We start from the raw sequence: 72,089 nt of genomic DNA on the forward strand, positions 1-72,089 counted from the left end.
TCTAGATACACACCCGGACTATGCACGCAAATTGAGGATAGATAAAAGGAGGTTTTCAAGGCCGCAGAACAAGAAATCGGATTATAAAACAAAAAATGACCTTTTGGATCATCACATTCTCCACCTGTAAAACAACCGTTCGTCCTCGAACGAACATAGAAAAATACCTAAGTCGGTTAAAAGATAGGGATATCGGCCCCGCATATCGGACTCGGACTCCCAGGTAGATGCCTCAATAGGCTGACCTCTCAACTGCACACGAATCAAAGGATAACTATTCAATCTCAACTAACGAACTTGCCGGTCTAGAATAGTTACATGCTCCTTCTCGTAGGTCAAATCCTTGTCCAACTAGACAGTGCTGAAATCTAACATGTGAGATGGATCACCTTGATACTTCCGAAGCATGGACACATCAAACACTAGATGCACGGCTGATAAACCTGGCGGCAATGCAAGTCTATAAGCCACATCTCCCACTCGATCAAGGATCTCAAAAGGCCCGATGAATCTAGGGCTTAGCTTGCCCTTCTTCCCAAATCTCATCACGCCCTTCATGGGCGACACCTGAAGCAACACCCGCTCTCTGACCATGAACGCCACATCACGAACCTTACGGTCGCCATAACTCTTTTTCTTGTTGTGAGCTGTACGAAGTCTATCCTAAATGATCTTAATCTTATCCAAGGCATCCTATACTAAATCTGTACCCAGAAACCGAGCCTTCCCCAGCTCAAACCACCCAGCGGCGATCGACACCGTCTACCATATAATTCCTTATAGGGAGCCATCTGGATGTTCGACTGATAACTGTTGTTGTAGGCAAACTCCGCTAATGGAAAGAACTGATCCCAAGAACCTCCAAAGTTAATAACACAAGCGCGGAGCATATCTTCCAATATTTTAATAGTACGCTTGGACTGTCCGTCCGTCTGGGGATGAAATGATATGCTTAACTCGACCTGCGTACCCAACTGTACTGCCCTCCAGAAATACGAGGTAAGCTACGTACCACAGTCAAAAATGAGAGACACGGGCATACCATGAAGATGAACGATCTCCCAGATATAGATCTCAGCTAACCGCTCTGAAGAATAGAAAACTACCACAAGAATGAAATGCGCTGACATAGTCAACCTATCCATAATAACCCATACTACATCGAACTTCCTCTGAGTCTGTGGGAGTCCAACAACAAAATCCATAGTGATACGCTCCCACTTCTACTTAGGAATCTCAATCTTCTGAAGTGAACCACCAGGTCACTAATGCTCGTACTTTACCTACTGACAATTCAAACACTTGAGCTACATATGCAACAATATCCTTCTTCATCCTCCTCCACCAGTAATGCTACCGCAAGTCCTGATACATCTTGGCGGGGCCTGGATGAATAGAATACCGGGAACTATGGGCCTCCTCTAGAATCAACTCATAAAGCGCATCCACATTAGGCACACAAACACAACCCTGCACCCTCAAAACTACATCATCTCCAACTGTAACCTGCTTGGCATCTCCGTGCCGCATTGTGTCCCTAAGGACAAGCAAATGAGGGTCATCATACTGTCGATCTCTAATACTCTCAAATAATGAAGACCGAGAGACTGTACAAGCTAGAACACGGTTGGGCTCAAAAACATCCAACCTCACGAACTGATTGGCCAAAGCCTGAACATCCAAAGAAAGCGGTCTCTCACTGAATGGAATAAAGAAAAGGCTACCCATACTAGTCGACTTCCTATTCAAAACATCGGCCACCACATTGGCCTTCCCATGATGATACAAGATGGTGATATCATAGTCTTTCAATAGCTCCAACCACTTTCTCTACCTCAAATTGAGCTCCTTCTACTTGAAGAAATACTGCAAACTCTTATGATCCGTGAACACTTCACACGACACGCCATATAGATAATGCCTCCAAATCTTCAACATGTGAATAATAGCTGCTAGCTCCAAATCATGAACTGGATAATTCTTCTCGTGAATCTTTAATTGTCGTGAAGCATATGCAATCACCTTTCCATTCTGCTTCAACACCGCACCAAGTCCAATACGAGATGTGTTACAATATACTGTATATAGCCCAAAACCTGTAGGCAATACCAACACTAGTGTCGTAATTAAAGCTGTCTTGAGCTTCTGAAAGCTCGCCTCACACTCGTCCGACCACCTGAACGGGGCACCCTTCTGGGTCAATCTGGTCATCGGGGCTACTATAGATGAAAACCCTCCACAAACCGATGGTAATAACCCGCCAAAACCAAGAAACTCCGGATCTCTATAGTTGATATGGGTCTAGGCCAGTCCTTGACTACCTCAATCTTCTTAGGATCCACCGGAATACCCTCTGCTGATACAACGTGACCCAAGAATGCAACTGAACTTAACCAAAATTAACACTTCAGAAACTTAGCATATAACTAGCTAACTCTCAGAGTCTGAAGAATGACACGAAGATGCTGCACATGCTCCCCTCTGCTATGAAAGTAAATCAAGATATCATCAATGAAAACAATCACAAAGGAATCCAGATAGGGCTTGAACACCCGATTCATCAAATCCATAAATGTTGTTGGGGCATTTGTCAACCAAAATGACATCACTAAGAGCTCACAATGCTTGTACCGAGTCCGAAAAGCTATCTTATGGACTTCGGATGCTCTAATCCTCAACTGACGGTAGCTAGATCTCAAATCAATCTTCAAAAACACTTTGGCACCCTGAAGCTAATCAAATAAATCATCAATCCTTGGCAATAAATACTTGTTCTTGATAGTGACTTTGTTCAACTACCGATAATATATGCAAATCCTCATTGATCCATCCTTCTTCTTAACAAACAAGAACTGACTTGCCCCAAGGCAAGACACTAGGCAATAAAGTCATTATCAAGCAAGCCTTGCAACTGCTCCTTCAATTCCTTCAACTCTGGCGGGGCCATGCAGTATGGCAGGATAGAAATGGGCTGAGTGCCCAGAGCCAAAACAATGCAAAAGTCAATATCCCTATCGGGTGGCATCCCCGGCAGGTTTGCAGGAAACACCTCTGGAAACTCCCGAACAACTGGCACAAAATCCATAGAAGGAACCTCAGCACTAGAATCACGAACATAAGCCAAATAAGCCAAAATCCCCTTCTCGACCATATGCAAAGCCTTCATATACGAGATAACCCTGCTGGTAGAATGACCAGGAGTCCCCCTCCACTCCAATCGAGGCAACCCCAGCAAAGCTAAGGTCATGGTCTTGGCGTGACAATCGAATATAGCATGATAAGGTGACAACCAATACATCCCCAAAATGACATCGAAATCAACCATATTGAGAAGTAGGAGATCTATACCAATCTCAAGACCCTTAATAACAACCGCACACGAGCGATAGACACGATCTACAATAATAGAATCCCCCACCGGCATGGACACATATACGGGAGCACTCAAAGAATCACGAGGCACAACTAATATGAAGCAAATAAGAAGACACATAGGAGTATGTAGACCCTAGATCAAATAGAACAGAAGCATCTCTACTACAAACCAAACAGTACCTGTGATAACTGCATCGGAGGACTCAACCTTAGGCTTGGCTAGGAAAGCATAACATCGTGGTTGGGCCCTACCACCCTGAACTATATCTCTGGGACGACCTCCTGTTGGTTGGCCTCCACCTCTAGCGGTCTGGCCTCCACCTCTAACGGTTTGACCTCTACCTCTAGCGGCCTAACCCCTACCTCTGGCTCCCTAACCCCTACCTCTGGATGGCTGGGCAAGCGGTGCCTGAATCATGGCACAAGAACTCTGTTGCTGTGACTGAGCATCCACTAATCTCGGACAGGTCCTCCGGACATGCCCATACTCACCACACTCAAAACATACATCTGAATAGTGCGGCTGAGGAAACTGAGATTGACCCTGATGGGTCGGCTGACCGCAATAATAACTATGAAGAGGAGGTGGTCTGATAGGAGCTGGCGGTGCACCATAAGCTGGCTGCCCTGAAGGAGGTACATAAGAACCACGGCCCCCTGAAGCTCCCAAGGATGTTTGAAGTGCTGAATGAAACGGCCTGGGCTGATAGCCTCTACCAAAAGCCTCGACCTCTCGATGAGGTCCTACTAAATCCACCAGAGTGACGAGGCCTCTTGTCAGACCCCTGACCACTCCCTTAAGCTAAAACCATCTCAACTCGCCTGGCCACATTGGCTACATCCTGGAAAGAAATCTCACTCCCTGTCTCCTTAGCCATCTCCAATCTGATAGGCTAAGCAAGTCCATCAATAAACCTCCTCACTCTCTCTCTATCTATCGATGGGAAGCATAAGAAGAGCATGGCGGGCCAAATCAATAAATATGGTCTCGTACTAAGTGACGGTCATAAAACCCTACTGAAGGCGCTCAAACTGCCTCCGATAGTCATCCCTCTGAGTGATAGGAAGATACTTCTCCAAGAATAACTACGAGAACTGGTCCCAAGTGAGAGTTGGTGACCCAGCTATTCTGTCCAAACAATAATCTCTCCACCATTGCTTGGCAGAACCTGACAGACGAAAAGCAACAAAGTTGACCCTATTCGTCTCCACTATCCCCATGTTCCGTAGAGCCTCATGGCAACTGTCCAAATAGTCATGGGGATCCTTTGAAGATGTACCGCTATAGGTAGTAGTGAAAAGCTTGGTGAACTTGTCCAACCTCCATAAAGCCTCCGAAGACATAGCTGATCCATCACTGGTCTGCGTTACAATACCCCGTGGAACTCCCCAACTGGCTGAGCTGCTGGAGTTTGAAATTGGAGAACCATCTGCTCCAAAGTGTGAGTAGCGGGAGTCTGTGTTCCTCCCCTAGCCGGAGAGACGGTTGGTGCTACAGGAAGTATACCTACCTGGGTAACACTCTCCATAAGGCCCACTAGACAGACCAAAGCATCCTGAAGTACCGGAGTAGCTATGAACCCCTCCGGAACATAAGCTAGGCCCGCTGGAACAGTCAAGGCAGGAACTTCATCATCAAACTCTACCTGAGGCTCCACTGCCGGTGCTGCTGCTCGAGCTTTGGGATGTGCCCTACCTCTGCCTCGACCTCTAGCACAGCCTCGGCCTAGACATCTGCCCCTTGTAGGAGCTGCCACTAGTGGCTCGGGCTGCTGATCAGCTGATAAAGCGGTATGTGTTCTCGCCATCTGCGAAAGAACAGAGTAGAGAGTTTAATTAGCATTGAGAGATCAAACCACACGACAAAGATGAATAGAAGGGAAATTATTCCTAACTATGTAGCCTCTGGGGGATAAGCACAGACATCTCCGTACCGATCCCTCAGACTCTACCAAGTTTGTCCGTGAATTGTGAGACCTAGGCAACCTAGGACTCTGATACTAACTTGTCATGACCTGAATTTCCCACTGTTAGGACCGTGATGGCGTCTAACATTGCACTCGCTAGGCAAGCCAACATTACAGAATTTTTACACCTTTTTTCCTTTGTTTATTTATAATTAAGGTCTAATAAACTAAATCAGCGGAAATAAAAGCGAAAGTGCATGATTTCACTAATTACTCTTATACTATTAACTAAAACAGAAGAAAATACCACCCAGAAACTGGTGTCACAACTCACAAATAATCTACGAATACTACAAGTAATAGTCTAAAAGAAAATACATCTGTCTCTGAGAAAGTAAAACAGAAATGAAGTAAAGATAGGAGGGGACGCCAGGGCCTGCGGACGCCTGCAGGACTACCTTGGGTCTCCTGAATGCAGTAACAACAACCAACCTCTCAATCAACCACTAGCTTCGAAATCTGCAGAGGAAGTGCAGAGTGCAGTATCAGTACAACCGATACCATATACTGGTAAGTGCCGAGCCTAACTTCGATGAGGTAGTGACAAGGCTACAACGGGGCATAACAACATATATAACCTACAACAATTGATACTAAAATAGAAAGGAAATACATAATGAAATATAACAGTAACTTGCAAATGGAACCCAGTCTTCTACCAATACTTAGCTATAACAAATCCTTAAGGAAGTTTCAATACTACAATAATGAGACATAAATGAATACACAAACAACAATTGATGCAGCGCGCATCCTGATCCCACCATGTAGTCAATAACGGTATAAATATTCACCCTTATTACTCCTTTATGCGGCGTGCAACCCGATCCCACCAGTCCACCCTTATTACTCCTCAATATATCACCCTTATTCCTCCTGTTGCGGCATGCAACTCGATCCCACCTTTCCACCCTTATTACTCCTTGTTGTGGTGTGCAACCCGATCCCACCAGACAATCACATTCACCCTTATTCTTCCTGTTGTGGCGTGCAACCCAATACCAATATATATATCAGCACCAATCCCAAAAATAAAGACAAGTATTTTACAAGTTAACTCAAATCCTCCACAACACTTATACCCCAATCCAACACAATGGAATATCACTATAATTATGAAACTTCATCAGTTGAAACTACACAGCAAATCCGACCAAAGTGTACCATGAAATACCAATAAACCAATATAAACCAACAGTGTGGAACAATGGAACAATTAACAATACCATTGGGGAGCAATATTTAACAACAAGCAATTAGACATGGAAGCATCAATAAGCAAATAGTAAGTAAGTTAGGAGACCAATATATAGGGAAATGATGCATAAGTGCTCGTCACCACACATATATGCCACACACATGGTTTTCACATAGCAAGAAAGTCGGGAATCCCTAATCCCTCAAGTCAAGGTTAGACCAAACACTTACCTCAAGCCAACGGGTATTTCAAAGCCCAATCGTCTCTTTACCTCTCGATTCTACCACCAATTCACTCATATCTAGTCATAATTAACTTAATAACATCAATAAATGCTAACGAAATCAATTCTAATGCATAATTATAGGTTTTCTAATATTTTTTCCAAAAAGTCAAAATCCGACCCCGGGCCTGCTTGGTCCAAACTCGAAATTCAGATCAAAACCTGATTACCCATTCACCCGCGATCCAGATATACAATTGGTTTTGGAATTCGGCCTCAATTTGAGGTCTAAATCCCCAAATTTTGAAATTCCTAAGTTCTACCCAAAAACACCCAATTCCACCATGAAAAACCCTAGATTTTGTGATAAAATCTTGTAAGAAGATGAAATAGATTAAAAGAAATAAGTTAGGAATCATTTACCTACGATTTGAAGAAGAAGTGGTCTTTGGAAAATCGCCTCTTGAAGTTTAGGGTTTAAAAATTTGAGAAATGAATCAAAAAATCCCGTCCAAAACTCGTTTTGAACAGTTGCAGGTATTGCATTTTCGAATACAGGTTCGCAATTGCGAACTCACAAATGCGGACATTACTTCGCAAATACGAAGCTTGGCCTGGCTTGCTGGCATCGCAAATGCGAACAAATGTTCGCAAATGCGGCCCATGTTCCAGTCGCAATTGCGACGATGAGCTTCGCATTTGCGAAGGTCCCCTTCCCAGCCTTCTGATCGCAAATGCGAAATACCTTCGCGAGCAAGCCAGAGCAAACCTGCAACATACCAGAAAATTTCCTTAAGTCCAAAATTATTCCGTAGCCTATCCAAAACTCACCCGAGCCCTCGGGGCTCCAACCCAAACATTCACACGGGTGTTAGAACATCATACAAACTTGCTCATGCGATCAAATCGCCAAAATAACACTTAGAACTATGAATTCAACACCAAAACACATGAAATTTTCAAGATAGTTTCAAACTTCCTATTTTCTCAACCAAAGGTCTGAATCACATCAAATCACTTCCATTTTTCACCAAATTTTACAGATAAGGCTTAAATATCATAACGGACCTGCATCGGGCTCCAGAACCAAAATACGGGCCCGATACTAGCAAGATCGAATCTTTTGAATTATTACATTTTCAGTTCTATCAATTTCTTCAAAAATTTATTTCTCGGGCTAGGGACCTCGGAATTCGATTCTGGGCATACGCTCAGGTCCCATATTTTACTACAGACCCTTCGGGACCGTCAGAACATGGGTCTAGATCTATTTATCCAAAACGTTGACCGAAGTCAACATAAATTATCTTTTTAAGCCAAAAAATCATCATTTCTTAAATTTTTCACATAAGGACTTTTCAGATACACGTCCGGACTGCACATGTAAATCGAGGAGGGATAAAAGGAGGTTTTTAAGGCTTCAGAATATGAAATCAAATTCTAAAACAAAAGATGACCTTTTGGGTCATTACTAGAGTATTCTTGGGATATTTTTCACATAGTAAAGCTTATAAGATTTATAAAAAAAAGAAACATGTGTGTAGAAGAAAGTGTACATGAAACTAACATTCTTTATAAGAGGTAGGAACAAGATGATGAAGAAATTGGGCTAGTAAGAAACTCAAGTGAAACCACAGTCCAACCTGAAGCTACACCACAAGAAGGAACAGGTTTGACTTGTTAGAATTAACTTGAAGCAATCGCAACAGCCTGTGGCTAGTTGCTACAAGGGTTAGAGGTAATCCTTAGGTTTACAAGAGGTTTGTAAATATTGTTGTTTTGGCTCAGAGTTCTCGTGAAGTTTTGGAAAAAAATCCTACTGGAAAGTAGGTCGGGATTTTTTTCACCTGTTGAGTTGGGTGTTTTTCAAGTAAAAATACTTGTGTTCTTCACTCGCTGCATTATTTATTCTGTAACAGTAGATTAAGGAACGCATAGAAGAACCATGTCCTTTTATAATCAGTGCACACGAAAAATTGGACACCACACAAATCATCCCCCCTCCCGTTGTGTGGTATTGAAGTATAAAATATCAATTGAATTATTAGATCGAAATAATCATAATTCACGTGAAAGCTAGTAAAGCATATCTTCAATGACGATAAATTGGACAACATAAAGAAATATCAAAAGAGACAAAAGAAATTAACGTGGTTCGGTCTATTGACCTACGTCTACAAATATAAATAAACAATCTGCTATATTAAAGAGAGTACAAAATATCGAAAAATCAAACAACCTTACAAAGTTCGCTCTTGAAGGGGTTAAAGAGGTTCACACAAATGACAAGATAACACTTGTCTCAAACCCCTTAACGACTACTAAGTGAGACATAAGTATCCTCAATTATATAAGTCTAAAATATTTTCCACTAAGAAAATAATAGTCAAATATGAAAATTTTATTATTTCCTTTTAAGAAAAAGAAAAATCAATTATGATAAGCATCCTGCAAAAAAAATTCATATATGATAAGAAATTTAAGGTAAACACCTAATATTGAATAGAAATTTTTTAACTACAATTGGGTAATTTGATTGGTAATTGGAATGGAATATGAAGAAGAAAACACAAAAGAGTAGGACGACGTACTTTTCAACAACAATAACAACAACAACGACCCAGTATAATCTCACAGGTGGGATCTGGGGAGGGTAATATGTACGCAGACCTTACCCCTACCCCGAGGGGCAGAGAGGTTGTTTCCAGGAGACCCTCGGCTCAAGAAAATAACAAGAGACGATATATTAGTACGATCAATTGACTCATAATAAAATAACATAAACTACAAAATAACAGAAATATAAGAAATGTAGGAAATATAAAAATACTAAAAGATGAAAGGTGGAAGGTATAATAACATCCAGCCGATAAAGCTCTGCATCAGTAGCTGACCAGTAGCTTTCTAAGACTAACTCCTAACTGGCTAGTCTCACTCTAGTGCGCTGCAGAAATATTCACAACTTCCCCTAACCTACAACCTTAATGCTCGACCTCCACAATTTCTTATCAAGGGCCATGTCCTCAGTAATCCTAAGTCGCACCATGTCCTACCTAATCACCTCTCCCCAATATTTCTTAGGTCTCCTTCTACCTCTCCTTGTGCCCACCACAGCCAGTCGTTCACACCTCCTCACAGGTGCATCAGTGCTCCTCCTCTGAATGTGCCCGAACCATCTGAGTCTTGCTTCCCGCATCTTGTCCTCCATGGGGGTCATGCCCACCTTCTCTTGAATATCTTCATTCCTAATCTTATCCATCCTTGTATGCCCGCATATCCACCTGAACATCCTCATCTCTGCTACTTTCATCTTCCGGATGTGTGAGTTCTTAACCGGCCACACTCGATCTGATACAACATGACAGGCCTAACCACTACTTTATAAAACCTATCTCTTAGTAACAGTGGCACTAAGAGGTACTTTTCATGGATATATTTTACTTTAAGTAGAATAGGACCATCGATAGGTCCCATTTTAAGTAGGCTGAAACATTTTATATTTTCAAAAGTTTTCTGAAAAAAATTACTATGAGAAAAATCTTGTTTCTAATAATTTTTGAAGCGGTTGGTTCAGATTGCAATCAACATGTTTTCTAATTCGTTATGTGATCTAATCCATCGAGTACACGGTACAGCTCCTCTTTGAACTGCATTTTCTCCATCACAATAATTGTGAAGTGACATCTAAACTAGTTATTGTTGGACAGTTTATTTGCAAAAAATGTATATATTGCCAAAATCACCTAACATATCGGATCGAGTTATAATTATTCATGTTTACTTCTGCGGTAATATAATGAGATAGTTGAGCCTTATTGTTATTTGGCACACACCTTCTGTAGAGGATAAATTCTGGAATCGATCAGGGAAAGGAGCACCATGCCAGCAGCACAATAAATAAAATTGAAATAATTGAAATGAAGAACCCTAAAGATAAGGGGGGGGGGGGGAATTGAAGTAAATAAGAGCATATAATTTTACAAAATAATCCGTATCCACGATTGCACCAAGTATTCTTCAAATATAAAAGTACAATGTTTTGTTCAGGGAAGCTATAATGAAAAAAAAAATGGTGGGATTAAACTCAAAGAACAAAGAGGTTAAGAAAATAGTTTAAGTCATGAGTTTCAGATATGACATGTCAACCTTTTTTTTGATGGGCGGATCTATATATAAAATTTGGGTGCTCAATCCCCCATTAACCTCAACTTAGAATAGGTATAGTTCTCAGAGGCGGATGTAGTGTAATGACTACGAGTTCAATTGAACCCATAACTTTCGACGCGAAGTAAAAATTTGAATGTAAAAATTACAAAAATAATAGATATGAACCCATAACTTTAAAAATATAATGGGTTCAATGTTAAAAACATTAAAATTGAACCCATAAAATTTAAATCCTGGATCCATCTCTGATAGGTCTATAAAAAATTCATTAAAACTGATATAAAAGATCAGAAAGTACCCGGAAAGAAAAACACTATTGGTGCTTTAGTTAAGGTAGAATGATGGAGAGTTTGGTTTTGTTAGTGGGCGAGAGTTCGAAACTCAATCCTAGCAAAAGTCCTTTTTTATAACCAGCTGGTAAACTATTCTTTTTTTCTTATATTCAAGCAACTTTCTTTCTTCTTCTTTTTTCTTAAAAGAAAAATGTTTCCCTCAATTAGGTAATTTTTTTTTTTAATTCTTTCAAGTACTCTTTCTTAACCCAATACTACTTTTTTATATATTTTTTCGCTGACATTTGTTTTTGTTTTTTTTTCTATAGCAAAGCAAAAGAATAAAGGGTATAGTGAAAATCGAAACGGAGTGAGGAGAGAAGAAGACAGCTGCGGATTACCAAAGAAGAGTAGAAAGGATAAGGAGCTGCGGAGAGCGGAAACATCGCTAAGTTGTCTCGGCTGATCTATAGCTCACGGTTACGAGCCGTAAAATTAGTAATACTTATATAATATATTAGGGTAAATTGTCCGTATTACAATCTTAAAGCGTAATTCTTCTTCAAATCCTATGTAAACGCAAAATAATTTGTATACCGCACTTTTTTTTAGAAAGGATAAGGACCTCACCTCATAAAACAAGTATACAAACACGTATACTGCTGGGAAAACAAGAAAGCAAAAAAATTGTTTCTTTTAGCCAACCTGTTTGTTTTGGCGCTATTTATACATATCTCTATGTTGCCACTTTTCCCCATAAACCACCATTCTACAGCACCGTTTTCATAATCTTTTGCTTCACAAATATCCTCTTCTTTTTTCCTTTCCTTTCTAGCTTAGCTCTTTCCAACTTTCTTAAAGAAAACTAAAAACCTCTGCCATGGCAATCATCAAAATTCTCCACACTTTATTTGGGATTTTTGGTAGGAGTTTTCATTTCCATTCACTTCTGGTCTTTCCTTTTAAATTTCGCTTTACTTTTCTTGGATTTTGACTGTGGTTCATGACGTAATTAATTGCTTATTTTTCTTGTACTTGTTTCTTGGAACAGGCAATGTTACTGGTTTGTTTCTCTTTTTGGCCCCCATGTAAGCAGCCTTCTTGAAATTTTTCTTGTCATTTTTTCTTCTTATCATTTTACTTTTTAGGTAACATTTTATTAATTTTTAAATGAAAACGTTACCTCAAAAACGTAGTCGAAATGCATTCAAGTTGTGAAAAATTATTTTACTTAACTCTCTTTTTCTTTTCTTGATGGTGAAGGATTACATTTAAGAGGGTCATTATGAATAAATCAACAGAACAATTTTCAGGCATTCCATATGTAATGACTCTGCTCAACTGCTTACTCTCTACTTGGTAATTTTCTTGAATTAAGCTATCTCAATTATGTGTTTATTTTGTTCATTTTTTTCTTTTTGGGAATTTACTTACTTTTGACCTTGTAGGCTTTACTTCCTAGTTGAAACAAACTTCCCCTGTTGAATAGTCAAAAGCAGAGTTCTAGAAGAGGTGTGGGTATTAAATTTGTAAATTAGGATAGCCTTCATTTTGTCAATGGCTAAGGTTTAATGTAAAATATCATTAGTGAATTTCTTTCATATTCTTTAGAAAAGACTTAATTAATGCAAAACTCTTTTTTTTTTAAAAGGAAAAAAAATATGGATCCAGGATTTCAAGAGGATGGGTGCACTATTGTGAAGAGGTAGATCCGGTATTTACATTTGACGGGTTTAGCTTTAGTCTCTTACCTTGAACCCACTACACTTTTGAAATTATAGGTTCAAAATTATATTCTTTTTGAAATTACTAATTTTCACATGTATATTTATACTCCGTGTCGAAAACAAGACCATCCGAAGTGGTATTTGAACTGTCAATTTTAGTTGTAATTATTGCACTATAAAAGTCCTTGAGCATGGGTGCATACACATATATGTTATTATACGTGGTTTAGAGAGAGGAGCATGTGTTCACGTGAACCCATAGCCTATGACCTAGATATGCCACTGTGTTTCACCTAAAGTGTCAAAGTATATATTTATCCTAGAAATCAGCTTGTTATTGTCCTTGAGATTTTATGAAGTAACATTTTAGTCATTGTGTGGGTTTTACTCTCTAAATTTTGTATCCACAAAAGAGAAAATTGATTAACACCAATACGGAGCTCTGAAATTTCTGATAATTGTGGACAATATTGGATTGTGGATATTCTCCTTTACAACATTGTTAATTCAAATATTTTGAGGATTATGATAAAACAGGTATGGTCTGCCATTTGTGTCACCAAACAACATACTGGTATCAATAATCAATGGCACAGGTGCAGGACTTGAGGCATTCTATGTGTTAACATTCCTCATATTTGCACCCAAGAGGGAGAAGGCAAAAATCTCTGGAATTCTATTTGTTGTCCTTTCTATATTCTCAACTGTGGCTTTGGTCTCCATGTTAGCTCTCCATGCCAATAAAAGGAAGATCTTTTGTGGTTTTGCTGCTGCAATTTTCTCTATCATTATGTATGGTTCTCCCTTGTCAATTATGGTATGTAATTTTTATCTTACTCCTCAACATATAGTGTGTCACTAAATAAATACAAACGCGTAAGTCTAAGAAATTATCATATAAATAGAAAACCGTAAAGAATGTGGTGGGAATCTTAACGAGAGAATTTATGTTCGAACCTTGAATATGGTAAATCGGTACTTATCTTGAATGCAGGGTAAGGCTACACATGATAAATCACTATGGTCCGACCCTTTTCCGGACCCTTGTATGATAGAATTAATTAGTACTTATCTTTGAATGCAGGATAAGGCTACGTATGATAGACCCTTCTGGTCCGGCCCTTTCTCGGACTCCTATACGATAGAATTAATTAGTATACTTATCTTGAATAGGTTTGCTTTTTAATTGAATAGACTAGTCATGTTGTCCTAATTAATCATTCGAAACTACTTTCATGGGAGTGCTTATCTTTTTTGGTTGGTTAAATAACTTGTCATGGAGTTTGTTCTAATTGATTTTTATCCTATTTTGGCAGAGGCTAGTGATAAAGACTAAAAGCGTGGAGTACATGCCATTCTTCTTGTCTCTCTTTGTTTTTCTCTGTGGTACATCATGGTTCGTCTATGGATTGCTTGGGAAAGACCCTTTCATTGCTGTAAGTATTATATAAGTAGTCTAATTAAAAACCTCTTCTATCATTTAATTGGCTCCATTTCCAATTATTAAGTTTAAATTATTTGATTTGTCGTAAACATTGCGATAAATTGTTTAGGTACCAAACGGGGTAGGAGGTTTGCTAGGAACAGCACAGCTGATATTGTATGCCATCTACAGAGACAACAAAGGAAAAGGCAAGAAAGGTGAGGAAGATAAAACTTCAGAAATGGAATTAGGGAAGCCCCAAGAGAATAAGGATCAACTACCTAACACCCTAAATGGAGATGCAAAAGCATGATATTTGGGATTAATTCAATCAAAAAACAAAATATAATTAATTCCAAACTTTATGATGCTCATTTTAATTTTTCCTAATTGGAAGGAGTAATCCTCAGCGAATCAAGTGTACTTGTAGTAACTTTAGCCATAACTAGCTACTATTTCCCTTATTGTCGTCAAAGTTATATAAGAGTATTATCAACTACTATATTTCTTTTGTACTTTAGATTTATGTAAAAAAATTCAAGTACAGTAAAATACAACCATCACAGTACTAGTAAAGTTGAAACGCAAACATCATTAAATAAAGTGGGAATAATAAGCTTGTGGATTTTAATTATGTGGTTCCCGCAAAATAGTTGAGTAGTTAAGATGCCACATTTGTATCACAATTATTTAAGCTTGAAGGGAATAGCCTTCTAATTTTTTTTATTTTTTTTTGGTTCTTTCCACTTTAAGTCTTTAACTATGTAAAAGAAAAATGATGATTTTGTATTTTTGAAGAAAACGAAAACTTTAATGATCATAAGTTGTTAGGAGTAACTTTAATGATCAGAAATTGTAACACTATTTGCACTCGAGTAATATATTCTATCCACAACGTTATGGAAAAGTTTGAAAACGGCGGTCTTTTCAAATGGAAACTTTTAAATTTTAAAAATACAAAATGACGAGAGAAAAAAAATTACAACTGCCTTCTAGTTGCAGACCGGATTGTAACAGCAAACAGTCACCGTTTATTAAACGAATCGTCTTTGTACATGTACTTCTGACGTATATATATGCATGAAATATGTTCTATAATTATATACGTACATTTATAGAAAAAAAAATCGTATCTATCCAAAATAGCAAAAATTACTAGTGAACATTCAACTCGTGACATCGCTGCTGTATCAATAATTTAATTAAACGGAAAAGAGTCAAATATGTCCCTGTACTATCTAAAATAGTTTAAATATATTCTTACTATTTGGTTATATAAGGCCCTACCATTATACCATAAAACAAATATACCCTTATTTTTAAGGGTGTGTCACGTGGCTGCAATAGATTAAATTGACCCATTCCTTTTGTTTTTAACCCGGTTCACTTACAAAAATACTACCCGACCCAAAGTCCAACCCCATTGCTTCTCTCTCTCCTCTTTTCCTCATCTCTTCTCCTCACCTTACTGTTATGACATTGGCCGGAATCTCCACCGGCGAACTCGCCGTAAACCATGGGAAACCTTCAGATTTGTCACCTCACACCGTCTCTCTACCTTTCTCTATACCTATATACACATTTATATACGGATCTGGAGAAATACATAAAAGAGGCCAGAGATCTGAGTTTTGGGTCTAGATTTTACTGGATCTGACCGGAAATACATTTTTCCGGCGAGTCATTTGCTCTCCTTTTTCATATTTTCCTTTTATTTTACGGATCCGGAAGGGAGATGAAATAGATAGCTGAAACTCCGACCTTGGTGTTTGATCAGAATCTTGCCGAAGAATTTTCCGGCGACGTTTGTGCACATGTTCCCTCTGACCGTGCTCCATTTCTAACGCCTTTGTAGCAGCATCTCAGCCTTTGTTGGTTACGTCATTTTATAAAACCAAAAGTTTGGGCTGTAGTGTCAAAATTAATCTAATTGGTTTTGGGATTAGATTTTTGGAAATCTGCCAGCATCTTGATATCCAAACTTATTAAATTGCCGGAGAAATTGAAATCTTTTGTTATTGCCATGGTCTCATCACAATTTTTTTATTGCTTCACTTACTTTGTATGTTTTATTTTGATGCTTCTGTATCCATTTTTTACAGGTCCAGCGAACCTCCGATAATTTATGCACAATCATTTATTTCTTGTTTTTGTCACTGAACTTTGGGTCGGGTAGTATTTTTTATAAGTGAACCGGGTCGGGTAGTATTTTTTATAAGTGAACCGGGTTAAAAAACAAAAGGAATGGGTCAATTTAATCTATTGCAGCCATGTGGCACACCCTTAAAAATAAGGGCATATTTGTTTTATAGTATAACGGTAGGGTCTTATATAACCAAATAGTATAACGAAAGATATATTTAAACTATTTTTGATAGTACAAGGACATATTTGATCCTTTTCCGTTAATTAAATGATACTGAGAAACAAGCGGGTTATATATATCCTTGTAAAGTTGTGCTTTATCTGTGGTAATTCTAAAAGTATTTCTTCGTTAGTTGGAAAACGAATCTATCCGAGTCAAATTTTTTGAGAACATATCGAGTAGGAATTGAATTTGTTTAGATATGTGTTATGGGCAAATATAGTGTTCGATTTTCTTTACAAGGTACAAAATATATCGGTAAATATCTGATATAATTTTACAACATCAAAATAATGAACTCTAGCAAATTAAAAAGATCTTCTAGTTAATTAAATCGAGTCCACATATGTGTTAATTTTTCCCTTTGTTCCTTTCCAAAAAAAAAAAAAAAAACTAAAATCAAAATAAGTTTGAATGATGTATATATCCAAGTATCGTGATTGTGTTACGCACAAGATGCCAAATAATTTGTACAAGTTGATATTTTCTCGGAACTTTAAAAAAAAAAACAATTGCTCTCTCCGATTTTCCTATAAATGGTGAAAAAGATCACATGATTTTGTGACGAAGGAAACGTTGTCAGATTCCTACCTCCAGAATGAAACAAGTAATGCCGTGATTATCTGACGTACTGGAACTGATTCAAAATATTGTGCCATACCAGAAGCATTGGAATCTGAGTTTGTAGTAGTACATTTAAAATGCAAGATGTCACACGTTTTAAACTTAGAAACTCTTTCATTTAAAAATTATAAATTTATCCTTAATAATGTACTACTATAAAAATGATATGACATATCGATTGCACCAGGATTTTAAAGATACCTTAGATGTGTTATGTGTTACTGATTTTTTTTGTTTGTTTAACTTAGGGGTGTACATAGGTCGGATTGGTCCGAGTTTTATAATTATGAAACCGAATTAATTGTGTCGGGTTATTAAATTTAAAGACCAAACTAAATCAATAAAACTCGGATTTTTCAATCTCGGTTTATCTCGAATTTTTGGGTTATTCGAATTTTTTCGGGGTTTTTTCCCGGTAAAATCTTCGTAGCACAAAACATATAAGTTGTGCTCAAAATATTTCTTTAATTCTAGTAAGATACAACTGTATAAGGTATTTTCCAAGAAAAAAATGCAAAAATATGAGATGTGTCATGGCATTATCCTAAAATATTCAAGCTAAAGAAAAAATAAAAATAGATTATGCATTTTTATCTAAATCATTTCAAAACAAAAAATAGATAATGAATGCATTGTCGTTCCTAGTATTGAATTGAATGTCTTTTGTTAGCGTTAGTATTGATTTGATTTTGATTTGAACTTTTGTTAGCACTATTAAGTTTCTAATATTAATGGTTTAAAAATTTATTAGAACATTCAATAGTTCTAAATCCAACGTTGAAATAATATTTTAAAAGATAAAATAATGAAAAGGTTTAATATATATATATATATATATATATATATATATATATATATATATATATATATATACATTCACTAGTTCTAAATCCAACGTTGAAATAATATTTTAAAAGATAAAATAATGAAAAGGTTTGATATATATATTACATCACAATAATTATATTTATATATTAAATATATCTAAAAAATTTATATATGTAATGTCGGGTTGGTTTGGTTCCAGTTTGACTTTCTTTAGTTAAAATCAAACCAAACCAATTATGATCGAGTTATTTTTTCCAACACTAAATTAAATCAAACCAAATCATAGTCGAATTTTTTTTTCTCGATTTAACTCAAATTATTGGGTTGGGCCAGTTTATCGGTTTCCTTTGTACCCCTAGTTTAACTCTATACCGGTCTATAGAATGAAACGGGAAAGTCTATAATTTAGGCTTGAGAAAAAGAAAAACAAAAGAATTTCTTGGCATACGTAGTCATCTCGTTGCTTGTACTCATCAAGGAATGAAAGGTCTAGATTTATACACGTCTTTCCCTAAAAACACAAAGAGAGATCACCATCGTAGAGATAAAAGGTAGGGCACTATTTTGGAATTGATTAATTTCCGCAAAAACACATTTTGATTCACTAACTTTACCTAAAAAAGTTTCGAATCATTGAGGATTGCAAGTGCACAACTAAAAAGCTTAACTAACATGACAAATTAGACATGTTTTTAAGCCTGTTTCTGACACCTAGCTATGCTATAGAATGCAACTCGACAATATTATTATCATAACAACTAGCAATCATGCAACTCAAGAACAAAGTTAGTAGCATCTTCAAATCACAAACGTAACAAAACTATGCTTCCTTATTCCCAAGGTAAATTATGAAGGTTACACTAGTTTGCAATAATTAATTTGTGATCGTTAGCATTTTCCCTATAATGAGAGAGAAAATAAATCCTTAAATTGTAGTGGGATTGGGATAAATGTACGAAATCCGCTACTAGAAATCCGCTAAAAATCGATTAAAATTTTCCGACCAACGTTGGTCGATCAAAAAAAGCGATCAAAAATTGTCACGACCCGGATTACCCACCTTCTGAAGTTGTGATGACACCTATTCGTGAAAGCTAGGCAAGCCAATTATTAGGGTTCTACACATTTAACACTCAACCCAAACAGATATAAGCCAAAAACTAAAGTTAAACAGATTATAAAAGCAGAAGAGTTATAACATGATCAAATAATCCAATACAAGTCTACCATCAGATCTGGTGTCACAACTTCACGAACATCTACGAGTTACTACAAATACTGATCTGAAAAGAAAGTACAACTGTTCTCGGAAAGAAAAGGAGACAACAGAAAGCTAAAACAGGGAAGGGGGCTTCAGGCTCTACAGACGCCAATAAATCTATCTTGATCTCCCTGGACTGAAGGCAACTACCTCAACTACTCACCGGGTCTGGTACCGAAATCTGCACAAAAGAGTGCAGAGTGTAGTATCAGTACAACCGACCTCATGTACTGAGTAAGTGTCGAGCCTAACCTCGATGAAGTAGTGACGAGGTTAGGACACGACAATCATATATACCTGTGCAGATAAATCGTATACTGACAGAAATATAATAACAGAAATCAATAGAATAAAGTGGGAAAGGGACATGCTGCGGGTAATAACAGGTTCTAACAATAAGTCAATAAAGAAGCATCAATAAAGGAGCATAATGAGCATCATATTTAAATCCACACAATAATGAAACGGTAACACGAGCACGGCATCACCCTTCGTGATGTTACTCTCGTCCTCATCATATGAAATATCATAAACGGCACGGCATCACCCTTCGTGCATTACCTCACATAATCATGGAACAACATCACCCGTCGTGCATTATTCCTCACAATATCGGCACGGCATCACCCTTCATGCATTAACTCCTCAAATCATGGCACGACATCACCCTTCGTGCATTATCACTCATAATATCATGCACGGCGACACCCTTCGTGCTTTACACTCACTCACAATATCATGCACGACATCACCCTTCGTTCTTTACACTCTTCCTCACCCAAACAATAGAAACAATAAGTCCCGGCAAGGGAATCAATAATATTAATAATAACATCCCGGCAAAGAAATCAACAATAACGTCCCGACATGGGATTCATCTATAACCAATCTCGTTTTCAACAATTACTTTACAAAATGAAACTCAACTTGTGTCAATTCTCAACAATAATCAATTACCAAGAAACTTTCATAAGCTTTGTTCAACATTAATAATCATCAATTTGAGCATGATCGATACATAATAGAGTCACAACAATCATGATATAAGACTCACGGGCATGTTTGACACCAACGTATAGATACTTTTCACCACACCTAAACGTCGTACTCGATACAAACACATAGCAAATAGACCACAACTCTTATTCCCTCAAGCTAAGGTTAGGCCAAACACTTACCTCGATTCCACGAACAAATTAAGCTTCAACTACCGCTTTACCCCTCGGTTCCACTTCCAATTCACTTGTATCTAGTCACAATCTTCTTAATAACATTAATATATGCTAAATAAACCAATTCTAATGCATGAAAATAGGTTTCTCATTGTTTTCCCCAAAAAGTCAAAAATCGACTCCGGGCCCGCTTGGTCAAAACCCGAAGTTCGAACCAAAACTCGATCACTCATTCACTCACGAACTCAAATATGTAATTAGTTTTGAAATCGGACCTCAAATTGAGGTCCAAATCCCCAAAATTTGAAAATCCTAACTTCTACCCAAAAAAAATAATTTTCCATGAAAAATCCTTGATTTTGAAATGAAATCATGTAAAAAGATGTTATAGATTGAAGAAAATAAGTTAGAAATTACTTACTAATGATTTGGAGAAGTTTGTGCCTTTGAAAAATCGCCTAAGGAGGTTTAGGGTTTAAGAGAGTTGGAAAAATGAAGAAAACCCCGTCTGAAATCTCATTTAGCAGGCCTCAGATGTCGCAATTGCGACCAGGGGTTTGTAATTGCAAACCCTTTGGAATCTTGTCATCCTCGCAATTGCGAAGGAAAACATCGCATTTGCAATGGGCAGGCTTCGCAATTCTTACCCAGTGTTTGCATTTGCGAAGAGGGCCTGCCCAGGCTTGGTTCGCATTTGCGACATTGTGGTCGCATTTCCCAAACCTGAGAACTTCGTATTTGCGAAGCCTGATCTTGCAGAGGCCTGTTACATAGCTGAAACATACCAGCAATTTTCCTAAGTCCAAATTCACTCCGTAGCCTATTCAAAACTCACCCGAGCCCTCGGGGCTCCAAACCAATCATGCACGCAAGTCTAAAATATTATATGGACTTACTCGTGCGATCAAATCATCAAAATAACATCAACAACTACGAATTAAACATCAAATTCATGAAATCACTCAAGAACATTGAAATTTCTATTTTCTCAACCATAGGTCCGATTTATACCAAACCAATTCCGATTCTTACCAAATTTCACAGATCCAACTTAATTATTATTTTAAACTTGTACCATGCTCCAGAACCAAGATACGGGCCCGATACCATCAAGAAAAGGCATCATTTCACTTCTAAAAGCCTTTATATTTTCATTAAATAATTTTCTTTAAAAATTCTTTTCTCGGGCTTGGAACCTCGGAATTTGATTCCGGGCATACGCCCAAGTCTCATATTTTACTACGGACCCTATGGGACCGTCCGATCACGGGTCCGAGTCCGTTTACAAGGAATGTTGACCAAAGTCAACTTTAACCAATTTTTATGACCAAATTCATATTCTAAAATTTCACATAAAAGCTTTTCGGAAACACGCCTGGACTGCACACACAAATCGAGATGCGACAAAAAGAGGTTTTCAAGGCCTCGGGACATAGTTTTGACTTCTAAAATAAGAGATGACCTTTAGGGTCATCACATTCTCCACCTCTAAAACAACCATTCGTCCTCGAATGGACATAGAAAAGTACTTGAGTTGGTGAAGAGATGAGGATAACGGCTCCGCATATAAATCTCGGACTCCCAGGTCGCTGCCTCAATAGGCTAACCTCTCCACTGCACACAAACTGAAGGGAAATTCTTCGATCTCAACTGACGAACCTACCGGTCTAGAATAGCTATCGGCTCCTCCTCATAGGTCAAGTCCTTGTCCAACTAGACAGTGTTGAAGTCTAACACGTGGGATGGATCACCGTGATACTTCTAAAGCATGGATACATGAAAAAACTGGGTGCACAACTGATAATCTCGGCGGCAACGCAAGTCTGTAAGCCACCTCTCCCACTCAATCAAGAATCTCGAAAGGACCAATGAATCTAGGGCTTAGCTTGCCTGTTACAACCCATATCCACATGTGTTAGTTCATGCCATATATTAGTTAACATAAATCCAAGAAGGAATTATCTTTGAGATGATAAGAAGTCAATCCTGATGGTCTTAAGTGATACAAGAGTGTATAAGGGTGATTAACCAATATTAGAAGTTAAACGAATTAAGGATGTTGTAACTCGTATTTTCAGGTAATCTAGCGGTGCTTAATACACTCAAGAGGTCATTTATTAAGGTATTTTAATCATATAATATCCGTATCATAAGTCTTGAAGTCAAACGAGTTATGAAACAAAAGTCGACAAAAGTTGTCGCAACTTAGGTTCATAATTTTACTTAAACATTAGGTCAAATGTTTCTAATATTTTCTCATAATTTACAAGGAATTACGGGGTTATCTACCCACCAAATTAAAGATCTATGAGTCTAGTTTCCAACGCATTAAACCGTTCATCGATACGATCTCGGAGTAGAGAGATATTCGCATTTTCGCGAGACTGCGCCAAGCACCTCTCTATGGGGCCCACTAAGTCGGTTTAAGATATTTGGACCTATATAGGATGCCTCCAACCCGTTTTAAGTCATTTCTTTTCATTATTTTCAGACCTTAGAACCCTAGTAACATCCTCTCAAGGTTCTCTCAAGATTCAAGACCCAAAAAAGGGCAAACAACACAAATCAAGTGTCGGGAATTCCGTGGCGCTAGTAAGTCTCTTGTTCTTCTTGTTGTTGCTCATTTTTGTGTCGTTCCAGCTCGTGTGGGAGGTTGTTTTAAAGGGTATATGTTCTGTAAATACTCCCTAATGTTCTTAATATCAATCCTAGGTGATTTCAAGCCTTCTAAAGTGATTCTAGTGCCGAAAAACACTAATTGATCGCTAGTTTCATTTTTTTGTTGTTGTGGCAGCATTGGAGGGATATTTCTTGGAAATTTAAGGTCAAATTGGAGTTGTTCTTTCTGTATAAAGGTAAGGAACCTCTTACTCTATATGTATTTAAGATTATCCAAGTTGCGGCTAAGCCATTGAAGCTAGAACTTGTGAGATATATATCGAAAGGTTTGGTAGTAGTGTTATTGTTTTGTGGACTGTTTTGCGTTGTTGTTGGGCTGCGTATTTTACTACTATCTTGTGGAGTTTTGGAGGAGGAAGGGTGTGGAGAAACACCATATATATGTAGGTTTATGGGCTGATAGTTATTCGTAACATTTCCAGGTTGTTTGACACGACTACGGTGGTCGTCGTATGTATGGAGTGATTAGGCTGTGTGTGGACTATTTTGGGAGGCTCAATATGTTTATTATTGATGATGTTTGGGCTGTTTGGTGATTGTTTTTGAATGGTGTGAGGTCATATATATAGGGGAGGTGCTGTCCGTTTCATCGTAAAATAGGTTGTGGTCGATACATAATAGTTATGACGCTTAAATGATAATGATAGTATCGTTTCTCTTATTGTAGACTAAGGAGTTTTGACAATTGCATAGCTTGAGATTGGGGCAGTATATACAAGGTATGTGAGGCTATCCCTTTCCTTCTTTTGCACGACTCCGATTGTACATAATGTAATGAACGAGCTTCCAAAGATACTCTACTCTTAGAAGCTAGCAGTACTTACATTGTTTTCCCTCTTATGGAACGATTGATGTTAATGTTGCTTCTCTTATTCTTATGTTATCAATGTTGTTCATACTTCCTGAATCTTATAAGGTTCATAGTGAAGACTTAGTCCTAATAACGTGTACAGAGGATACCGACCTTACGTCACTCCGAAAGGTTTAGAATGTGATTCCATGAGTCGAGCATGCATTATATATATGTATCTATTTTACTCTACCGAGCCACGCTATAGTTGGCCGGGTACGGCACCTATTGTGCAACCACTGATCAGTTGGGTTTTACCGAGCTCCACGTGGCCGGGTACGATTCTACCGAGCCTATTATGGCCGGGTACGATATGATGATGATGATGCCCACAGAGGCGAATGCTTTAAAGGTTTATGTATTTATACATATGTATCATGCATTTCATGTAAGTAGCCCTCAGAGGTACTAAGATGTTACAGGTTGTATATTCTTTATCCTTGCTTACATTACTGATCGTATTTATGGTTCCTTGCCTTACATACTCAGTACTTTATTCGTACTGACGTCCTTTTATTTGTGGACGCTGCATGTCGTGCTGCAGGTCCTGATAGACAGGCAGGTGCAGCTCCCCCACCACAGTAGACTGTCCAGTTCAGCGGTGATTGGCGAGATCCCTTCTCCGGACTTGCCTTGGTCTTGGTATGCAATTTTTGTTATAGACATTATGGGTATGTCGGGGCCCTATTCCGGCTATGTTGCAACACTTATGTTCTTTTAGAGGCTCATAGACAGGTGTCGGCTCATGTATAGTTTGGTATGCCTTGTCGGCTAGTTTTTGTTGTATAGTCTTTCATAGTAGCGTGGTAGCTCATACCTTATACGTAGTTTCTTGATTGTCTGGTCATCCCCTACTATGTATGTTCATGCCGTCATATTTTATTGTTGGTTGTCCATGATCTAGGTATACCATTTATATTGATCTCGTCAGTCTTAAAAGATAATAATGAAGGTTAGATAAAATGTACGTTGGTGCTCGGCAAGTGTGGTCGGGTGCTAGTCATGGCCCTTCAGTTTGGGTCGTGACATTGCCCTTCTTCATAAATCTCATCACGCCCTTCATGGGCGACATCCGAAGCAACACTCGCTCTCCGACCATGAATACCACATCGCGAACCTTACGGTCGGCATAACTCTTTTGCCTTGACTGAGCTGTACGAAGCCTATCCTGAATGATCTTAACCTTATCCAAGACATCCTGTACTAGATTTGTACCCAACAACCGAGTCTCTCCCGACTCAAACCATCCAACCGGCGACCGACACTACCTACCATATAAAGCCCCATAGGGAGACATCTGGATGCTCGATAGGTAACTGTTGTTGTAGGAAAACTATGCTAATGGAAAGAACTGATCCCACGAACCTCCAAAGTCAATAATACATGCTCGGAGCATATCCTCCAAAATCTGAATAGTATGCTCGGAATGTCCGTCCGTCTGAGGATGAAATGTTGTGCTCAACTCGACCCGTGTGCCCAACTCACGCTGAACTGCTCTCCAGAAATGCGAGGTAAACTGCGTACCTCGATCAGAAATGATAGACACGGGCACACCATGAATACGAAAGATATCCCAGATATAAATCTTTGTCAACTACTCAGAAGAATAAGAGACTACCACAAGAATGAAATGTGTTGACTTAGTTAGCCTATCCACAATAACCCACACTACATCAAACTTTCTCTGAGCCGTAGGAGTCCAACAACGAAGTCCATAGTGATACGCTCCCACTTCCACTCAAGAATCTCAATCTTTTGGAACAAACCACCAGGTCTCTGATGCTCGTATTTTACCAGCTGACAATTCAAACACCAAGCTACATACATAACAATATCCTTCTTCATCCTACTCCACCAATAATGATACCGCAAGTCCTGATACATCTTAGCGGCGCCCGGATGAATGTAAAACCGGGAACTATGTGCCTCCTCTAGAATCAACTCACGAAGTCCATCCACATTAGGCACACAAATACGACCATGCATCCTCAAAACTCCATCATCTCCAAATGTAACCTGCTTGGCACCCCCGTGCCGCACCATGTCTCTAAGGACAAGCAAATAAGGATCATTATACTGCCGATCTCGGATACGCTCAAATAATTAAGAACGAGCGACTGTGCAACTAGCACACGACTGGGCTCAGAAACATCCAACCTCATGAACTAATTGGCTAAAGCCTGAACATCCAAAGCAAGCGGTCTCTCATTAATCGGAATATGCGCAAGACTGCCATACTGGCTGACTTCCTACTCAAAGCATCGGCCACTACATTGGCCTTCCCCGGATGATACAAGATGGTGATATCATAGTCCTTCAATAGCTCCAACCACCTCCTCTGCCTCAAATTTAGCTCCTTATGCTTGAACAAGTATTATAAACTCTTATGATCCGTGAACACCTCACACGACACGCCATATAAATAATGCCTCCAAATCTTTAGCACGTGAACAATAGCTGCTAGCTCCAAATCATGAATTGGATAATTTTTCTCGTGGATATTCAACTGCCACGAAGCATATGCAATAACCTTGTCATTCTGCATCAACACCATACCAAGTCTAATACAAGATGCATCACAATATACTGTATATGGCCAAGAACCTGTAGGCAATACCAACACCGGCGCCGTAGTCAAAGCTGTCTTGATCTTCTGAAAGCTCGCCTCACACTCGTCCGACCACCTGAACTAGGCACCCTTCTGGGTCAACCTGGTCACCGGGGCTGTAATAGATGAAAACCCCTCCACAAACCGACGGTAATAGCCCACCAAACCCATGAAATTTAGGATCTTTATAGCTGATGCAGGTCTAGGATAGTCCTTGACTGCCGCAATCTTCTTAGGATCCACTTGAATACCGTCTGTTGATACAACATGAACCAGGAATGCAACTGAACTCAACCAAAACTCACATTTCGAAAACTTATCATATAACTAATCGTCTCTTAGAGTCTGGAGAACTACTCAAAGATGCTACTCATGCTCCTCCCGGCTGTGGGAATAGATCAAAATGTCATCAATAAAGAAAATCATGAGGGAATCCAAATAAGGCTTGAACACTCGGTTCATCAAATCCATGAAAGCTGTTGGAGCATTTGTCAACCCAAATGACATCACTAAGAAATCATAATGCTCGTACCGAGTGCGAAAAGTTGTTTTAGGGACATCGGATGCCCTAATTCTCAACTGATGGTAGCTAGATCTCAAATCAATCTTCAAAAACACTTTGGCACCCTAAAGCTAATCAAACAAATCATCGATCCTCAGTAATGGATACTTATTCTTGATTGTGAACAACATCCGCATTGATCTGTCCTTCTTCTTAACAAACAACACCGACGCACCCCAAGGTGAGACACTAGGTCTAATAAAGCCTTTTATCAAGCAGGTCTTGCAACTGTTCTTTCAACTCTGGCGGGCCATACGATATGGCGGGACAGAAATGGGCTAAGTGCCCGGAGCCAAATCAATGCAAAAGTCAATATCCCTGTCGGGTGGCATCCCTGGCAGTTCTGAAGGAAATACCTTTGGAAACTCACGAACAACGGGCACAAATCCATAGAAGGAACCTCAACACTAGAATCACGAACATACGCCAATTAAGCCAAACACCCGTTTTCAACCACACGCCGAGCCTTTATATAAGAAAAAACCCTACTAATAGAATGATTGGGAGTCCCTCTCCACTCCGATCGAGGAAAACTCGGCAATGCTAAGGTCGCGGTCTTGGTGTGATAGTCCAATACAACATGATAAGGGGATAACCAATCCATCCCCAAAATGACATCAAAATCTACGATATCGAAAAGTAAGAGATCTACACGGGTCTCAAGACCCCCAATAATAACCACACACGAGCGATAGACTCGATCTATAATAATAGAATCACCCACTGGTTTAGACACATATATAGGTGCATTCAAAGAATTACGAGGCACAACTAGATAAGGGGCAAAATAAGATGATACATAGGAATATGTAGATCCTGGATCAAATAAAACTGAAGCATCTCTGCTGCATACTGAAATAGTACCTGTGATAACTGTATCGGTGGCCTTAGCCTCATGTCTGGCTGGAATAACATAACATCGGGGTTGGGCCCCACCACTCTGAACTACATCCCAAGGACGGCCTCATGCTGGCTGGCCTCCACCTATAGCTGCCTGACCCCCACCTCTAACGGCCTGGCCTTCACCTCTAACTACTTGACCTCCACCTCTAACACCTCGACCCCTACCTCTAGCTGGTTGATCAGGTGGTGGAACGCTCGGTGCCTGAACCATGGCACGGGAACCCTGATGCTGAGAACTGCTCAATGCTCAAGAGAAAAATCTAGCAGTATGCCTCGTATCGCCACAAGTATAATAAGCCCTTGGATGATGAGACTGCTGAATCTGGCGGCCTGAGTAACCACCCTAAAATCTCTGGAGCGACGGTGCACTGATAGGAGCTGGTGGTGCATTATAGGGCAACTAATTAGAATACTACATATGAGAACCACGACCACCTAGAGCACCATGAGAAGCCTGAAGTGCTAAATGAAATGGCCTGGGAGGATGGCCCCTACCAAAAGAATCTCTGCCTCCAAATGAGGCACCACTGAACCTGCCCAAATGACGAGGCATCTTGTCAGACCCCTGATCACTCCCCTATGATAGAACCATCTCAACTCTCCTGGCTAGATTGACCGCATCCTGAAAAGAAATCTCGCTCCTTGTCTCCTTAGCCATCTGCAATCGAATCGGCTGAGTGAGTCCCTCAATGAACATCCTCACCCTCTCTCTCTTGGTGGGAAGTATGATAAGAGTATGACGGGCCAAGGCAATGAATGTGGTCTCGTACTGAGTGACGGTCATAGAACCCTACTGGAGGTGCTCAAACTGCCTCCAATAGTCCTCCCTATGAGTGATAGGAAGAAACTTCTCCAGAAACAACTGAGAGAACTGATCCCAAGTCAAAGCCAGTGACCTAGCTGGTCTAGCCAAACAAAAGTCTCTCCACAAGTCTTGGCGGAACCTGACAGACGAAAAGCAGCAAAGTCAACCCCATTGGTCTCCACTATCCCCATGTTCCGAAGAACCTCATGGTAGTTGTCCAAATAGTCCTGGGGATCCTCTGAAGATGTACCACCATAAGTAGTAGTGAAGAGCTTGGTGAATCTATCCAACCTCCACAAAGCATAGCAGACATAGCTGCTCCATCACCGGTCTGAGCCACAACACCCGGTTGAACTACCCCAACTGGCTGAGCTGCTAGAGTCTGAAACTGGGGAGCTATCTGCTCCAGAATGCGAGTAGCGGGAGTCTGTGCTCCTCCCCCAGCCTGAGAGATGGCCGGTGCTACAGGAAGGAAGCCTTCTTGGGCGAAACTCTCCATAAGACCCACTAGACGGACCAGAACATCCTGGAGTACCGGGGTGGAGATTAACCCCTCTGGGACCTGGGCAGGCCCTACTGGAACGGTATGGGCTGGAGCCTCCTCCTCAAACTCTACCTGAGGCTCTATTGTCGGTGCTGCTGCTCTAGGCTGAGCCCTGCCCCTACGTCAGCCTATAGCACGGCCTCGGCCTTGGCCTCTATCCCTCATAGGTGTTGCCACTAGGGACTCGGGCAGCTGATCGGTGGATGAACAAGCATGTGTTCTCGCCATCTACAAAAGAACAGATTAGAAGTTCAATTAGCATTGAGAAGTCAAATTGAATGATAGAGAAGAATAGATGTGAAGTTATACCTAAACTCCGTAGCCTCTAGGGGATAAGCACATACGTCTCCGTACCGATCCCTCAAACTTTACCTAGCTTGTTCGTGAATTATGAGATCTAAGCAAACTAGAGCTCTGATACCAACTTGTCACGCCCCAGATTACCCACCCTTGAGAGTCGTGATGGTGCCTACTCGTGAAATCTAGGTAAGCCAATTATTAGGGTTCTACATAATTAACATTCAACCCAAATAGATATACGCCAAAAACTAAAGTTAAACGGATTATAAAAGTGGAAGAGTTATAACATGATCAAATGATCTAATACAAGTCTACCCTCAAATCTGGTGTCACAATTTCACGAACATCTACGAGTTACTACAAATACTGGTCTGAAAAGAAAGTACAACTGTTCTCGGAAAGAAAAGAGATAACAGAAAGCTAAAACATGGAAGGGGGACTTCAGGCTCTGGGGACGCCAGCAGATCTACCTTGGTCTCCCTGGACTGAAGGCAGCTGCCTCGGCTACTCATCGGGTCCAGTACCGAAATCTGCACAAAAAAATGCAGAATATAGTATCAGTACAACCGACCCCATGTACTGAGTAAGTGTCGGGCCTAACCTCGGCGAAGTAGTGATGAGGCTAGGACACGACAATCATATATATATATATATATATATATATATATGTGTGTGTGTGTGTGTGTGTGTGTGTGTGTGTGTGTGTGTGTGTAGATAAATCGTATACAAATAGAAACATAATAATAGAAATCAATAGAATAAAGTGGGAAGGGGACATTCTGCAGGGAATAATAGGTTCTAACAATAAGCCAATAAAGAAGCATCAATAAAGGAGCATAATGAACATCATATTTAAATCCACAAAATAATGAAATGGTAACACGTGCACGGCATCATCCTTCGTGCTTTTACTCTCGTCCTTACCATATGAAACATCATAAATGGCACGGCATCACCCTTCGTGCATTACCTCACATAATCATGGAATGACATCACCCTTCATGCATTATTCCTCACAATATCGGCACGGCATCAACATTCGTGCATTAACTCTCAAATCATGGCGCATCATCACTTTTCGTGCATTATCACTCATAATATCGGCACGACATCACCTTTCATACTTTACACTCGCTCACAATATCATGCACGACATCACCCTTCATGCTTTACACTCTTCCTCACCCAAACAATAGAAACAATAAGCCCCGACAAGGGAATCAACAATATCAACGATAACATCCCCGCAAGGGAATCAACAATATCAACAATAACGTCCCGGCAAGGGATTCAGCTATAACCAATCTCGTTTTCAACAATTAGTTTATAAAAATGAAACTCAACTTGTGCCAATTCTCAATAATAATAAATTACCAAGAAACTTTCATAAGCTTTATTCAACATTAATAATCATCAACTTGAACATGATCGATACATAATAGAGTCACAACGATCATGATATAAGACTCACGGGCATGTTTGACACCAACGTATAGATATTCGTCACCACACCTATATGTCGTACTCAATACAAACACATAGCAAATAGACCACAAATCATATTCCCTCAAGCTAAGGTTAGGCCAAACACTTACCTCGATTCCACGGACAAATTAAGTCTTAACTACTGTTTTACCCCTCGGTTCCACTTCCAATTCGCTTGTATCTAGTCACAATGTACTTAATAACATTAATATATGCTAAATAAACCAATTCTAATGCATGAAAATAGGTTTCCCATTATTTTCCCCAAAGTTAAAAATCGATCTTGGGTCTGCTTGGTCAAAACCCGAAGTTCGAACCAAAACTCGATCACCCTAGTTTTGAAATCGGACCTCAAATTGAGGTCCAAATCCCCAAAATTTGAAAATCCAATCTTCTACCCAATAACACCCAATTTCCCATGAAAAACCCTTGATTTTGAAATGAAATCATGTAAAAAGATATTATAGATTGAATAAATAAGTTAGAAATTACTTACTAATGATTTGGGAAAGTTTGTGCCTTTGAAAAATCGCCTAAGGAGGTTTGGGGTTTAAGAGAGTTGGAAAAATGAAGAAAATCCTGTCTGAAATTTCATTTAGCAGGTCTCAGATGTCACAATTGCGACCAGGGGTTCGCAATTGAGAACCCTTTGGAATCCTGTCATCCTTGCAATTGCGAAGGAAAACGTCGCATTTGCAATGGGCAGGCTTCACAATTCCCACCAAGTGTTCGCATTTATGACACTGTGGTTGCATTTCCCAAACCTGAGAACTTCGCCGCAAAGCCTGATCTCGCAGTTGCGAGATCAAAGGCTTGTTACACAGCTGCAACATACCAGCAATTTTTCTAAGTCCAAATTCACTCAGTAGCCTATCCAAAACTCACCTGAGCCCTCGGGGCTCCAAACCAATCATTCACGCAAGTCTAAAAACATCATATGGACTTGCTCGTGTGATCAAATCATCAAAATAACATCAATAACTACGAATTAAACCTCAAATTCATGAAATCACTCAAGAACATTAAAATTTCCATCTTCTCAACTATAGGTCCGATTTATACTAAACCAATTCTGATTCTTACCAAATTTCACAAATCCAACTTAATTATTATTTTAAACTTGTACCATGCTCCGAAACCAAGATACATGCCCGATACCATCAAGAAAATGCATCATTTCACTTCTAAAAGCCTTTTTTCTAGCAAATATTTTTCTTTAAAAATTCTTTTCTCGGGCTTGGGACCTCGGAATTCGATTTTCGACATGCGTCCAAGTCTCATATTTTACTACAGTCCTTACGGGACAGTCCAATCACGGGTCCGAGTCCGTTTACCAAGAATAATGTTGATCAAAGTCAACTAACCAATTTTTATGACCAAATTATTTCTTCTGAAATTCCACATAAAAACTTTTCGGAAACGCGCCCGAACTGCACATGCAAATCGAGGTAAGACAAAAAGAGGTTTTCAAGGCCTCAAGGGCACAGTTTTGACTTTCACAAAAACCGTCCAGCACTTGGACGGAAACTAGAAAAAAATATTTTACATTTTTAAAAAATAAATATCGACCAAAGTTGGTCGCTAAATTGGTCAACAAGTTGACCGATCTGGTCAGACTTGCTTAGTCAAAGAAACTTTTGGATTACCGACCAACTTTGGTCGGCAATGTGGACCCAATTTTTTAAATTTTAATAATTATATTATTATTTAAAATATTTTATAAAATTTAAAGAATTTATATTTAAAATTACCGACCAACGTTGGTCGGTTAATGCAAGGGAAGCAGTTACCAACCAACTTTGGTCGGTATATTTTATTTTCTAGAAAATAACCGACCAAAGTTGGTCGGTTATTAGGTCAACATTGGTCAAAATTTTGAATTGCTTTTATAATTTCTATCTAAACAATATAAATTTAATCCGTTAATGATCTGTGTCAATCCTACACCACTACAAAGTAGCAAGAGCGGTCGAAGCAGCTTTTACCCGAGATGGTCGGGATCGAATCCGCATGGAGCTAGAATTGGGATTTGGATTCCTATCTAAACTAGCAGCACGTAGTACTCTTAATTACACTTCCAATCATAGTTGTTGTTTGTTACTTCTAATTTTACGCTAATAAGATGCTAAATTAAACTAAGAGTAAATGCTTATAAGGTTTTCTAAATGGATAACGAGGCACTAGGGAAGTGACTTTCTCCTAGGTGAATACTTGACGAGATCTAAAGCCTAAGGCAAATATGTTATGTTGGGGATTGCGATATAGCCAATGCTCGGAATTACTCACTCTATACCTCTCGGTAGCTTGAGTGGCTTTACCCTAATTAAATTTCTCAAGACCAATTGGGTGTCCAAATTGTGCAAGTAAAATAGGCTCAAGTCGGGTATTACTATCTCTAGGTTTAACCCTTTAATTGGGACTATCAATCTCTTGATTACACCCCAATTCTTTGTTGGACTGATTTTCCTAGACTCAAGCTCTCTTTCTCAAGAAGAACCCAATTTAAATAGGCACAAATTAGTGTTTGCAACCACTAATTCAACATGAAAAATACAAATCAGTCCGAATATCAACTACCCATAAACATCTAAGCCATAAAACAAAAGACCCATAAAATACTCACACTAGGGTTGAGCCACAACCCTAGCTAATGGGTCTAGCTACTCATAATGATGGAAGAAATCAGATAAATAGATGAAGAATAACCCATATGATTTGATTACAAACTAAGAAATTGAAGATTCAGTGCTAAACTAGCTACAAATTACTCAAAATGGAACAAAACCGCCGTTCATGTTCTCTGGATACTAATATATTACAAAAGATACCCTAAAATGTGAAAAAAAAAGTATTTATACTAGGCCGAATTTTCTGGACAAAAATAACCCGGACAGAGGTACTGCGGTCCACATAAAACGCACCGCGGACCGCGATGAGGCTTTTTGGCTTGACTTGTCATTCTCTGAATCTAGCCACAGTGGGCTGCATAAAATACATTGCGGCCATAGTGGCTTCACTGCGGTCCGCACAAAATGCTCCGCGGACCACACTGGTTTCAATCGTCCAAACTCCCAACTCTCTGAATCCCCTCTCCGCGGACCGCATAAAATGGATTGCGACCGCGAGAAATCCTCCGCGGACCACACTGGTTTCAATCGTCCAAACTCCCAACTCTCTGAATCCCCTCTCCGCGGAATGCATAAAATGGATTGCGACCGCGAGAAATCCTCTGCGGACCGCACTACTTTAAGCTCCAAAAGTGCACCTCTCTAAACTCATCCACCGCGGACCGTACTAAATGGTATGCGGCCGCGGTGGGTTTGTTGCGGCTATAGTGGATTTTCTGCTACAGTAGTGCCTTGACTTGTTCTTGGTACTTGTGCATGTTTCACTCCTTTTTGAGCTGGTTTTGACTACTTGTCACTTTTTTGACCAAACCCTGCAAACAAGTACAACGTGTAAGCCTTTGGGACTATTTGTATATATTTTTAATCCAAAACTCAAGTAAAAAAGGAGCGTAAAATGAACTAGAATCCCTAGTTATCAGTTAACACTTTTGTAATACAAATAATAAATACACTAACATATACTATAACATGCTATATATGTAGTTAAATTAGTACAACGAAGCGTGTGTGTTATTTATACACACACACTAACATATACTATAACAAGCTATATATATATATATATAGTTAAAGTATTACAATGAAATGTGTGTGTATGTATGTGTGTGTGTGTATATATATATATATATATATATATATATATATATATATATATATATATATATATATATATATATATATAAGAACATGAAGCGCTAGGACCATAGGGTCGAGTTCTTTTAGGGATAGACTTGTGAAGAAGCAATAATCTAATTAGTATACATATTTTATCATCAAATTTATCTATTTATAAATTGATTCATAGACCTATATCGATTAATATAAAAAAACAAAACGTCTCGACCTAAAATAGAATAATATTATATTGGTTTATTAATTGATAAATTTTTCGTACGTAGTAATGTATAAGATTGATCATCAATTACAATATAGTCTATATGTGTGTGTGAAATTACTCATATACTTAATTATAACTTAGAAAATTTACTTAGATAGATGCTATTATAATTTATTAAATGTAACCTAGTTAATATAATTATTTGTAAAGATTATGCTTATAGTTTATAATTATTTATAATAATTGTATAGTTAAATAAAATAAATGTTTATAGTTATTAATATTTTTGTTTTAGTTTATAATAATTTTTTTATAATTTATAATATTTTAAGAAATAAAAACAAAAACAAAACACAATTTAGTTTTTTTTAAATAACCGACCAAAGTTAGTCGGTTTTTGGTCAAACGGCTGGCACGACGACGACGGCAGCTGGGCGGTGGCAACGCGGGTGGGGAATGGGATTTGTGCTAGAAAAATAGAGAAGGAGAGGGGAAGGTATTTAGTGAGAAGTTAAGAAAATTTGGAGAAGAGAGGTATGAAAAAATAGGGGAAATCCTGTATATTTCAGATCTATTTTTAGAATAACCGACCAAAGTTAGTCGGTTTTTTGTTAAACGGTCAACACTTAATGTACCGACCAACGTTGGTCGGTAATTCCAAAAATAGATCTCAAATATACGGGATTCCCCCCTATTTTTTCATACCTCTCTTCTCCAAATTTTCTTAACTCCTCACTAAATACCTTCCCCTCTCCTTCTCTATTTTCCCCACACAAATCCCATTCCTCACCCCGTGTCGCCACCGCCCAGCTGCCGCCGTCGCCGCTGCCACTGCCACTGCCACTGCCACTACCGCGCCGTCTCCTTCTCCACCTCCTAAAAGTTCTAGGTTTGCATTACAACTTATTTCTTTTGTGTATAAATCTAATATTTTGTTAATTAGCTATGAATTAGTTTTAATTGATTAGTGTTTCAATTGATTATTTAACATTGTATTTTATAGAAATCTAGGGTTTAGGTTTGTTTTAATTAAATTGATTACATATGGTATAAATTGAATGTCTGAGTTTGTATTGTCTTGAATAGTTTAGTTAGAATTGAATTATTAACTTTGTATTATCTTGAATAGTTTAGTTAAAATCTAGGGTTTAGGATTTGTTCTTGTAAATCAAACTTTTAGGGTATAGGTTGAATTTTTAGGATATAAATTGAACTTTTAGTTTATGTTTAAACTCTTAAGATATAAATTGAACTTTTAGTTTATGTTTAAACTCTTAGGATATAAATTGAACTTTTAGTTTATGTTTAAACTCGTAGCACATGAATTGAACTTTTAGTTTTTAGGATTTGTTCTTGTGAATTGAACTTTTAGGATATGAATTGAACTTGTAGGATATAAATTGAACCTTTTGGATATGAGTTGAATTTTTAGGATATAAATTAAACTTTTAGTTTATGTTTAAACTCGTAGGATATGACTTTTAGTTTTTAGGATTTGTTCTTGTGAATTGAACTTTTAGGATATAAATTGAACCTTTTGGATATGAATTGAAATTTTTAGGATATAAATTGAACTTTTAGTTTATAATTAACTATATTTAATATAATTTAATTTTTGGTGTAATTAGGAAAAATAATTATCTTGAATTAACTAAAAAAGATTTAATTAATTTATAATTGTAGAATAAATTAATTTGTTCTTGTTTTATTTGTATAGATAGAACATCGTATTTGGATGTACAATAGGAATTATCCTAATCGGCGGGGATTGCAAGAGGATTTTGTAGAAGGGGTTGATGATTTTATTAGACATGCAATGTCACTTCCACCATAATAAAGTTAAGGAGTAATTAGGTGCCCTTGTGTCAGGTGCTATTGTATGAAGTTTAAAAAACCGGAGGAAGTTAAGCTTCATCTTTATAGGAAGGGGTTTATAGAGAATTACTTTGTGTGGATTAATCATGGAGATATTGATGGTAGCCGTGGGATATTTCATAACATGGTTGTTGGTGAAAGCAGTAGGTCGGTGGAAAATATAAATCTTGATTCAAGAATTCAGGATATGGTTGCGGATGCTTTTGGGATGCACTTCGGGGGTGAGCTTAAGGAAAATGTCGAATGATGACGCAAATTTATGAACAGTTAGAGGAAGTTAGTCATCCACTACGTGACGGAAGTCCGCACTCTAAGCTGTCTGTTGCAGTTAGATTATTAAGTATCAAATCTGATTGGAATGTTTCCCAAGCAGCCATGGACTCTTTCATTGACCTTATGAGTGAACTAGTTGACCCTAATATCAACTTACCTGGTGATTTCTATAAGGAAAAGAGATGGTTTCTAAGTTAGGACTTTCGTCAATGAGAATTGATTGTTATGAAGATAGTTGCATGTTATATTTTATAGATGATGCAACTTTAACAGTTATAAATTTTGCAAAAAGCCTCGTTTCAAGAGGCTTTCCAGCGGGAATATAGTCGCTGTCAAGGCGATGCATTATTTACCTCTTATACATAGGTTAAAGAGGTTATATGCGTCGATGGGTTCTGCTCCTCATATGAGATGGCACTTTGAAGATAGAAGACCGCCTGGTGTTATGTGTGTCGCACCTCCTTTTTCCGCCCCGCGAGGGTGCGTGGGAGTTTTTCCAATTAAAGGACAGTCGAAACGGGATTTATTTGTTTTGTTTCAGAGTCGCCACCTGGAAATTTTAAGGCGTCCCAAGTCACCAATTTTTAATCCCTGAATCGAGGAGAATATGACTCTGTTTGTTATTCTGCGAACCAGAAATCCTGAATAAGGAATTCTGTTAATCCGGAAGAAGGTGTTAGGCATTTCCGAATTCCGTGGTTCTAGCACGGTCGCTTAACTGTTATTATATTTGACTTTGATTTATTAAATGCATATTTATTGCCCAATTTTATTGTTACCGCTTCTATTTAGACTGCTTGTAATTAAGGACCCTTCTTCGAATCGAATCACGCATACGTATATCCGTTTTATATATTATATATTTTTTTAACGTGAAATATCGTGTTACGCATACGTATACACAATGATATTGATAATATAATTTATTTATTTATTTTCGAAATTTTTATTTATTTATAAAAATAGACTTAAGTTCGAAATTGTGCTTAAAATAAAATTAAGAACGTCTGTCGCTCTTGTATGATTAAATAGTGAACTGCACATCTCAGGTTATATGAAATTAATTTGATATTCTCCGAAGAACCCCTTTTTAATAAAAATTTGCTCGAAGTTGCGCGAACGCATAATCCGAAATGCCTTTAGAAGTATAATCAAGTCACGCGAACGCATCCCTAATTATGCAAATTAGTTTGGGTCGCATAAATGCGTACCCATGTTTAAGAATGGAATTATTATTATACCGCGCCTAAAGCAATTAGCGTTTTATTTACTTTGGGGAAGGCCGTGAAATTTGTTAAACGGCCCATCCGAAGTCTAAGTAATCAATTAAACAGTTATTGAGGGCCCCGCAATTAGTGTGTTTTATTGGGCGAGGCTCATCTCATTTTATTAAAAAAAAATAGTCCTAAAATGCCTACATTTTCTGTTGAAATTTTTCTTTACAAAATAAAGAGAAAATGTCTTAATTTATTTACATGTTATTACCTAGTTACATTATACTAGGCATGTTCTCAATTTGTCAAATTAAAAAATAGCAATCTAATTTTAATCCTAGACCATTTACATGCTGAACTTAACCAATATTATTTAACTAAACAATATTTCTACCAAATTCTTACTAGATGGCCTATTCGTTTGATTTTTACTTGACGAAGTTACTACACCATTTATTTATTTTTGGCAATATATAGGTAGTTCAATCGTTAAGCTATCGTCGGATATTCCACTATATGTATTAAATAGCTACACGATTCTGATTTTTTTGCAAACTAAATAAATTATACATACAAATAAAATTCAGAATATAATTAAAACTAATTCAAAATTTCAACTATTTATTTTTTCGTATTCATGCTTCATATTCGGATTACAATAACCAGCTTTCAGTTGTGTACCTGATATCGGAAGCAAAAGAAAATGATGATGAGAATCAGCGACAGTAATAACAATACAACAACAACAGTCCAGCAGCAGTAACAACCCAGTAACAGACCGGTGGAGTAGTAATCCCAAAAACAAAAGCTTTAAGCTTTAAATGAAACAACAATCATTAATACTAATTTCAAACAAAGAAAGAAAGCAGTAGATTTTTTTTTAGTTTTATTTTATTTTGAAAGCTTAAATATTTTTCGGAATTTTTCTCTCTTCTATTCTCTGTCCGTTTTTTTCTCTCTATCTGTGTGTGTATTTTTTTTCGTATCTCTCTCCCTATTTTTCTTCTCTCTGTCTAAAAAAAAAACTCTCCTCAAATCTGTTTTCTGTCTCCTTTTTCATATTTTTCTTCTTCCAAAAATCTGCTAAAATCTGCCCTCTAAAGTCTGCCCAGCTCCCTGTATTTATACAGGGCTGGTCCTATACAAATTAGTGCTGTATGGACCCTTTTCTCCTTTAAAAATCAGAAAGTTTTTCCATTAAAACTACTTTTGAATACTTTAAATCCTATTGAGTGCTATTATCCTGTTTTTCAGCAGCCCCATTACTCTTTGTTTCCCATTATCACTTTAAATAATAGCCACTAACTTTTCACTTTCAGCACATTGCTATTAACATATTATCCTCATTGTTTTATCCCAGAAATGTCCAGATTTACTGTTTTCTACTGGTATTACTGCCTTAAATTCAGCATCTTAACAATACAGATTTTAAAATCTGTATAAGCCTGATTATTAATCTGATTTACAACAGCTACAAACCAATCCTAAAGTTTGGACTGAATCCTGACTAAGAATGTAACCCCCTAACACAATTATATCCAATCAACATTTGTAAACTTGAATTCAAACTTGACATTACAACAATATTACACTGAGTTCAGCATAATAATTCAAACTGATCTTCAAATTGAACTAAGATCAAACATACACAGGAGCATTGTCAATATACTGACAATGCCCTGTTCAGAAAACAACATATACAGCATACATTTGAATTCACTGATTCACAAACAAACATGATTTAATTGACGAGTATTAATCAGTTGACTATTTACAACATTTGTCCATAATCAGTCTAAAACAATAGAAGCAGACTGTTTCAGTCAGTATTTTCAGAAATGAGAATTCACAATATAACTAATCGACGAACTTAATCGAGTCGATTACTTACATTGTAAATAATCACAACCAACAGAAATAATTTCATATTTGATCATATAGACGGGCATGAGACAAAGATGACAGAATTAATCAAATAAAATCATGAAAAATTAACAAGCTATTAAGACACACGTAGAATACACAAAAGAAATAGAAAAATACCTCTGAATCTTCAAATTTATTCAGACACAGACTCAACTTGGATTCGGACATTTTTGAGGTTGAACAGACTTTATTCGAAGTATTCTCAGTTGAGAATACCTCGATTAAAGTCTCTTAGACCTCAATCCTTCACTCGAATCGGAAAAATTCCAAGATTGGAAAATTCTTAGGGTTTCAGATTTTGGATCTTAAATCCGAACACTTCTGGGCAGATTCGAAGCAAACCAATGGTATTCTAGGCATGAGGGAGGTCTAGGGAACATTTAGTGTTAATTTGGAAGGAATCTGAGTAGGGTTAGGTTTCACTCGAATCTTCAAATGAAGATTCGAGCAGTTCTATGAAGATTCGAACCATGCTACTAACAGATCCGTGATGAGGATGGACAGGGGAAATTCTGGTGTTATTTTGGAGGTCATCGGAGACAGTTGGTTCTTCAGGCCAACCTTCAATCGAAGATTCGAGACATTGGGGCCTGATTCGAGGTATATGGGTTATGGATTTGGAATGGGGAGGTTGAGAGGAGTCGAGGGTGTTAAGGTGGGGTGGTTTGGACTACCGGAACCGCCGTGAGGCGATTTCCGGTAGGCGGTGCACGGTGGTGGACGGTGGAGTTCATTTGGTCTCTTGAAGGAGACGATGAACAGGGCCGAAGGGTGGGGTGTTTGGTCGGGGGGGCTGGGGTGTGGATTGGATTTATATACGAGTGGGGTGGATTGATATCATCCGTTGGATCAATTAAGATTCACGGTTGAGATCAATTCACTTAACCAAACATCGTCGTTTGGTTAAAGGTCGGGGTCAGGCTGGATCGGGTCAAAGGGTCGGGTAAGGATTATGGGTTAGGTTTGTGGGATCTCAGCTGTTGGTTGGATTTAATCCAACGGTCTTCGATAAACTAAGACCAAACGCTGTCGTTTTGCCTTGTTTGAATTGGACCGGTACCTGGGCTGTTTTGGATTGGGCTGTGGGGGTTAAAATGTTTTCGGGCCTGGATTTTAATCCAGGTCCGATTTTGTATATATATATATATATATTTTCATTTTTTCTAATTTAAATTTTTAATATTAACTATAAAATAATTTTAACTTCACAAAAATATATTAATTACTCTATAACAATTATTTAACACATAGACAAAACATCAATCACACAGTGGAATATTTAAAATAGAACGATTGCATATTTTTTGTGATTTTATTTAAATTATCTTTCAAATGCATAATTAAATCCTATATGCATGCAATATGTATTTTATTTTATTTTTCATTTTATTTATGACAAAGTAAACATTTATGGTCATAACACAAATATTTAACACCACGCAAATTCAAAAATTACACAGTAAAAGAAATTTATTTTATTTTTTGATTTATTTTGGAGTAGTTTTTCGTAAGGCAAAAATCACGTGCTCACAATGTGCCATCCTTCAGATGGAGAAGATTGGAAGCACTTTGATAGGACATGTCCAGATTTTACTAATGAACCAAGGAACATTCGGTTAGGTTTGTGTGTGGATGGCTTCACGCCTTTTTCTATCTGCGACACCATATTCATGCTGGTCTGTCTTTCTTACACCTTATAATCTACCACCTGAGTTGTGTATAACTCGTCTATATATATTCTTAAATTATATTATCCCCGGTCTACATAATCCGAAAAGTTTGATTGATGTATATTTGCAACCTTTGATTGATGAGCTAAAACAGTTGTGGTATGATGGTGTTGAAACATATGACATATCAACCAACAGAATTTCAATTTGCGTTCTAATTTAATGTGGACTATTAATTATATTCCTGCATATGGTGCGTATGGAATGTTGTCTAGGTGGATGATTGCTGGGAAACTAGATTGTCCTTACTGCATGAAAAATGGTAAAGCATTCACTTTGAAACATGGCCGAAAGCAATCATGGTTTGATTGTCACCATCAATTCTTGTCTCATGATCATGAGTTTAGAAGGATTAAAAATGCATTCAAAAAGAATAAAATGGAATATGATTCTCCACCTCCGATACTTTCAGGTGAAGAAATTTGGAAGAGGGTCCAGAATTTCAGTAAAGTTACTGAGGCTCCACCTTATAGATTTCCCAAATATGGTGTTACTCATAATTGGACAAAACAGAGTATATTTTGGGAGTTGCCTTATTGGAGGGATAATCTTCTCTGGCACAACCTTGATGTCATGCATATTGAGAAGAATTGTTTTGACAATTTGTTCAACAAAGTGATAGATGTTAAAGGTAAGACAAAAGATAACCCGAAGGCTAGAATGGACTTACAAGAATATTGCAGGCGGCCTGAATTATACTTGCAGATAACAAACAATGGTAAGGTTTTCAATCCCAAAACAAGTTACACATTCACTTTGGAGGAAAGATGACAAATTTGTGATTGGGTTACGAAATTGAAGATGCCTGAGGGTTATGTGTCGAATCTTGGAAAAATAATAGATATGGAGGTAGAGAAGTTGAGCCATTTGAAAAGTCATAACTATCATGTTTTCATGGAGACCTTAGTGCCTATTGCATTTTGTGGGTTGCTTGAAAGAATCTGGAAACCCATCACAGAGATTAGTTTATTTTTCAAAGACTTGTGTTCTACCACATTAAGAGAGGATAACCTACTTCGGATGGACCAGAACATTGCGTGTAACTTCTAGTAAGATGAAAAAAATATTTCCATGTGGTTTCTTTGATGTAATGGAACGCCTTCCAATCCATCGTGTACAATAGGCACGACTTGGAGGGTCTGTTCAATGCAGATGGATGTATCCCTTTAAGAGGTAATATTATAAGTTTGATGTAATATTCTTTTTTATTTGAATGTTCTTGTCTAATATGACATTATGTAGGACAATTGGAAAATGCAAACAATTTGTAAAGCTGAGGAATAGGATTGAAGGATCTATATGCGAAGCCTATCTTGCAAAGGAAATAGCACATTTTTGTTCTTATTATTTTGAGAGTAACATGCCATGTTCTAGGAAAAGTCCCAATAGACATACGGTCGAACGTGTGAATGATCCATTATATCCACCAATGTCAATATTCAATCAACCAGGCCGATGTTCTAAGGATGTTAGAAAGAGAAGTTTGAGTGATATGGAGTACAAGTCAGCTACACTTCATGTGTTGCTAAATTGTCCCGAAGTTGTACCATTTCTCAAGTAAGTATTGATTTATTAGTTATCAAAATGTAAAATTTGTTGTGATTACATATTGATGCAATTACTAAAAATATTTGATGTGTCACAGTCACTTCGTGGGTCAATTTGGCCATGATGTTATTTATACGAGATTTGATACGTGGTTCAAACAGTTTGTAAGTTTATCCTGATAATATTCTAACACTATGTAGGTAAATAATGTTTGTAAGTTATGCTAACTTATGAATTTTTTAACACTATGTAGGTAAATAATCCAAATAATTATGTAAATTAATTTTTGAAAGATATATCTTGGGGACCTGGGCTTCAGGTCACAACAATATCTAAGTACGTAGTGAATGGTTATAAGTTACATACAGAGGATTGCTCTAAAAATAAAAATAGCAACAACAGCGGGGTGTGGATTCAAGGTGGTGATGGAAACAAAGTTGCAAAGATAAAGTGAGCGGATACGAGCGATTTTTTGCCCGTTCGAATACTCCGTGGGAAGCATTTTTTAGAAATATTTGACCGAACCTCTGCTTCAAAGGTTTCCTACATATCCTTGGCTATAAAGGAATCAGGTCAATGTAGTTCGGGAATTTTGGGTAGCTGGGACTACCGTGGGACTGTGATGTTACTGCTGCTTCGTGCTGTTTTTACTGCTTGCTGACCTCCTTATTACACCTTACTTTAAAGGAAATACAAAAAGCTAAACTAGACTATGGTACATGAATTATAAAAATCTTATCTAGATCATGCCCTTGCGTTTCTTGTTGTCTTGATATCTTGGTGACTCTTGGGCATTTGGCTTATTCCGTATTCCTTTTGGAACTCTTGTTGTTTCTTGCTGGGGATTCTGTTGGACTCCTCTGCTTTATTGATTAGTGTGTGCTCCTTTTTCATATGAGCGGGCTTTTGATTTCAACACTTCAATTTCATTCCCTCGTTCTTCAGGTGGGTGCCTTGACTGCTTCTTTTCTTTCTTCATCCTCATTCTCCAGGTGGACGCCTGACTTCTTTTCTTTCTTCATCCTCATTCTCCAGGTGGACGCCTGACTTCTTTAATTCTTCATCCTCATTCTCCAGGTGGACGCCTGACTTCTTTTTCTCATCCTCATTCTCCAGGTGGACGCCTGACTTCTTCTTTTCTCATCCTCATTATCCAGGTGGACGCCTGACTTCTTCAATTCTCATCCTCATTCTCCAGGTGGACGCCTGACTTCTTCAATTCTCATCCTCATTCTCCAGGTGGACGCCTGACTTCTTCTTTTTCTCATCCTCATTCTCCAGGTGGACGCCTGACTTTTTTAATTCTCATCCTCATTCTCCAGGTGGACGCCTGACTTCTTTAATTCTTCATCCTCATTCTCCAGGTGGACGCCTGATTTCTTCTTTTCTTCATCCTCATTCTTCAGGTGGACGCCTGACTTCTTTTTCTTATCCTCATTCTCCAGGTGGACGCCTGACTTCTTCTTTTCTTCATCCTCATTCTCCAGGTGGACGCCTAATTTCTTCTTTTCTCATCCTCATTATCCAGGTGGACGCCTGACTTCTTCAATTCTCATCCTCATTCTCCAGGTGGACGCCTGACTTCTTCAATTCTCATCCTCATTCTCCAGGTGGACGCCTGACTTCTTCTTTTTCTCATCCTCATTCTCCAGGTGGACGCCTGACTTCTTTAATTCTCATCCTCATTCTCCAGGTGGACGCCTGACTTCTTTAATTCTTCATCCTCATTCTCCAGGTGGACGCCTGATTTCTTCTTTTCTTCGTCCTCATTCTCCAGGTGGACGCCTGACTTCTTTTTCTCATCCTCATTCTCCAGGTGGACGCCTGACTTCTTCTTTTCTTCATCCTCATTCTCCAGGTGGATGCCTGACTTCTTTAATTCTTCATCCTCATTCTCCAGGTGGACGCCTGACTTCTATTTCTCATCCTCATTCTCCAGGTGGACGCCTGACTTCTTCTTTTCTCATCCTCATTATCCAGGTGGACGTCTGACTTCTTCAATTCTCATCCTCATTCTCCAGGTGGACGCCTGACTTCTTCAATTCTCATCCTCATTCTCCAGGTGGACGCCTGACTTCTTCTTTTTCTCATCCTCATTCTCCAGGTGGACGCCTGACTTTTTTAATTCTCATCCTCATTCTCCAGGTGGACGCCTGACTTCTTTAATTCTTCATCCTCATTCTCCAGGTGGACGCCTGATTTCTTCTTTTCTTCATCCTCATTCTTCAGGTGGACGCCTGACTTCTTTTTCTTATCCTCATTCTCCAGGTGGACGCCTGACTTCTTCTCTTCATCCTCATTCTCCAGGTGGACGCCTGATTTCTTCTTTTCTCATCCTCATTATCCAGGTGGACGCCTGACTTCTTCAATTCTCATCCTCATTCTCCAGGTGGACGCCTGACTTCTTCAATTCTCATCCTCATTCTCCAGGTGGATGCCTGACTTCTTCTTTTCTCATCCTCATTCTCCAGGTGGACGCCTGACTTCTTCTTTAATTCTCATCCTCATTCTCCAGGTGGACGCCTGACTTCTTTAATTCTTCATCCTCATTCTCCAGGTGGACGCCTGATTTCTTCTTTTCTTCATCCTCATTCTCCAGGTGGACGCCTGACTTCTTTTTCTCATCCTCATTCTCCAGGTGGACGCCTGACTTCTTCTTTTCTTCATCCTCATTCTCCAGGTGGACGCCTGACTTCTTTAATTCTTCATCCTCATTCTCCAGGTGGACGCCTGACTTCTTTTTCTCATCCTCATTCTCCAGGTGGACGCCTGACTTCTTCTTTTCTCATCCTCATTATCCAGGTGGACGCCTGACTTCTTCAATTCTCATCCTCATTCTCCAGGTGGACGCCTGACTTCTTCAATTCTCATCCTCATTCTCCAGGTGGACGCCTGACTTCTTCTTTTTCTCATCCTCATTCTCCAGGTGGACGCCTGACTTCTTTAATTCTTTACCAGGTATTTCCTGACACAAATATTGTATTTGCCCCTGTTTTCAAAGAAAACTTCGTTAGTTTAAAGCAGGGTGGTTGACTGGGGTATTCTTGCCGATGGTGATGCTTCTCTTCGTCTCTCTTTGTTGCCTTGGAATGGTTGAAAAGACTGTTTTGTCCTTGTAATTGATCCTTGACTATAGGATTCCCCTCTGTATGTTTTCCTTCAAACCCTTTTAACTGTAATCATATGTCCCTTCTGACTTTGCTGATCCATTTTTTAATTTCACCTTTCTTACACCCATATCTTTTATCTCCCACCTTTCGTGGCTGTATTTTGTAACCTTGAATCTCGGTAGTATACCTTGACATTCCTTCTTATTTGTTTGGAATAAAACTTATCTCAAAGCTTTTAGAAAAGTAAGATTATTAGTGACGAAACACGTTGATTTCGACAATTATAGAATGAAAAGAAAAATCCAATTTTGGATGACTGTTGGAGAAAGAATAAAAACTTATCTGATTGGAGTTACTGGAACCAATGATCATGGCATGCATTTCGGATTAATCAACCCAGTCTTTTAATCAATCTCCTTTCAATTGTCTCAATTTTTGTTTTTGCCAAAATTTCCATAACCCAACTTCATTTTTCATTTCACAGACCTGTTGGACTTGCAACGTCTCAAAGAGTTTTCATCGATAAACTTTCCTCATTTGTTCATTTCTCACTTCCTTTTCGCCTTATGGTGCCCACGAAGGTTTTCACCAATAAGACTCTCATTTTACTTTTCTCTCAACTTCCGTCGCCTTATGGTGCCCGTGTGGGTTTTCACCTATAAGACTCTCTCATTTTTACTTCCTTTTATTGTTTGTACCAGAGTGTTATGAACCATCTTCATTTGCTTGATTCAGCATTTTTCTAAGATTGGTCGAAAGGTCTTTCTGGTATGGGGTTAGAAATGAAAAAGGTATTAAAAGCTAAACAGTTCTGGTATGGGTTTAAAATTACAACTCTTGGAATCTTTTTCTTATTTCCAATACAATTTCTGCCCCAGTTTTTTGATTGGGGTCGCTTGACATAACTTTTTGTGCACATTATGTATATCGTGCACCCTATGACCGAGCTATGAGGCACCTACGTATCCTTCTTTGAGGAATCAGGTCAAACGTAGTTCACTACAATAATAGTGGTTTGATTTTTTTTTATATTTGATTTTCATTGATTCCAAGAGAGGGTAAGAAAGAAACAAGTATGGCTCAAAGGGGGAAAACAAAGGGTATAGTGTTTGGATAGCAGAATAAATTGCCTTTGTCATTCCAATCTTCGAAATAATGCTAAATACAAACATTCAAGAATTTTATGCATAATATCTCTTTACCGCGTCAGAATTGATCGCCATGTCTATGCATTTGCCTTCAATGTCTGTTAAGCATAGTGCACCATTCGATAATACTCTGGTCACAATGAATGGTCCTTGCCAATTCGGGGCAAATTTGCCTTTTGCTTCAACCTGATGTGGAAAAATACGTTTCAGCACATGCTGACCTACTTCAAACTTCCGGGGACGCACCTTTTTGTTGTATGCTCTTTCTATTCTTCTTTGATATAATTGACCATGGCATACTGCGGTCAATCGTTTTTCATCAATCAAGTTTAACTGTTCTAGACGGGTTTTGACCCATTCATCATCATCAATCTTTGCTTCGGCGATGATCCGAAGGGAAGGAATCTCAACTTCTGCAGGAATTACTGCTTCAGTGCCATATACCAACAAATAAGGAGTTGCTCCTACTGAAGTGCGAACAGTAGTGCGGTATCCCAATAATGCAAATGGTAATTTTTCATGCCATTGTTTTGAACCTTCTATCATTTTCCGAAGTATCTTCTTTATGTTTTTGTTGGCTGCTTCTACTGCTCCATTCGCCTTGGGCCGATATGGGGTAGAGTTACGATGTGTAATCTTAAACTGTTGACATACTTCCTTCATTAAGTTGCTGTTAAGATTAGCACCGTTATCTGTGATGATCACCTTCGGGATTCCGAATCGACATATGATATTTGAGTGGACAAAATCGACCACAGCTTTCTTGGTCACTGATTTGAATGTCTTGGCCTCAACCCATTTGGTAAAATAATCAATAGCTACCAGAATGAACCTGTGTCCATTGGATGCTGCCGGCTCAATTGGTCCAATCACATCCATGCCCCAGGCAACGAAGGGCCATGGTGCCGACATTGTGTGCAACTCGGATGGTGGAGAATGAATCAAATCTCCGTGTATTTGGCATTGATGACACTTGCGCACAAAACTGATACAATCTCGCTCCATGGTAAGCCAATAGTAACCAGCTCGGAGGATTTTCTTTGCCAACACATATCCACTCATGTGGGGTCCGCAAACTCCTGAATGTACTTCAGACATGACAGTTGTAGCTTGTCTGGCATCTATGCATCTTAATAATCCAAGATCTGGTGTTCTTTTATACAAAACTCCTCCGCTTAAGAAGAATCCATTTGCCAATCGCCTAATGGTCCTCTTTTGATCTCCTGTGGCTTGTGCGGGATATATCCCCATCCTGATATACTCCTTGATGTCGTGGAACCATGGTTCACCATCAAATTCTTCTTCAACCATATTGCAATAAGCGTGCTGATCGTGGACTTGAATATGTATTGGATCTACATAAGCTTTGTCCGGATGGTGCAACATTGATGCCAGGGTAGCCAATGCATCGGCAACCTCATTATGGATTCTTGGAATATGTTGGAATTCCACTGATTGAAACCGCTGACAAAGATCATGTAGACATTGTCGGTATGGTATGAGCTTCAAGTCTCGGGTTTCCCATTCTCCTTGAATTTGATGTACCAAAAGATCCGAATCTCCCATGACTAAGATTTCTCGGATACCCATGTCTGCGGCTAGCCTTAACCCCAAAATGCAAGCTTCATATTCAGCCATATTATTGGTGCAATAAAATCGTAATTGAGCCGTAACAGGATAATGATGCCCTGTTTCAGAAATGATTACAGCTCCTATCCCGACTCCTTTCATGTTAGCGGCTCCATCAAAGAAAAGTTTCCAGCCAGGCTTTTCAATTCGCTCCACCTCGTCGATATGCATTGTTTCTTCGTCAGGAAAATAAGTTTTCAACGGCTCATATTCCTCATCGACCGGGTTTTCGGCTAAATGATCAGCCAGTGCTTGAGCCTTCATTGCAGTTCGAGTCACATAGATGATGTCGAATTCTGTGAGCAATATCTGCCACTTTGCAAGCCTTCCCGTTGGCATAGGCTTTTGAAAAATGTATTTCAATGGATCCAACCGAGAAATGAGGTAAGTAGTGTAGGATGACAAATAGTGTTTCAATTTTTGAGCTACCCATGTTAGGGCGCAACATGTCTTTTCCAGATGAGTATACTTAACCTCATAAGCTGTGAACTTCTTGCTAAGGTAGTAGATGGCCTGTTCTTTTCTGCCAGTGAGGTCATGTTGCCCCAATACACAACCAAATGAATTTTCCAAAACCGTTAAGTAAAGAATCAAAGGTCTTCCTGGCTCTGGCGGGACCAACACGGGTGGGTTCGACAAGTACCCTTTTATCTTATCGAATGCTTCTTGACACTCATCGGTCCATTTGACCGCAGCATCCTTTTTCAACAATTTGAAAATTGGCTCACAAGTTGTTGTGAGCTGAGCAATAAATCTGCTGATATAATTCAACCTTCCCAACAAACTCATTACTTCAGTTTTGTTCCTGGGAGGTGGAAATTCTTGGATGGCTTTGATTTTTGATGGGTCTAGCTCGATGCCTCGTCGACTGACTATGAATCCCAACAATTTTCCAGACGGAACTCCAAATGCGCACTTGGCAGGGTTAAGCTTGAGGTTGTACCTGCGAAGTCTTAAGAAGAACTTCCTCAAATCCCCAACGTGGTCGGCCTGATGCTTTGATTTTATGATCACATCGTCCACGTATACCTCAATCTCCTTGTGTATCATATCATGAAACACTGTGGTCATTGCTCTCATATAGGTTGCTCCGGCGTTCTTCAAACCGAATGGCATTACCCGGTAGCAATAAGTTCCCCATGGTGTGATGAATGCCGTCTTTTCTGCATCTTCTTCATCCATTAGAATTTGATGATACCCGGCATAACAATCCACAAAAGACCCTATATCATGCTTGGCACAATTGTCGATTAAAATATGGATATTGGGTAATGGGAAATTATCCTTTGGACTTGCTTTGTTGAGATTGCGATAGTCGACGCATACTCTAATTTTGCCGTCTTTCTTTGGCACAGGAACGATATTAGCCAACCAAACAGGATATCGAGTGACTCGAATGACCTTTGCTTCCAATTGTTTGGTGATTTCTTCCTTAATTCTCACACTCATGTCAGGCTTGAATTTTCTCAGCCTCTGCTTGACAGGAGGCACCGTTGGATCGGTGGGCAATTTGTGAACCACTAAATCAGTGCTCAGGCCCGGCATGTCGTCATACGACCATGCAAAAACATCTTTGAATTCTATGAGTGCTTTAATTAACTCCTCTCGGATCTTTGGTTCCAGATGGACACTTATTTTAGTTTCTCGGATATTACTCGTGTCCCCTATATTGATGTCCTCGGTATCACTCAAGTTAGGTTTGATTTTTTCCTCAAAGTGAATTAACTCTTTACTAATCTCTTCAAAAACCTCATCTTCATCATATTCTGATTCATAATCACAATATATTTCTTGAATTAATATTTCGGAACCAGATTGATTTTTAAGACTGGGCTGAGGATTCCTCATGCATGCCATATCACTAGAGCCAACGTAAAAGGAACTGTACAGGAAAGAAGAAAAAGAAAAGAAAGCTATTAGGAATGATAATAAAAAGGAAACTGCTTTTTATTGGATGATGAAAGATAACAAGGTTTGCACACTTCAAACAAACTGTAAGATAAGCTTTGGGATTACAACCCTGAAGTAACCCAAACAAACTGAAAGAAAATCAAAATAAACTACCAAGACTCCTTTCGAATTGGGAGAGGAGTGGCTTTCCAATTATTGAGCTTTGTTTCTGGCCCAACGAATTGAACTTCTGCGTTGCTACACCCTTCTCCGCTTTCCAACATATTCACATCACTAAACAATTTCTCGAACCTTTCAATTAATTCCTTCTCAGGATTGACCCGGGATTTAGGAATTGTTGTTATCGGGCGATTTTTAGCACCGGTCTTGACAAAAGACTTTGACAGATGTGGGACTGGTTTTGGAAGAACCCATGCTTGGTGTTTCAGCTTCCTAGCCCTTATCACGTCATTGGCAGTGGGTATGAACCCCAAACCGAATGTTCCCCAGTTCTCGGGGAGAGATACTGGTTGTATAATTCCTTGCAAAGATAAACCCAGACCTTTGCCGGGTATAAAGCCATTTTTTAACATTTCATAAGCTACCATGACTGATGCAGAGGATATCTTTGGATTTGGAAGATATTTCCCCTCTGGAATTTTCTCTATCGACACTGTGTCGGTCACTTGGTATACCCATGGTCCCTGGTCATTTTCTGTTCCCTCGACCGGTACAATGGTACTGCTGTGAGCATTTAAACTTTCTTCTCCATACACGACTACTTCTTGATGATCCCATTCAAACTTGACAGCCTGATGTAGTGTTGACGGGACTGCTTTAGCAGCATGGATCCATGGTCGACCCAACAACAAGTTGTAAGAAACAGTTATGTCCAACACTTGGAATTCCATTGTGAATTCAACTGGCCCTATTGTTAGTTCCAACACTATGTCGCCAAATGAATCTCTGCTTCCACCGTCAAACCCCCGTACGCAGATACTATTCTTCTGGATCCTCTCCTCTTTAATTTTTAATTTGCTTAAAGTGGAGAGAGGGCATATGTTTGCACTTGACCCATTGTCAACCAATACCCGGGTTACTACGGAGTTTTCACATTTCACGGTGAGGTAAAGAGCTCTGTTGTGCTCGGTACCTTCCACAGGTAATTCATCATCAGCAAATGTAATTCTGTTTGTCTCAAAGATTCTGTTGGCTATTTTTCCCAAATGATTTACAGAGATCTTTTCAGGAACATGAGCTTCATTCAGGATTTTCATCAACGCCAGACGGTGTTCCTCTGAATGGATCAGTAATGACAACAATGAAATTTGAGCGGGGGTCTTCTTTAATTGATCCACAACAGAATAATCATGGAGTTTCATTTTTCTTAAAAACTCCTCCGCCTCTTCTTCCGTCACAGCTCTCTTTGTTGGCGTTGGATTGTTTTTAGTTTTTCTCAACTCTTCGGGAGTAAAACATCTTCCCGAACGTGTCAAGCCTTGCACCTCACACACTTCTTCCTTGATTTCTTTGCCCTTGTACATTACAGTCACCCGTTCATAGTTCCATGGGATGGCTTTGTTGTTGATGACCGGCAGCTGGATTACAGGTGCAATAATAACCCGATCTGTACGGGCTCCTTCCACGAATACAATGGGTTTGTTAGCAACCCCTGGTACTATCACTTTCGGCCTTTCTTGTTTTGCGGCAACTTTGCTCGATGATCCCTCATCGACTATCATAGACGGTTCATCACCATTTTTGTTCTGCTTAGACACCGGCTTCTCCTCTATTAACTGCTTATCTGGCTTGGCTTCATGAGACTTGATCATCATGACAGTTTGTGATGGCTTCTTTGTCTCCCCATCAGCTTGTATGATTTCTATCATATTAGCCTCTTGATGGGCTGGCATTGGATTTCTATTGATATTTGGGGCTTCGGGGGTTTGAACCTCGATTTTATTAGTATCAATCAGCTCTTGTATTGCATTTTTCAAATGCCAGCATTTCTCCGTATCATGGCCTGGTGCACCGGAGCAATATTCACAGCTAATGGTGTAATCCAGATTCTTTGGAGGAGGATTGGGTAGCTTGGATTGTATTGGTCTCAGCATGTCTAGCTGTCTCAGCCTGTGGAACAGACTAGTGTAAGACTCTCCCAATGGAGTGTAAGTTTTCTTTTTCTGTTCCCTTTCTCCCCTGAATGCTGGCCTAGGCCTGAAACCTGGTCCGGGATAGGCTCGTGGGTAAGTATTTGGTGTGACAGGAGCACGCCAATTGGTGTGAACAGGTGGCTGATTGTATGCTTGAGCATGGTTAATGGAAAAATGAGGCTCTGAAGGGTGATAGTAGTGTTGGGATGAATCATGGTGGTAAGCTGATTGGCGAGGTCGTTGTTGATTATAGTAAAGCGGTGAACCTCTGGGTCCCGACCAAATTCCTGAATCAACTACGGCTGCTTCCTCCCTCTTCTTTCTTCCGATTCCTCCTACCCCGCCTTGAATAGCTTGAGTAGTTGCCTTAATTGCTGAATAGCTCATGATTTTATTTGTCTTGAGGCCTTCTTCCACCATACCTCCCATCTTCACTACTTCGTTGAATGATTTCCCAACCGCTGAAACCAAATGGGCATAGTAAGTCGGTTCCAAGGCTTGGAGGAAGTAGTCTACCATTTCGCTCTCCTTCATAGGAGGATCCACTCTTGCTGCCTGTTCTCTCCACCGAAAACCATACTCTCTGAAACTTTCATTATGTTTCTTCTCAAATTTTGTCAAAGATAATCGATCTGGGATGATTTCCAGATTGTATTGGAAATGGTATGCGAATGCCTGTGCCAGGTCATCCCAGGTGTACCATCTCCCATGGTCCTGGCGTGTATACCACTCCAAAGCTGATCCGCTTAAACTTTGACTGAAGTAAGCCATCAATAATTCATCCTTTCCCCCAGCTCCTCGCATCTTGCTACAGAAACCCCTTAAGTGGGCTACTGGGTCACCGTGCCCGCTGTATAGGTCAAATTTGGGCATCTTGAAACCAACTGGCAATTGTACATTGGGGAATAAGCATAAATCTTTGTATGCTACACTGACTTGCCCGCCTAATCCTCGCATGTCTCTGAACGATTGTTCTAGACTCTTGACCTTCCTGAACATCTCTTCTTGTTCAACATTTTTAACTGGCCTGTCAATTTCGGTTGGGAGATCAAAACGAGGAGTAATTGAATGAATTTCGGAAGCTTTGAGGGTGGGTTCCGGGGGGTAATATTGGTTGTCTTGGGCCTGGAATGTAGGGTCACTTGGAGATTTATGAAATGTAGCAGGGGGAGGTGCTACGAAAACAGGAGTCATAGGTGGAGGAAAATATGGAACAGGTTTTAGAGGTGGAGACTGTGGTGTCTGAGAGGTGGTGCCTCGGTAGTGCTGGTAAATGGGAAAATTTGGGGATAATTCAGTGGTGATATTATCCTGAGTTTGGGTCATTGATGGAGCAGGGTTATTTGGGTGAGATGGGGGTAACTGTCCTGTAGACTAGGCTTGGTACATCTCAGCCATTTGCTGCTTGAGTTTAAACATCTCTTCTTTCATTTTCCCGACATCCATCTCCTCTAGCTCCATACCTGTGTCAACATCTGGGATAAACATACTTTCGGGTATTGGTCCTTTTGATCTTGTGTGATAGTGATAATATGCCAGTATACTCTTTAGAGAAACTAACTGCTTGAATTCTGAAAATGGACAAATTTGTTAGTTTTGAGAGTTTAACACATATATAATCACACGTTGAGATGCAATGCTCCTAGACAAATAATCCCTTTCTATTATGCATTTGCTCGGCTGCCTGTGTCGTCCCAGCTTTCTTGAAATTGAAAATTGTCATTCACTTTTATTTACTATATATATCTTTTATCGTGGTGGTCGAATCTTAGAGATTGCCTACGTATCATGCCTCACATGAATCAGACCTTGCGTAGTTCGGACCAAAGGCAATCACTTTTATTCATTACACAAAGATGGAATTACATTTGAAAACGTTTAAGAAAATGGCTTGAAAACACACACACTTAAATCAAAATAAAAGATACAATTCTTAACATTTCACAACGTGCCCCACTTTCCACTTTTGTTGTCAAATATTGGATTATCTGCTCAATATGGGGCTTGACCTGGATGGCCTCCCAGCGTACGATACATCCTTTCCAACTCCATTGCTAGATGACGAGCAAAAGTGGGTGCATGCTCAGTAAATCTTTCATAATCCATTCCTTGGCAGTTTACATAACTTTGAGATGTGAAGACTGCCAGGTCGTGGATTTGTGCCCTGAAACCTTGGAGACGTTGGTCTTGGTCTTGCAATTGCTGCTGACGAGTGGTGGCTATATCTCTGACACGGTTTTCACGATCTAGAGCTGATTCTAACAGAGCTCGGAGTCTGGCCTGCTCTAATCTTGCTTGCGATCTTTCCCTGTCGAGGTCTGCTTGTTGATGTTCTCTGTTGCATCTTCTTGCCTCTTCTATTTGTGCACGAAGCTGGTCTTCTGATCGCATCCAATAGTCTTTTTCCTTCTTGAATTGTGCCTTGTCTTTTTTGGATTGCCTATCTTGGCGTTCCTTGTTAGATCTGGCTTCTTCGTTTAATTGTTGGATCCTTTCTTTTGCTTTGCTCAATGCCCTTTCGTTTTCCGCAAGAATGGAATCATAATCTTGCATTCTTTCAAAGAGATTGGCGATGGTTTTTTGATCCTTCCAGCTCCTCTTTGGCGTTTCAGAAACTCTTTTCATTTTTTGGAATCGAGCATGAAGATTTTCATTCTCACAAGCTAGACTCTTTTTCTCGCCTTCGGCTTCTTGTGCTTGCAAATCTTTCTCCAAACTGAGGCTTCTTAGATTTTCTTTTAGGGCATGGATAGTTGCTTTGTACCCTTTTTCCTTTTCTCCCCAGATCAACCGTTCTTGGATTTTATCATTGAAGTTTTGAACATGGGGTCTTTTTGTTGGCCTTCTTAGCTCAGGCTCTGGTACATCATCCACGCGAGACCGTTTTTCAAACCACCTTGCATATCCAGGATTTATCTCACCCTTTGTAGCGTCTGGGACTTGAGTATCACTTTTCAAGTATCGGCACCCATTCCACATCTGCTGAAGTAGAGCCTCGGGAATAGTGGCTTCTGGGTGTAATTCGATTACTTGCACACTCAAATCTTCATCATCAGGAACTATTTGATATCTCCCTAATTGCCTTAGGACTCTCAGTGGTGCATACGGCTGAATGCTTCTCAATCCCAATAGTAGTAGATAACTATTTGAGGCTGACATGTGTATTACTTCCCTCATCGGGAGCCATCCCAGAGTCCATTCAATTTGATTTGCCGTTAAAGCCTTTAGATGAGATACCCATGCTTCTATCCCTTCTGGAGCCTGATAATTTTTTGTTCTTTCCTCATAGCTCTCGATGCAATTATCATTGTTTGACCCATACTGTATGATCTTGGGCTGTTGTTGGAGATGCTCCATCACCCACATTTGCAACAAAATTTTGCATCCTTCGAAGACCTTTGCTCCTGATTTACATAAAGTCAAAGCCCGATAAATGTCTGATAGAATGATGGGGACAAAGGTGTGATTTTCTTTGGTGGTGAGGATTTGCACAATTTTTGCGGTGCGAATATCAATTGTTCGCTCTTTATTTAGGAAGACCATGACTCCTAGAAAAGCCACCATGAAAGCAAATCGACGGTGCATCTGCCAAGTGTCTTTGTTTTGCTTATTAGTAAGGCCTTTCTCATGAATTTCGAACCCATCTGACTTTCCGAACCTTGAATACAAAAAGTTGAAGGAACAACATCCATTGATGACATTGCTTTTCCTGATTTGACTGCTGATGTTCAGAAGACCGAAGAATCGATGTACCGAAGGAGCCTTTGTGAATATCAAGCTTTGATTTCTTAAACTTCCGTCAAAACCAACATAGCCAGCTATCTCCTCTAATGTAGGAGTAAGCTCGAAGTCAGAGAAACGAAAAACATTGTGAACAGGATCCCAGAAAGTTACTAACGCCGCAATCAGATCATCACGGGGTTTAACTTTCATAATGTCCGTGAGATTTCCCAAATGCTTGACGACCCATTTTTGACCGTCTTCGCCTAAATCATACCACCACATTTGAAGCTGACATAGAAATTCTTCCGTACTTGTGGATGAGGGGCTTTGTGTGGTGCTCATTTTGTATCTGAAATTTAATTTTGATAAAGTCAAAATTCATTTTTTTGAAAATTTATACTAAAAAAAAAATCATTTTCGAATTTTTTTATTTATTTATTAAATACCTTTATTTCAAAATTTAAAACTATTTTTTTTTCGAAATTTTTAAAACAACCCATTTTATTCCTTTCTTCTTACCATGATTTTATTTAAGCTGGTCAACAAGCATGTTCGAGGCAAATGAATGCACAAGTAACAAGTAGGATGCATCATGATGGTCTTTTTATTTTGGGTTCACCTGTCCTAGACAGACCCAACCCCTGTGTTGAGTCTCCAAGGCCAAATGCATATGATGCAAATATTCGTTCCTACTAGGGATCCGGTACATGGCTGAGTTATTCTAAGTGTAAAACCTTAGGTTGATTGTTCTAAACCTGGCTTACCCAAACGGACAGTTTGAGCCGAAGTGGGGGTAACGTACCGGGAGCACGAAAGTCTGCCCGGCCTAGTTACTTGTCCCAACTCCGTCTTATTTGGTATGACTTTAACAGAAAGGTGGGTCACGCGCACGTGTACACCATAAATTCAGAAGACTCAGAAAGAAGGGGGTTTCGTAGCAATTGTATATATTCACAATTCAAATAATATTAAAACGGTAAAAAAAACATTTAGCATATTAGCATATAAACAGTTGAAAATCATATAGTAAATAAAGCCAATTAACATAGATATTTTAAGCTCGAATTCTTTAAACCCTGAACCAATGGTTCTGGGTTATAATAACACTGGTTAAAGTCCCCAGCAGAGTCGCCAGAGCTGTCGCACCTCCTTTTTCCGCCCCGCGAGGGTGCGTGGGAGTTTTTCCAATTAAAGGACAGTCGAAACGGGATTTATTTGTTTTGTTTCAGAGTTGCCACCTGGGAATTTTAAGGCGTCCCAAGTCACCAATTTTTAATCCCTGAATCGAGGAGAATATGACTCTGTTTGTTATTCTGCGAACCAGAAATCCTGAATAAGGAATTCTGTTAATCCGGAAGAAGGTGTTAGGCATTTCCGAATTCCGTGGTTCTAGCACGGTCGCTTAACTGTTATTATATTTGACTTTGATTTATTAAATGCATATTTATTGCCCAATTTTATTGTTACCGCTTCTATTTAGACTGCTTGTAATTAAGGACCCTTCTTCGAATCGAATCACGCATACGTATATCCGTTTTATATATTATATATTTTTTTAACGTGAAAAATCGTGTTACGCGTACGTATACACAATGATATTGATAATATAATTTATTTATTTTTTTCGAAATTTTTATTTATTTATAAAAATAGACTTAAGTTCGAAATTGTGCTTAAAATAAAATTAAGAACGTCTGTCGCTCTTGTATGATTAAATAGTGAACTGCACATCTCAGGTTATATGAAATTAATTTGATATTCTCCGAAGAACCCCTTTTTAATAAAAATTTGCTCGAAGTTGCGCGAACGCATAATCCGAAATGCCTTTAGAAGTATAATCAAGTCACGCGAACGCATCCCTAATTATGCAAATTAGTTTGGGTCGCATAAATGCGTACCCATGTTTAAGAATGGAATTATTATTATACCGCGCCTAAAGCAATTAGCGTTTTATTTACTTTGGGGAAGGCCGTGAAATTTGTTAAACGGCCCATCCGAAGTCTAAGTAATCAATTAAACAGTTATTGAGGGCCCCGCAATTAGTGTGTTTTATTGGGCGAGGCTCATCTCATTTTATTAAAAAAAAATAGTCCTAAAATGCCTACATTTTCTGTTGAAATTTTTCTTTACAAAATAAAGAGAAAATGTCTTAATTTATTTACATGTTATTACCTAGTTACATTATACTAGGCATGTTCTCAATTTGTCAAATTAAAAAATAGCAATCTAATTTTAATCCTAGACCATTTACATGCTGAACTTAACCAATATTATTTAACTAAACAATATTTCTACCAAATTCTTACTAGATGGCCTATTCGTTTGATTTTTACTTGACGAAGTTACTACACCATTTATTTATTTTTGGCAATATATAGGTAGTTCAATCGTTAAGCTATCGTCGGATATTCCACTATATGTATTAAATAGCTACACGATTCTGATTTTTTTGCAAACTAAATAAATTATACATACAAATAAAATTCAGAATATAATTAAAACTAATTCAAAATTTCAACTATTTATTTTTTCGTATTCATGCTTCATATTCGGATTACAATAACCAGCTTTCAGTTGTGTACCTGATATCGGAAGCAAAAGAAAATGATGATGAGAATCAGCGACAGTAATAACAATACAGCAACAACAGTCCAGCAGCAGTAACAACCCAGTAACAGACCGGTGGAGTAGTAATCCCAAAAACAAAAGCTTTAAGCTTTAAATGAAACAACAACCATTAATACTAATTTCAAACAAAGAAAGAAAGCAGTAGATTTTTTTTTAGTTTTATTTTATTTTGAAAGCTTAAATATCTTTTGGAATTTTTCTCTCTTCTATTCTCTGTCCGTTTTTTTTCTCTCTATCTGTGTGTGTATTTTTTTTCGTATCTCTCTCCCTATTTTTCTTCTCTCTGTCTAAAAAAAACTCTCCTCAAATCTGTTTTTTGTCTCCTTTTTCAGATTTTTCTTCTTCCAAAAATCTGCTAAAATCTGCCCTCTAAAGTCTGTCCAGCTCCCTGTATTTATACAGGGCTGGTCCTATACAAATTAGTGCTGGATGGACCCTTTTCTCCTTTAAAAATCTGAAAGTTTTTCCATTAAAACTACTTTTGAATAATTTAAAACTAAGTGCTATTTATCCTGTTTTTTTCAGCAGCCCCATTACTCTTTGTTTCCCATTATCACTTTAAATAATAGCCACTAACTTTTCACTTTCAGCACATTGCTATTAACATATTATCCTCATTGTTTTATCCTAGAAATGTCCAGATTTACTGTTTTCTACTGGTATTACTGCCTTAAATTCAGCATCTTAACAATACAGATTTTAAAATCTGTATAAGCCTGATTATTAATCTGATTTACAACAGCTACAAACCAATCCTAAAGTTTGGACTGAATCCTGACTAAGAATGTAACCCCCTAACACAATTATATCCAATCAACATTTGTAAACTTGAATTCAAACTTGACATTACAACAATATTACACTGAGTTCAGCATAATAATTCAAACTGATCTTCAAATTGAACTAAGATCAAACATACACAGGAGCATTGTCAATATACTGACAATGCCCTGTTCAGAAAACAACATATACAGCATACATTTGAATTCACTGATTCACAAACAAACATGATTTAATTGACGAGTATTAATCAGTTGACTATTTACAACATTTGTCCATAATCAGTCTAAAACAATAGAAGCAGACTGTTTCAGTCAGTATTTTCAGAAATGAGAATTCACAATATAACTAATCGACGAACTTAATCGAGTCGATTACTTACATTGTAAATAATCACAACCAACAGAAATAATTTCATATTTGATCATATAGACGGGCATGAGACAAAGATGACAGAATTAATCAAATAAAATCATGAAAAAATTAACAAGCTATTAAGACAGACAACAATACACGTAGAATACACAAAAGAAATAGAAAAATACCTCTGAATCTTCAAATTTATTCAGACACAGACTCAACTTGGATTCGGACATTTTTGAGGTTGAACAGACTTTATTCGAAGTATTCTCAGTTGAGAATACCTCGATTAAAGTCTCTTAGACCTCAATCCTTCACTCGAATCGGAAAAATTCCAAGATTGGAAAATTCTTAGGGTTCCAGATTTTGGATCTTAAATCCGAACACTTCTGGGCAGATTCGAAGCAAACCAATGGTATTCTAGGCACGAGGGAGGTCTAGGGGTCATTTGGTGTTAATTTGGAAGGAATCTGAGTAGGGTTAGGTTTCACTCGAATCTTCAAATGAAGATTCGAGCAGTTCTATGAAGATTCGAACCATGCTACTAACAGATCCGTGATGAGGATGGACAGGGGAAATTCTGGTGTTATTTTGGAGGTCATCGGAGACAGTTGGTTCTTCAGACCAACCTTCAATCGAAGATTCGAGACATTGGGGCCTGATTCGAGGTATATGGGTTATGGATTTGGAATGGGGAGGTTGAGAGGAGTCGAGGGTGTTAAGGTGGGGTGGTTTGGACTACCGGAACCGCCGTGAGGCGATTTCCGGTAGGCGGTGCACGGTGGTGGAAGGTGAAGTTCATTTGGTCTCTTGAAGGAGACGATGAACAGGGCCGAAGGGTGGGGTGTTTGGTCTGGGGGGCTGGGGTGTGGATTGGATTTATATACGAGTGGGGTGGATTGATCTCATCCGTTGGATCAATTAAGATTCACGGTTGAGATCAATTCACTTAACCAAACGTCGTCGTTTGGTTAAAGGTCGGGGTCAGGCTGGATCGGGTCAAAGGGTCGGGTAAGGATTATGGGTTAGGTTTGTGGGATCTCAGCCGTTGGTTGGATTTAATTCAACGGTCTTCGATAAACTAAGACCAAACGCTGTCGTTTTGCCTTGTTTGAATTGGACCGGTACCTGGGCTGTTTTGGATTGGGCTGTGGGGGTTAAAATGTTTTCGGGCCTGGATTTTAATCCAGGTCCGATTTTGTATATATATATATTTTTTCATTTTTTCTAATTTAAATTTTTAATATTAACTATAAAATAATTTTAACTTCACAAAAATATATTAATTACTATATAACAATTATTTAACACATAGACAAAACATCAATCACACAGTAGAATATTTAAAATAGAACGATTGCATATTTTTTGTAATTTTATTTAAATTATTTTTCAAATGCATAACTAAATCCTATATGCATGCAATATGTATTTTATTTTATTTTTCATTTTATTTATGACAAAGTAAACATTTATGGTCATAACACAAATATTTAACACCACGCAAATTCAAAAATTACACAGTAAAAGAAATTTATTTTATTTTTTGATTTATTTTGGAGTAGTTTTTCGTAAGGCAAAAATCACGTGCTCACAATGTGCCATCCTTCAGATGGAGAAGATTGGAAGCACTTTGATAGGACATGTCCAAATTTTGCTAATGAACCAAGGAACATTCGGTTAGGTTTGTGTGCGGATGGCTTCACGCCTTTTTCCAACTCGGTTAGGTTAATTATATTCCTGCATATGGTGCGTATGGAATGTTGTCTAGGTGGATGATTGCTGGGAAACTAGATTGTCCTTACTGCATGGAAAATGGTAAAGCATTCACTTTGAAACATGGCCGAAAGCAATCATGGTTTGATTGTCACCATCAATTCTTGTCTCATGATCATGAGTTTAGAAGGATTAAAATGCATTAAAAAAGAATAAAATGGAATATGATTCTCCACCTCCGATACTTTCAGGTGAAGAAATTTGGAAGAGGGTCCAGAATTTCAGTAAAGTTACTGAGGCTCCACCTTATAGATTTCCCAGATATGGTGTTACTCATAATTGGACAAAACAGAGTATATTTTGGGAGTTGCCTTATTGGAGGGATAATCTTCTCTGGCACAACCTTGATGTCATGCATATTGAGAAGAATTGTTTTGACAATTTGTTCAACAAAGTGATAGATGTTAAAGGTAAGACAAAAGATAACCCGAAGGCTAGAATGGACTTACAAGAATATTGCAGGCGGTCTGAATTATACTTGCAGATAACAAACAATGGTAAGGTTTTCAAGCCCAAAACAAGTTACACATTCACTTTGGAGGAAAGATGACAAATTTGTGATTGGGTTACGAAATTGAAGATGCCTGAGGGTTATGTGTCGAATCTTGGAAAAATAATAGATATGGAGGTAGAGAAGTTGAGACATTTGAAAAGTCATAACTATCATGTTTTCATGGAGACCTTAGTGCCTATTGCATTTTGTGGGTTGCTTGAAAGAATCTGGAAACCCATCACAGAGATTAGTTTATTTTTCAAAGACTTGTGTTCTACCACATTAAGAGAGGATAACCTACTTCGGATGGACCAGAACATTGCGTGTAACTTCTAGTAAGATGAAAAAAATATTTCCATGTGGTTTCTTTGATGTAATGGAACGCCTTCCAATCCACCGTGTACAATAGGCACGACTTGGAGGGTCTGTTCAATGCAGATGGATGTATCCCTTTAAGAGGTAATATTATAAGTTTGATGTAATATTCTTTTTTATTTGAATGTTCTTGTCTAACATGACATTATGTAGGACAATTGGAAAATGCAAACAATTTGTAAAGCTGAGGAATAGGATTGAAGGATCTATATGCGAAGCCTATCTTGCAAAGGAAATAGCACATTTTTGTTCTTATTATTTTGAGAGTAACATGCCATGTTCTAGGAAAAGTCCCAATAGACATACGGTCGAACGTGTGAATGATCCATTATATCCACCAATGTCAATATTCAATCAACCAGGCCGATGTTCTAAGGATGTTAGAAAGAGAAGTTTGAGTGATATGGAGTACAAGTCAGCTACACTTCATGTGTTGCTAAATTGTCCCGAAGTTGTACCATTTCTCAAGTAAGTATTGATTTATTAGTTATCAAAATGTAAAATTTGTTGTGATTACATATTGATGCAACTACTAAAAATATTTTATGTGTCACAGTCACTTCGTGGGTCAATTTGGCCATGATGTTATTTATACGAGATTTGATACGTGGTTCAAACAGTTTGTAAGTTTATCCTGATAATATTCTAACACTATGTAGGTAAATAATGTTTGTAAGTTATGCTAACTTATGAATTTTTTAACACTATGTAGGTAAATAATCCAAATAATTATGTAAATCAATTTTTGAAAGATATATCTTGGGGACCTGGGCTTCAGGTCACAACAATATCTAAGTACGTAGTGAATGGTTATAAGTTACATACAGAGGATTGCTCTAAAAATAAAAATAGCAACAACAGCGGGGTGTGGATTCAAGGTGGTGATGGAAACAAAGTTGGAGATATTGATTATTATGGTGTGGTCAAAGAAATAATAGAACTAGAATATACAGGTTGGCCATATAAGAAATTGATACTCTTTAGATGCAAGAGGTACAAGAGTACGCAACTAATACAACATAATTGAGGTTAATCATACGAGAGAGTATGATCGTTGTGATCCTTTCATAATTGCACATAACGTTACGCAAGTGTATTATTCTCCTTATTCATTGCGACGGGATAAGTCTGATTGGTGGGTTGTAATAAAAACTAAGCATGTAGGTAGGGTGGAAGTTGACAATGTGTTAGATGTTGCATACCAAAAAAATATCTCCAGTGTTCACCAAATAGTGGACGATCAGTTAGAAAATGATTTGGAACATCCTGAACGCATATTGGAAGAAGTTGATATAAATGAAGTAACAATTATAGAAAATTGAGAACGAAGAATCAACTGATTAAGCTCAAACAAGTGAGGATGAAGAATTCTCGGACGAGGAACAATACATCGATAAGGATTAAAAAGTTGGTTTTTTAAAGAACTCTCGTTTTATAGCTAGTTTCTTGTCACGACCCTAAACCCAGACCCGGTCGTGATGATGCCTCTCGTGAAGACAAGGACAGCCGACACAACACCCAATTACATTAACCAAAATAACAATTCATAATTAAGTCATAAAACATGATAAATTCCATGATAGAGTGAAATATAACAACTGAGGAAAACCAAACACAACCCGACATCGGGGTGTCACCAGTCATGAGCATCTAACATAAGTGTAGGAATACGAAAAAGGGACTACACCGTCTATTACAAAATCCAGTACAAGAGAAAGAAATAATGATAAGAGGGAGAAACACTGGGCTGCGAACGCCGAGCAACTACCTTATGAATCTCTGAAGTTTGCTGGGAGCTCTAAACCCTCGCAAGCAGGACCCGAAGCGCCTGAATCTGCATACGGGGTGCAGGGAGTAAAGTGAGTACTCCAACTCAGTAAGTAATAATAATAAATGAAAACTGAGCGATAAGAAATCACGTAAAGGCACATCAACAGGCTATAAAGAAGCAATATAAAAACCAGTAAAACAATAAAGCAGTGGAAATATGTAAGAACACTTAGTTTAGAAGAAGCTTCTTTAAACACATTTTTAACAGTTAAACAATTAAATGAAACGCATCTAGCACAAATAAACACATAAAATCCGCCCCTTAGGAAATATCATGCAACAACACCAGCCCCTCGGGCTATATCTCATATCACAATGGGTACCCACGCTCACTGGGGGTGTACAGACTCCGGGAGGGGCCCCTTACGACCCAAGCGCAATATTAAGCCATCTCGTGGCATAATCACTAGGCTTTCGATCTCATATCATCAAGCCACCTCGTGGCGTACAATCTCAGGCCCTCGACCTCATAATCATAAATTAGTGTATCCTTACAACACATGCCCTCGACCTTACTCAGTCAAAATCTCATAAGCCACTCGGGCAACTGTAAAACATGACGCTCAGCCCAAATTATCATTAAAAATATCATTTAATGTATTAAAACAGAGTAAACAGGGCTGTGTTATGGAAACAATAGAGTATAGCATGACTGAGTAACAGTATAAAGTCAAAACAGTGAGGAAATATCAGTAAAAATCTCCTAAGGGTCCACATAGTTGGCATTCGGCCCAAATATGGCATTCGGCCCAAAACATGATGATAGCAAATAGTTTTCACTCAAATACGTGGTAAAATAGTCATTCGGGATGGACTAAGTCGCAATCCCTAATGGTGCACGACCCCACGCTCGTCATCTAGCGTCTGAGTCACCTCAATATAGCACAACGATGTGCAATCTGGGGTTTCATACCCTCAAGACAACATTTACAATCATTACTCACCTCAATCCGGTCCAAACTCTAACCTACGACACCTTTGCCTCTTGAATCGGCCTCCACTCGCGTCGAATCTATCCAAAATCAGAATTACGACATCAAAATATGCTAAGGAAACGAAGTCCATGCGAAAATAATCAAGTTATAGCATAAATCCCGAAATTAACCAAAACCCGACCCTCGGGCCCACGTCTCGGAATTTGATAAAATTCACAACAATAGATTCTTTATCTCCCCACGAGTTCATACATGTCAAAAGTCTCAAAATCCAACCACAGATGGCCCCTCAAATCCTCAAGTCTAGGTCTCCAATACCAAACACTAGTTTCCCCAATTTTAACCCTTAAATTTCCATAATCATAGCTCTAATCCGTGAAATAATACCATAGGATCGCTTATTAGACTCAAAATCTTACCTCCAGACAATATCCCTTGATTCCCTCTTCAAAATCTCTCAAAAAGCTCCAAAACCGACTTGAAATGGTGAAGAACAACTCAAAAATCGCGAAGGAATGCTTTTATGCCTTCTGGCCCAGGGATTCGCATCTGCGGCCAAAGTCCCGCTCCTGCGGTACCACTTTTGCGGTCCATGAACCGCTTTTGCGGTTTTCACTTAAGCCCCTCAACTTTCGCATCTGCGATACACAAGTCGCACCTGCGGCGCAGGTGCGGTTCCTGCCCTCCTTGCCTTCTTCCACTTCTGCAACTCCAAGCTCGCTTTTGTGGGACCGCAGGCCGCAGGTGCGATTATGACAGCAATGGGAAAACTTCAGCTGTCACAACCCAACTCCAATCTGTCGCCAACCATCCGAAATCACCCCGACGCCCCCGGGACCTCAACCAAAAGTACAAACACATCATATACCACCATCCAAACTTATACCAATCTTCTAAACACCTCGAACAACATCGAATCAACCAAAACACCTCGGATTGAAGCCTAAGTTCCCAAAATCATTCGAATTCCGCTTTTGATCAAAAAGTCTACCAAACCACGTCTGAATGACCTTAAATTTTGCACACATATCCCAAATGACACAACGAACCTACTGCAACTTCCGAAATTCCATTCCGACCCTTATATCAAAATCTCACCTATCAATCGGAAAACGCCAAAATACCATTTTCGCCAATTCAAGCCTAAATCCACTCCGAACCTCTAAAATGCATTCCGATCAAACTCCAAAGTCTCAAATCACCTCCCGAAGCTATCCAAACCATCGAAACTCACATCCAAGCCCTTTAACACATAAGTCAACATCCGATTGACTTTTCCAACTTAAGCTTCCTCAAAAGAGACCGAATGTCTCAAACCTTACCAAAACCTTTTCGAACCCAAGCCAACCAACTTGATCACATATAGAACCGATAAACAAAGTAATAAGAAGCAGAAACGGGAGAAACAAAGCGGTAACTCATGAAATGACTGGCCGGGTCGTTACATCCTCCCTCTCTTAAACAAACGTTCGTCCTCGAACGAGTCAAGAAACATACCTGAAGACTCAAACAGGTAAGGATATCTTCTCTGCATCTCCCGCTCGGTCTCCCAAGTAGTCTCCTCCATGGGCCGACCTCTCCACTGCACCTTTATTGAAGCTATATCCTTTGATCTCAACATTCGAACCTGACGCTCCAAAATAGTTGTTGGCTCCCCATCATAAGTTAAATCACCATCTAACTGCACAGTGCTGAAATCCAGAACATGAGACGGATCCCCAATATACTTCCGGAGCATAGAAACATGAAATACCGGATGCACACACGACAAGCTGGGTGGCAAAGCAAGCTCATAAGCCACCTCCCCAATCCTCCGAAGCACCTCAAAAGGCCCAATGAACCGAGGACTCAATTTACCCTTCTTCCCAAATCTCATAACACCTTTCATGGGCGAAACCTTCAACATAACCTTCTCACCAACCATGTAGGACACATCCCGAACCTTCCTGTCAGCATAACTCTTTTGTCTCGACTGCGCTATACGAAGCCTCTCCTGAATTACCTTCACCTATTCTAAAGTAACTTGCACCAAGTCTGTCCCCAACAGCCTAGACCCACCCGGATCAAATCATCTAACTGGATCTACATCGCCTCCCATACAAGGCCTAATATGGAGCCATTTGAATACTCGACTGGTAGCTGTTTTAATAAGAAAACTCTGCAAGCGGTAGAAACTGATCCCATGACCCTCCAAAATCAATGATACAAGCACGCAACATGTCCTCCAATATCTAAATAGTGCGCTCGGACTGCCCGTCCGTCTAAGGGTGAAAAGTTGTGCTCAAATCAACATGAGTACCCAACTCTCGCTGCACGGACCTCCAAAACTACGAAGTAAACTGAGTACCCCTATTTGGAATGATGGAAACTGGGACACCATGCAAACGAACAATCTCCCGGATATAGATCTCTGCCAACCGCTCTGAAGAATAGGTAGTACACATAAGAATAATGTGCGTGAACTTGGTCAGCCGATCCACGATTACCCAAATAGCATCGAACTTCTTCAAGGTCTGTGGGAGTCCAACTACAAAGTCCATAGTGATCCGCTCCCACTTCCACTCTAGAATATCCATCTATTGAAGCAAGACACCCGGTCTCTAATGCTTATATTTCACCTGCTGACAATTGAGGCACCGAGCTACAAATCCCACAATGTCTTTCTTCATTCTCCTCCACTAATGATGTTGTCTCAGATTTTGATACATCTTTGCAGCACCCGGATGAATGGAATACCGCGAGCTATGGGCCTCCTCCATAATCAACTCCTAAAACCCATCTACATTGGGCACACATATCCGACCCTACATCCTCATCACCCCATCTTCACCAATAGTCACATCTTTGGCATCATCGTGCTGAACTCTGTCCTTAAGGACAAGAAAATACGAATCATTATATTGGCGCTCTTTGATGCAATCATATAAGGAAGACCGAGAAATCACACAAGCCAATACCCGACTAGGCTCCGAAATATTCAACCTCACAAACCGATTGGCCAAGGCCTGAACATTAACTACAAGAGGTCTCTTCCCAACTGGAATATATGCCAAACTCCCCATACTCAATGCCTTTCGGCTCAAAGTATCGGCCATCACATTGGTCTTTCCCGGATGGTACAATATAGTGATATCATAATCCTTTACCAAATCCAACCATCTCCGTTTCCTCAAATTGAGATCCTTCTGTTTGAACAAGTGTTGGAGGCTACGATGATCAGTAAACACCTTACAAAACATACCATACAAGTAATGCCTCCAAATCTTCAACGCGTGAACAATGACAACCAACTCCAAATCATGAACGGGGTAGTTCTTCTCATGGGGCTTCAACTGGCGAGAAGCATAAGCAATAACTCTGCCCTCCTAAATCAATAGATACCCAATACCAACTCTCGAAGCATCACAATACACGGTATATGAACCTGAAGCAGATGGTAAAACTAACACTGAAGCTGTGGTCAAGGTTGTTTTGAGCTTTTGAAAGCTCTCCTCACACTCATCCGACCATACAAATGAAGCACCCTTCTAAGTCAACTTGGTCAAGGGCGATGCGATAGATGAGAATCCCTAAACAAACCGGCGGTAATAACCCGCCAAACTAAGAAAGTTGTAAATCTCTATGGGTGAGGATGTTCTGGGCCAACTCTGAATTGCCTTTATCTTCTTTGGATCATCCTGAATACCCTCACGGAACTATTTGCCCCAAGAAAGCCACTGAACTGTGCCAAAACTCACACTTGGAGAACTTTGCATAAAGCTTCTCCTCCCTCATTCTCTGTAACACAACTCTCAAATACTCCGCGTGCTCTTCCTGACTATGTGAATACACCAGAATATCATCAATGAAGACTATGACAAACGAGTCGAGATAAGTCCGGAACACGCTGTTCATCAAATGCATGAACGTTGTTGGTGCATTGGTCAGCCCAAAATACATCACCAAAAACTCATAATGACCATGTCGGGTCCTAAAAGTTGTCTTAAGAATATCCGAATCGGTGATCTTCAACTGGTGATAACCTGAACGGAGATCAATCTTGGAGAACACTCTCGCTCCCTGAAGCTGGTCAAATAAATCATCAATGCGAGGCAAAGGATACTTGTTCTTAATTGTTACTTTGTTCAACTGTCTATAATCAATGCACATCCTCATCGTGTCATCCTTCTTCTTCATAAATAGAACCGGCGCACCCCAAGGTGACACACTAGGCCGAATGAACCCCTTATCAAGGAGTCCCTGAAGCTGCTCCTTTAACTCCTTCAACTACACTAGTGACATACGATACGGTAGAATAGAAATGGGCTGAGTTCTCGGCACCTGGTCAATACCAAAATCAATATCCCTGTCTGGTGTCATACCTGACAAGTCCGCAGGAAACACATCGGGAAACTCCCTCACAACTGGGACAGAACCAATATTGTCCCTCACAAAGGCTAGATACGAAAGACAACCCTTCCCAACCATACGTTGGGCCTTCAAGAATGATATTACTCTATTGGGAACATAAATAGTCAAACCTTGCCACTCAATCTATGGCACACCCCGTATAGCCAATGTCACTGTCTTAGCATGATAGTCCAGAATAGCACGACACGGAGATAGCCAATCCATGCCCAAAATAACATCAAAATCCACCATATATAATAGTAAAATATCCACTCGGGTCTCCAGACCCCCAATAGTCACCACACACGACCGGTATGCACGGTCTACAACAACAGTATCGCCCACCAAAATAGATACATGAACAGGCGAAACAAGAGACTCACGGGGCATATCCAAATAACGAGCAAAGTATGATGACACATAAGAAAAGATATAACCAGGATTAAATAATACAGAAGCATCTCTGTGGCAGACTGAGATAATACATGTAATGGCAGCATCAGAAGTGATAGCATCGGGTCTAGCTGGAAGTGCATAGAGACGGGCCTGACCGCCACCTGATTGACCTCCCCCTCTAGGGCGAACCCTAGCTAACTGACCTCCACCCCTAGCTGGCTGGGCGGGTGGTGGTGAAGTAACTAGTGCTGAAGCCGATGGCTGACTCCTCTGCTGAGATGAACCCGCAAGACGATGAGGACATTGCCTCCACATATGACCTATCTCTCTACACTCGTAGCAACTCCCGGGTGCTGGAGATAGAGACTGAAGGGAACCCCTAGCACCGGAATGACTAGCAGATGCACCTGCCATATAAGAGCCCTGAATTAATGGAGCACGGGACGAACTCTAAGCTGGAAGGGAACTAAGTGATGACTGGCCCTGATGAGAACCGTGAGAACCATGACTCGATGACGCCGCACGATAACCTAGGCAAGCTGGCTGAGCATGCCTAAATGGACGGCCTCTGCCGTGCTGAAACTGACCTCTCGAAGGAGCACCA

The 72,089-nt window shown here is 39.1% G+C and overlaps 1 protein-coding gene across 6 annotated transcripts; it reads left to right on the top strand.

The window, feature by feature from the left end:
• Positions 1-11,574: 11,574 nt before the first annotated feature.
• Positions 11,575-14,854, top strand: LOC104246776 (bidirectional sugar transporter SWEET1-like). 6 transcript variants are annotated; one of them, XM_070172107.1, is made up of 7 exons: positions 11,656-11,681; positions 12,254-12,290; positions 12,466-12,561; positions 12,854-12,907; positions 13,467-13,746; positions 14,246-14,365; positions 14,483-14,854. In XM_070172107.1, coding segments are annotated over exons 2-7 (735 nt in total). In that variant the 5' UTR covers positions 11,656-11,681; positions 12,254-12,288; the 3' UTR covers positions 14,666-14,854. The 6 variants fall into 6 exon arrangements, with proteins under 6 accessions (XP_070028209.1, XP_070028210.1, XP_070028208.1 ...); XM_070172106.1 differs by lacking the exon at positions 11,656-11,681 and adding an exon at positions 11,692-11,724; XM_070172104.1 differs by lacking the exon at positions 11,656-11,681 and adding an exon at positions 11,954-12,125.
• The last annotated feature ends 57,235 nt before the right edge of the window (positions 14,855-72,089 follow it).

The sequence above is a fragment of the Nicotiana sylvestris genome, chromosome 4 (assembly GCF_000393655.2).
Source record: "Nicotiana sylvestris chromosome 4, ASM39365v2, whole genome shotgun sequence".
Classification (NCBI taxonomy): Eukaryota; Viridiplantae; Streptophyta; class Magnoliopsida; order Solanales; family Solanaceae; genus Nicotiana; species Nicotiana sylvestris.

Coding starts and splice junctions, on each gene's coding strand:
- LOC104246776 (XM_070172104.1), top strand. CDS start 12,083: ATGGCAATCATCAAAATTCTCCACACTTTATTTGGGATTTTTG. Junction 12,126..12,253: donor CACTTTATTTGGGATTTTTG/GTAGGAGTTTTC, acceptor TTCTTGGAACAG/GCAATGTTACTGGTTTGTTT. Junction 12,562..12,853: donor AACTGCTTACTCTCTACTTG/GTAATTTTCTTG, acceptor TTTTTTTAAAAG/GAAAAAAAATATGGATCCAG.